This window comes from Stenella coeruleoalba (assembly GCF_951394435.1).
Source record: "Stenella coeruleoalba genome assembly, chromosome: 20".
NCBI lineage: Eukaryota > Metazoa > Chordata > Mammalia > Artiodactyla > Delphinidae > Stenella > Stenella coeruleoalba.
In genome coordinates this window covers 58,624,139-58,685,086 of record NC_137166.1, presented here as the reverse complement: position 1 = coordinate 58,685,086, position 60,948 = coordinate 58,624,139, and the positions used below count along the sequence as shown (strand labels likewise).

Genomic DNA, 60,948 nt, shown 5'->3' with positions numbered 1-60,948 from the left:
TGGGATTTAATGTTCCTCGGGGCATGGGCCATGGAATGCTTCCCACCTGGCACATCCCCTCCCTTCCCTGCCTGGAACATGTCTACAACACAGCTGCTCGCTCAGCAGCTGCCTGAGGCAGGAGGCTGGCATGCTGACCTTGTCCTCATACTGGCAGCAGAGAAGTCAGCCCCTCCACTCTGGACTCCACACCTGTTGCAGAAAGCATGGGGTCCACTGAGGCCTAGGCACCGCTCCCCCCCGACTCCCCGCCTTCCTTCAGCCCCCATGAGTAGGGCACAAGGCCCAGCCAGCCCACCACTGCAGCCTCACCATCTAGTGGGCCTGGTTCACGGATGTCCTGGACAACCAGCCCCACCTCAAGGCCCTTGCGGATCACGGCTGTTCCTCTGCCCAGACAGCTCTTCCCACAGATTCTGTCCCCTAAAGTGTCTTCTGGGCTTTGAAGTCTGGCTGTTCACCACCCATCTGGCAGACGTAGGACCCAGCTCTCACACACACACACACACACACACACACACCCCACTCCCCTTCTTTTCTCAGCTTCGGCCCAGAGTGTGGCATGCAGCGGGCACTAAGTGAACACTACTCGCCCTGGGGCAGGTGGGCCTGGTGTAGGGGCATCGAGTCTGGCTGCCTCCATCTTCTACCTGGGATCCAGGCTCAGGGCCGGCCCGAGTTGGCGTCCGCTCCCACATCCCACTTGCGGCCCCCAGGCCCCACTCGGGCTGGAGTCCCGCACCAGGGGCAAGCCCTTCTGCTGCTCCATCCATATGGGTGGAAGGCTGGGGTGCAGTGGGCTTTAAACCTGCCGGGACCCGCCGGGGTCTTCGGAGCCGACCGCCCTCCCACCCTCTTTCCCTCTCACCTTCTTCCGCCCCGCAGCACAGGCGAGTGGGTGCGGCCCACAGATTGACGGCACAGGTTCCGCCCCCGCCCCGTCTCTAGGGCGACACTGCCTGGTTGTCCCAGCCCCTGTGACTTTGGTCGGAAGTGCGACCTTGCAGCGGCGACTAGTCTCCATGGAGACACCGGAAACTTGCTCTGACCTAGTAGTTCGCCGCGCCGCTGCAGCGGCGGACTTTGGTTCCGCCGGCGTTGCGGCCCGGAAGTGCGGCCTTGAAAGTGGTGAGCTGGAGGCGGCCACCGCCCGGCCTGGTGCCTGAGGAGGAGCCGGAGGTGGGGTCAGGCGGGCATCCCCCTGCCGCAGGGCCGGCGGGGAGGCCGGGGCGTGCCAGAGGAGGGGCGCCCGCGCTAGGCTTGGAGCGCGCGCCGCAGACGTGAGGGGGCGCTGCAGGACGGGGGCACTTCGCGGGCAAGAGCGCGGAGGCGGGAAACCTAGTCGGCTAGGGCTGGGGCGGGCGCAGCCGGGGCAGATCAGAGAAGGGGCTGCTGGACTCAGGGTGAGGCGCGGGCAATGGCGCAGAGAACGGGAGAGGGTGCTCGGAGCAAAGTGCATGGCGTGGGCAAAAGCATGGTGGCGAGGACGCCTGGGTGCAGCGTCTCAAGGTGGGCCTTTGTTCCGAGGCTCCCAGAGGCTCTGCTGCACCTGCACTATAGTTGGAGCCTGCTGGGGAGCACGGCGGGGGTGGATCGGAAGAGGAAGGGTTCAGTCCCTACGGATTGAGGCGCAGGTTTCTGCCCCCGTTGCCCGGGCACGGATTTGAAATCCTTTAGGTGCTGGGTGAAAAAAGACGGTGAAGGGTGCTTGTGGCAGAGGTAACGGTACGTGCGGAGTTGGCCCGTTTGAGGAATTGCCTGGAGAGCTCTGAGCTAAGGAGGGTCCCGAACTGTTAGGTCTGAACAGGCTCCCTCTGGCTGTCGCGTCGGGAATAGACCGGGAGGTGGGGGGACGCGAGGAGGTTACTGGGGCAGTGGAGGTGTGCAGAGTGGTCTGAGGGGTCAGATATGGATCGTGAATGGCCCCAGCAAAGGAAAGGCTGTTTGGGCTTAAGGCGCCCGAGGGGGTGAGTCTGAGACCGAAGTAGACCCCGAGGAGTTAAGAGAGGCCTCACCTGAGCCAGGCTGGTGCAGAGTGGGTGGGTCTCAGGGTGTGTCTTTTGTCCTGACTGATGCTTCTCCCCTAGACTGGAGGTGTGTGTGGCCTGGGTGTGGGGTGAGCCAGGTATCTAAGATAGAGGGGAAACTGAGGCCAAGCAAGCATGTTGCCTGTTTGTTGGTGAAGTAGCTGAGCTTCTCAGATTCCCATTGTTCCCAGGGGGGTGGTACCCCTTTCCCTTTCCAGTGCCTGAGGCTGGGCAGTGCTGGGATTTCGAGGCCACAGTTTAACGAGAAGTGTCCATATTGCTCAGCCATGCTGATCTTGAGGCCTCTGCCGCTCCACCTGCACCCAACCAATCACACACCCCTGCACAGTCCACAAGCCCCCTCTCTATGCCTCACCCACACCCTGCGCCCCACAGGCCCAATCAAGATTCCAGGAAGCATGAGGCTGCAGGAGGCGTCTCCCGCTAGCTGTGCTGGAGCGGGCCAGAGACCATGTATTTTCCTCCCGCAGGGCACCTGCTAGGCTAATGCCCAATCTAGGCTCAACTCTGTGTGACTATGCACACCCCGAATCGCTTAGCCCCGGAGGCAGTTCATGCCAGCCTCACCCCTGCGAAGACTTCCATATACACTAGTTAAAGTAGCCAGGTTCTGAGGCAGCAGACCTCGGTCTGCACAGGGCCTTGGATGTTCCAAGGTTGGGGGCTGTATCAAGGGAGATCAAAAAGAAGCCACTCATGGTGGGAGTCGCAGCCAGCAGGGTGGGGAGTGGGTGAGACGTGGAAGCCTGTTCTAGATAGGGGTCCCCGCCCTCTCCTCCACAGGGTGTCCTGTCAGAGGAGGATGTGGGGAAGGCTATGGATACCAGAGTTCCGGGAAGGGTGGGTGGGGCAAAATAGGGGAAGCGAGCCCTGGAGCTCCCCACGCTGGCAGTAAGCAAGACCGGAGGGCAGCAAACCTTTGGTATCCCCAGCCCTCTCACAGCGGTGTGCTGGGGGCTTCAGAGGTAGAGGGGGCTGCAGAAGTCCTGGGGCGGGGGCAGGGAGTCCTGCTGTGTTGGGAACCAGGACTTCGAGGGGCCAGGGGCATTGGAGAAGGTTGGGGTTCCTGAAGCCTGGGGGTGTGGTTCACCCTTGGGCCCTGTCCCGCTGAAGGGATGGGAACGCTGGGGCAGAGGGGGGTCCCTGGCTGACTTCCTCTTGCCCACACCCGCTGGTCCGGTGCAGATGGCGGCAGCGGAGGCGGTGCACCACATTCACCTGCAGAACTTCTCCCGATCCCTGCTTGAGACCCTCAACGGGCAGCGGCTGGGTGGGCACTTCTGTGACGTGACTGTGCGCATCCGCGAGGCTTCACTGCGTGCACACCGCTGCGTGTTGGCCGCCGGCTCGCCCTTCTTCCAGGACAAATTGCTGCTCGGCCACTCTGAGATCCGCGTGCCGCCTGTGGTGCCCGCGCAGACGGTGCGCCAGCTCGTCGAGTTCCTCTACAGCGGCTCGCTCGTGGTGGCGCAGGGTGAAGCGCTGCAGGTGCTCACGGCCGCGTCGGTGCTGCGCATCCAGACGGTCATAGACGAATGCACGCAAATCATAGCCCGCGCCCGCGCCCCTGCCCCGGGCCCCCCCGCGCCCGCGCCCCTGCCCACGCCCGTGCCCCCGCCGCTCGCGCCCGCGCAGCTGCGCCACCGCCTGCGCCACTTGCTGGCCGCGCGCCCCCCGGGCCACCCCGGTGCCGCGCACACACGCAAGCAGCGCCAGCCCGCGCGCCTGCAGCTGCCCGCGCCCCCCGCGCCTGCCAAGGCGGAGGGATCGGATGCCGACCCTGCCCTGACCGCTGCGCCAGACGACGGCGCGGACGACGACGACGACGACGAGACCGATGAGGAGACCGACGGCGAGGATGGCGAAGGCGGCGGCCCGGGTGAGGGCCAGGCGCCCCCTTCTTTCCCCGACTGCGCCGCCGGCTTCCTACCCGCGGCCGCGGACGGCGCGCGCGAGGAGCCGCCTGCGCCCGCCGGCCTCTCCGATTACGGCGGCGCCGGGCGGGACTTCCTCCGGGGGACTTCGGCTGCCGAGGACGTGTTCCCCGACAGCTACGTCTCCGCTTGGCAAGACGGAGATCAAACCGCCCCCGAAGGCTGTCCCGCCGAGACCCCTGCCCCGCCCGACTGTGTCCTATCCGGACCCCGCCCACCTGGCGTGAAGACCCCCGGGCCGCCCGTCGCGCTTTTCCCCTTTCATCTGGGCGCTCCCGGGCCGCCAGCGCAACCCCCTCCCGCGCCCTCGGGGCCGGCCCCTGCGCCCCCACCCGCCTTCTACCCAGCGCTCCAGCCGGACGCAGCTCCCAGCGCGCCTCTAGGGGAGGCCCCGGCCCCACCGGCCGCTCCCAGCGCAGCCCCGTCGACCACCCCTGCGCGCGCCCCGGGTGCCGAGCCGCCCGCCTATGAGTGCAGTCACTGCCACAAGACGTTCAGCTCCCGGAAGAACTACACCAAGCACATGTTCATCCACTCGGGTGAGCCGGGCTGGGTCTCTGAGCCCCTTGATCGTTGGAGATGGGCTTTTTGTTAGTACTTGATGACCCTAGGGGTCAAACACAGCCTGTCTCCCCCTGTCTGATTCAGGGGGAGGGGGGCAGCCTACTCTGTCACCCCTGGAACATGATAGCAGCCAGAAGGGAGGGGGTAGGTATGCCGGGGTCTTTCCCAGTGTAAGGGTGCTGGGCCTTGCTAGACTGTCCCCAGAATGGTGGCCAGCGACCAGACAGTCCAGAACGCTCTGTGAGCGTGGCAGGGATGGGGGAGGGGTAGCCCGCGGCCCTGTGCCAGGCACGGTGCGGTTTGGGGGCGGGAAGGTCCCTGGAGGTGGGGGTAGACCTGAGTGGTCAGCCTCGGTGGGCAACGATGTCCCAGACCTGCGGGGGTCCCCGCTGGGAGGCTACCTGTTGGAGTTGTGGGTCACAGACAGGCAGTGACATCCCGGTATGACCCTAAGGGTCGGGGAGAGGGGCGTCGCTGCCGGGCGGGGGGATTCCGGATGGATGGCTGGTCCGGTTGGGGAGGGGAGTCCCTGCCGGCAAAGGCGCCCCGGGGCCCTTCCCCACCTGACCTGAGTCTGCTGCCCGCCCTGTCGCCCGCAGGGGAGAAGCCCCACCAGTGCGCCGTGTGCTGGCGATCCTTCTCGCTGCGCGACTACCTGCTCAAGCACATGGTCACGCACACGGGCGTGCGCGCCTTCCAGTGCGCCGTCTGCGCCAAGCGCTTCACGCAGAAGAGCTCGCTCAACGTGCACATGCGCACCCACCGGCCGGAGCGCGCGCCGTGCCCCGCCTGCGGCAAGGTCTTCTCGCACCGCGCGCTGCTGGAGCGCCACCTGGCCGCGCACCCTGCGCCCTGATCCGGGCATGGGGCCTGGCCACGCCCACCGAGGGATCGGTCAAGCCCCACCCGCTGTCACGCCTGCCGCGGCCACTTGACCACGTTCCCGCCACCAGCCCACGCTTTCTCCTGAGATCAGGCCCTTCTCCTGCTCCCACCCTTCTCTCCAGCCCAGCCCGCCTTATTCCTCTCCTCCTACGTACTCGGCCCTCCGGGTGGGGGCTGGCTGGGGATGGTCAGGGACCCGACCACCTCTGAGAACTGGATCATCTCCAACCTGAACTAGGGCTCAACCATGGTGCAGGGCCCAGGATTCATGGCTCCGACTCTGGTTCACGCCCCTCCCCTCCCATGAGTGGGGTGGGGTCTGCTCCCCTGCCCCTGTGTCAAGCCGGGAAATGTCCCCAGCTCCCCGACCCGAGCTAATCCTCCCTCATCTGGCGCCTGGGGCGTCTCAGGTGGGCCCATCATGGACTGAGGCCTGGTCTTGGGACCCCTGCTCTGTAATAAAGGACTGTGGGCCGTGGGGCCGAAAGCTGGAAGCATGTGCTCCCGGACCCGTGTGTTCCTCTTCCTTACAGACCGACTGTGGGTGTTGGGCCTCAGTGCCCCTGTCCCTGGCAGCATCCCTGCTGCTCCCTGGGCTCCTTTGGGCTGCGAGCGGATGATCCACTTTGCCATCTCGTGTCTCTGTTCTCTGGGTGGGAGTGGGGTGCACGTATGACTGGCGCTTGACTCTCCCAGAGCCCTCGGTCCTGTGGGGAGGGGTACAGGCGGGTCTCGGAGAGGGAGGCCACGTGTGGGAAATTCGCAGCCACAATCCCAGCTGCTGCCGCCCAAGATAAAGATTTCGAGGCCCCTCCCCCCATATCTTCCAGACAGCATCTCTAGCCTTCAGACTTCTCCTCCGGTTGAGCACCGCACTTTTGGGGGTCCAGGGGGTCTTTGGGGCCAGGCTGCCACTAGGGGGTCCGAGCCCCAGGATAGCTGTCCTGGCCGGCAAGGCCGGAAGTGCCAGGCAGGGCTGGGGTGGGGGCAGGGCAGAAAGCGGCAGCCGGGACCCTTGGGCTGCCCACTGGGCTGCGGAAGATGGCCAACCAGTGTCAGTTCGAGGCTACTGTCCGCGTGCCCCATCACACTGTCGGCACGTGGCCTGGGCACCCCGGTCCAAAGTATCTGGAGCCGGTGAGGGGGGTGTGGCCTGTAGGGCGCTCCAGTAGCCCAGCTTGCTGTGATCCTAGGCCAATGGCAACGTTTCTCTGCGCTACCCGCTGTGACTGCCTCCCAGAGGAGGGGGGCTAAGGCTTTCCTGGTCCAACCGTGCATACACTGCCAGACCCACATTCCAGGCAGAGTTCAGCCTCCTGAACCCTGAGCATGGTCCCCACTGATGACAAGGGTAAGGCAGAGAGAGTGGACCACATGGGTTGGGGGTCAGAGCTGGGTTTGAATTCGGGCACTGCAGGTGTTCAAGGGCCTACTGAGCACCTGCTGTGTACCTGGCAGGAGGCTGGGGGCTCATTCCAGCCAGGCCCCATCTCCCGAAAGATTCAGATTAAGTAGTTGCCACAGGAGAACTTCCTGGTGAGGTTTGCAGATGGGAAGGCAGTGCTTACAACCAGAGCTGCCCTGCTATCCTGCTGAATTTGCATTTGGCATGGCTGGAAGTTCAGTTTCCTGACAGAGGGATTTCTGCCAATTTCCCAAGTGCCTGGGGCACAGCGTGGGGGACAGAGCCACTCGGAAGACCAGGCAGAGTGAAACAAACAGTTGGGGTTAAGAAGGGCTGGAGGCAGAGTCCTGGAACCACCGCCATGGCCAGCAGCCTCTGGGTCACCGCCAGGGGGTGGGGCTGACGGGTTGTCAGCCCGGGCAAGAGGTGGGCATTCCTGGATGTGTCGCTGAGGCAGGAGCAGGTACGATGGGCATCTGGGGACGACTGGCCTTCTTGCTGTTGCTGCTGTTGCTGCTGCGAGGCCTGGGGCAGTCCTCGTGGCCTGCAGCAGTGGCCCTGGCTCTGCGCTGGCTCCTGGGAGACTCTGCCTGCTGTGGGCTGCTGGTCCTGGCTGTGCTGGCGTGGCCCTGGCTCGGGCCCTGGATGCCCCACTGGCTGAGCCTGGCGGCCGCGGCCCTCACGCTGGCTCTGCTGCCCACGCACCCGCCCCCAGGGCTGCGCTGGCTGCCTGCAGACCTGGCCTACATCTTCAAGGTTCTTCGCCTGGGCCTGAACATCCGGGCGCGCTTGAGCCGGCAGCCACCTGACACCTTTGTAGATTCCTTCGAGCGGCGGGTGCGAGCGCAGCCAGGGAGAGCGATCTTGGTGTGGACGGGGCCGGGGAGCCGCTCGGTCACCTTCGGGGAGCTGGACGCCAGGGCCTGCCGGGCGGCGTGGGTCATGAAGGCCGAGCTGGGCGACGCCACGGGACCGCGCGCTCAGGAGCCCACCGCCCTCCTCGTGCTGCCCTCGCAGACCATTCCTGCCCTGGGCCTGTGGCTCGGGCTGGCCAAGCTGGGCTGTCCGGTGGCCTGGATTAATCCACACGGCCGGGGGGCGCCCCTGGTGCACTCGGTGCTGAGCTCTGGGGCTCGGGTGCTGGTGGTGGACCCAGGTGAGGACCTCAGAGACCAGTGGAGGTCGGATGTGGTGGGGACAGGGGCAGGAGACAGACGTGGAGGATTGCTGTTCAGAGGGTCCTGGTGGGGGCTGGGCAAGAGCTCCGCGCCCCTCACCCACCCCCAGGCAATTAGGGCCAAAACTTAGTTGCTGGGAAGTAATTCTGAGGGCACCAGGGCTTTGCTTTGTGTTTTCTTCAACATGGCTATTTCAACTTTTTTTGCCCCCCCAATACAATTACGGGGTTCTTTACAGATAAGGCAGATGCTCTTCTCTGCTGGCTGCTTCCTCCAAGGCTGGCAGTGGGCTCCTCTCCCACATCTCGGGTCCCCCCCCACCTCAAAGGTGGGCCTCCTCTAAATTCCTCCTCTGACCCATTCCCACAGGCCTCCGCGAGAACCTGGAGGAGGTCCTTCCCAAGCTGCAGGCAGAGAACATCCGCTGCTTCTACCTCAGCCACTCCTCCCCCACGCCGGGGGTGAGGGCTCTGGGGGCTGCCCTTGATGCTGCACCCTCAGACCCCGTGCCCGCTGACCTTCGAGCTGAGATCAAGCTGAGAAGCCCAGCCCTGTTCATCTACACCTCGGGGACCACCGGTGAGGGCGCCCAGCAGTCCTAGGCCAACCTCTGAACCCTTCTGCTGACATGACTCCAAGCCTGACCTGTGCCTCAAACTTGACCTCTGAAACCCACCCTGCCCTTTGATTTTGACACCTGGCCGAACTCTGACCCCCAGTGTTATTTGAATGGTCAGTGCCAGAATCCTGCCTCTGCCCAGTAAAGAGCCACTGAAACCCTGAACTTTGGAATTCAGCCTCTGAACTCCAGTCCAACGTGTCCTCCCTAAACCCGCCCACAGGTCCCATACTTGACCACCTTTCGAGAGCCTCAAACCCCTGACTGTGCAGACCTGATCCTGGAGACCCACTCCTGCGTGCGGGTCCCTCTAGTGCTGTCCGTGCACCACCCCACTCTTCCCATTGCTTCTTCCCCCAGGGCTCCCGAAGCCAGCCATCCTCACGTACGAGCGGGCGCTGCAGATAAGCGGGATGCTGACCCTGTGTGGGGTCACAGCTGATGACGTGGTCTACACGGTCTTGCCTCTGTACCACACGATGGGGCTGGTCCTTGGGGTCCTTAGCTGCCTGGAGCTTGGTAAGCCCTTCGCTGAGGACCACCCCCCAATCCACAGGACTGCCAGACTTGATGTCAAGGCCCCATAGGTTACCCAGCACCCCAGGTTCTTGCCTTCGACAAGGGACAGTGAGCCCCAGGGCTACCTGGACAGAGGGCTGGACACCCAGACAGTCCTTAATGGCTGTGCTGTAGTCGGGAGGTGAAAGAGCTGATGTGAGTGTTGGTCACTCACATCTATCATCGTCACAGGCGGAGCCAGTGAGGGAACACTCACCAAACATTCCATCCGGTTGTCGTCTCCCTAGACACCGGACCATGAATTCTGTCAACAGACTGCGCTGGTCTGTTTTTTGTTGTTGTTGTTGTAGTTTTTTCCCTGAAATTTTCACATGGAAAATTTTGAAACATAAAAATTTCTAAAATTCTCTACATGTATCGTCAAGTACTCACCACCCAGCTTCAGCCACCATCAGCATTCTGCTCTTCTGTGTTTCGTTTATCGCCTCCCCCCCTTATTCCCACTTGGCTTTTTACTCATATTTTATTTAAAAAAATTTAAAATCATGGACAATTTCAAAGATACACTAAAGCAGAGCAGTCAGTTTGATGATGCTTCCCATATCCTCACCCAGCCTCCACAATTGTTAACATGTTGCCAATGTTATTTCATATGTACTCCCTTCCTTCTTTCTGTATTATTTTGGAGCAAATCCTAGACACTATCTTTTTGTTGGTAAATATTGCAGTATGTATCTCTAACGGGTAAGGCCTTAAAAAACTGTAACCAGAGTGATCATCACTCCTGAAAAAATTAACAGTAACTCTTTGATATTATCTGATGTGCACTTCATGTTAAAAATTTCCCCAATTGTCTTACTGCCTTTTTGCAGATAAACTGTTCTCATTGTACTTGCTTGCTTGGTCTCTGCTCCTCTCCCTCCCACACTTCCTGGTAGACTAGATGTTCCCTCTAGAGATGTTTTCAGATTCAGTCCAATTATTCTTGTCAAGAACCTTGGTGGGGTGCAAAGTGCCTCCTAATTTGTCACGTCGGAGGCTGCTCAAAACTGGGATCCTACCTTAGGCTAAGAAGAATTGGGAAGCTTTCACTGGAAAAATCCTTATCAACCTCCCCCCTGGCTTTAGCAGCTCTTGAAAACCTTTCCAGAATCCAGGCATTTCACTAGGGGTTGCTAACAAAGCTATCGGTTTCAAGGACCCAGCATCCATTTTCACAGAGAGGGCATTCTATTTCACCTCTGTCAAGATACAGCCTCGAAGAAGACACATGCTTGCTACCTCACCAAGCACACGAGCCATCGTCCCTTTGGGTGCAGGGATGATATTTAGCTTTCGGGGTTTTGTTGAGGATTAGGGTTGAGGTAAGGAGAGTGCCATCCACAGAGCCAGCTGCAGAGGAGGGGATCAGAAAAGGAGGGAGCAATTTCCTGGACTGCATGTAGTGGCCCCTAAGATGTATTAACCCACGTGTCCATCCTTCAGAACATCCATATATCCATCCACCAACCCACCCACCCATCACCCATCCACCCTTCCACCCACCTTTCCATCCACCTACCCATTCATCCATCTATCCATTTGCCGAGCTAGACATTCCTAAGACAGTTATCACAATCAAGAGTGATTCCTACTCACAGCCCTTATTCGGCAGTGCTCACTTTGTACCAGGCACCGAGCTTTCCACACATACTGGAGACGGGATTCAAACTCAGGCTAGGCTGTGCTCTTCTCATGGGAATAGTTTTGGCTGGGCCAGCAACACAGAGATGAGCCTGATGTCATCTTGGGTTTCAGGGGCCACAGCCAGGTGATCAAAGCAGCTTCTCACAGTGGTTTGGAAGCATGACCTGAAACCCTTTCCTCTCCTCCCTCCAAGGAGTGACCTGTGTCCTGGCTCCCAAGTTCTCTGCCTCCTGCTTCTGGGACGACTGTCGGCAGCACGGCGTGACTGTGATCCAGTATGTGGGCGAGGTCCTGCGGTACCTGTGCAACACTCCCCAGGTGAGGTGCTAAGATTAGGGCTCCAAGGTGAACACCCCAGGAATCACCCCAGGTAAAGATCTCAGGTAGATTCAGGCCAGGACTCAAGCAAGGTCCCTCAGGTATCAATAAAACACCCCAGACAAGAGGCACGGACAGCGAGTCCCACACAAGGTTTCCAATCATGGCTGCTCTGATGAACAGCAGTGCTATCTTGGGCAGGTGACTTCACGTCTCTCAGCCTCAGTGTCCTCTTTGGGAAATCAGGAATAATACCTCAAGGGGGTATTGTGAGAATTAAACACGTAAAGTGCCTACAACAGGGCGTGGCTCAGGATAAACTCACTAGATGCGAGCTGGCCTCATGCTGTGTATCGATGATGTATGGACCCTGGGTAACTGTCTCTGAGCAAGATCTCCAGGTATCCTTCCAAATACAGTCTCTAGGTCACCCCTCAGGGAAAGGTTCCTGGTAACTACCCCCAAGTAAGGCTCCCAGATAACTCCCCAAGATAAAGCTTCAAGTCACTCCCCAGGTTACCTTCAGGTAAAGGCCCCCAAGCAACCCCTCCTGGTAAGGCCTCCAGTTAACCCCGCCCCCCCAGGTAAAAGCTTCAGGTAACTACCCCTATATAAGACCCCAGATGCTTCCCCTAGGTAAGACCCCAGATGAGGCCTCCCATCGCCCCTAGATATCTCTCCAGGTAAGGTTCCCAGGTAACCTCTGCAGGTAACCCCTGCAAGTAACTCTCCAGGTACAGACTCCAGGTAACTGCTCAAGTAAGAACTCAGGTAGATCACCTAGGTAAAGACCCCCCATCACCTCCCAGGTAGCTGCTCAGGTCAGGACCCAAGATAGCCCTCCCGGGTAAGGGTTCCTGGGCACACCCGAGGGCACCTCCTCACTCTTCTTGGGATGTCCCTGCAGCGGCCAGAGGACCGAACACATAAAGTCCGCCTGGCGATTGGCAGTGGACTCCGGGCAGAAGTGTGGGAGACCTTCCAGCAGCGCTTTGGCCCCATTCGGATCTGGGAAGTCTATGGCTCCACGGAAGGCAACGTTGGCTTTGTCAACTATCCAGGGCGCTGTGGGGCCCAGGGCAAGACAAGCTGCTTCCTTCGAGTGAGTGTGTTGGGCGTGACAGTGGCCCTGATTGAGGCTGAGCCCACAGGACCTCTGCTGACACCTCCCCACCCTCCACTCAGATGCTGTCCCCCTTCGAGCTTGTACAGTACAACATGGAGACAGAGGAGCCTGTGAGGGACAACTGGGGCCTCTGCATCCCTGCGAGGCCAGGTATGGGGGCTGGGGGACCTTCCCTGGGTGTGGGGAGGGTGGAGGCCCTAGGTCTCCTCCGTGGCTGGAACAAGCCACCCAAAGCCTTGAGGTTGATGTCCAGTGGTGGTGTCTGCAGTCCTCACCTGGACCCCAAGTCCCAGGCCTGTCTGACAGCGGTCCGGGGCCCTCTCCCTCTCAGCTTGTCAGCTCTGCCCAGCTCTTCTGCCTCAACCTCTTGTCCATTTGAGTTGTTCTCTTGAGCTTTCTGTGGAAGTCACATCCTCCCAGGCATCAGTCTCTTGTCCTGAACCTTCTCCTAGGATCTTCTCTCCGGGGGCGTTGCAAGGTCCTGGCGGAATCTCTCTCTTCCCACCACCATTTGCCTCTCTCCCTCGTCCATCCTTGTTAGCCTTTCCCTATTTCTTTTCTTTTCTTTCTTTTTTTTTAAACACTTAGATAACATTTACTATGTGGCAGGTATTGTGCTATACATACAATTATTGAATATCTACCCCCAGCATATTGTCTGGCCCACGGCCAGCGGTCAGTTTGTTGAGTGAATGAACCCAGCCCCTATGTGCACACGTGCAAAGTTGCTGACTACCCCCTGGAACAGCCCATCACACTGACAGATAACTGGTGATTGGAAGGATCTTCTTTATATTGACCCCAGCTGCCTCCCTGCAATTTCCACCCTCTGATTCTATTTCTGCCCCTGTGGGGCCACACAGTACGAGCCTTAACTGTCCTTCCGCAAGCTCGACTTCGCAGCATCTGAAGACTCATCCGTCCCCCTAGCTTCTCCCTTCCCGACACTCCCTGCAGAGACTCCTCCGGGCTCCTTTCCGCGGCGGTGGTCCCCCTATTTCTAATGGACTCCCTGACGCCACCTTCCCTCTCCTTCTGCCTCTTATTTTCTGTCTCTGGATCTGTTTCTGGGTCTCTCTCTGTCTCTTCTCTGGCAGAGTCCCGGCCGCGGCCTGGTGGGCTCCTGATGTCCTCGTCCACGGCTAATGCTGGACTCCCACTCCTACCCCCCAGGGGAGGCAGGGCTCCTGCTGACCCAGGTGCTGCGTCACCAACCTTTCCTGGGCTACCGTGGGCCCCGGGAGCACACAGAAAGGAAGTTGGTGAAGAACGTGCGGCGCCCGAACGACCTTTACTACAACACCGGGGACGTGCTGGCCCTGGACGACGAAGGCTTCCTCTACTTCCGCGACCGCCTCGGGGACACCTTCCGGTCCCGCGGGGTTTCTCAGGGCGGGGCTTCTGGATTCTGGAGGGGGCGGAGCTTCGTGGGCAGGAGGCGGAGCCTCTCCTTTCCAGGGGCGAGACTTGTAGATGCCGGAGGGGGCAGGGCTTGTGGAAGGAGGCGGGGGCCTCTCCTTTCCAGGGGCGGGGCTTCTGAATTCCAGAGGGGATGGGGCCTAGTCGCCAGGAGGCGGGGCTTGGTCAGGGGCGGGGCCTCCTTTCCTTCCTGGGCCCTGGTCTCAGCACCCCCTCCAACCCCGCAGGTGGAAGGGTGAGAACGTGTCCACGCGGGAAGTGGAGGGCGTGCTGTCACTCGTGGACTTCCTGCAGGAGGTGAACGTCTACGGTGTGCCTGTGCCAGGTGCGGAGGGTTCACCTCATTCTAACGCCCCAACTGCTTTGTGGGTGGTGCCGGAGCTTTGTTACAGGTGGGGGGCTGCTGGGACCCAGGGGAGAGAGCCAGTCGCGGGCACTGTGAGGTGGGTCCGCCGAGGATGCATGTGCTCCACAGGATGTGAGGGCAAGGTGGGCATGGCTGCCGTGCAGCTGGCCCCCGGCCAGGCGTTTGATGGGCAGAGGCTGTACCAGCACGTGCGCACTTGGCTCCCCGCCTACGCTGCCCCTCATTTCATTCGTATTCAGGTGAGCTCACCGTGGCTGGAGTAGGTGGGTGGGAGGTCTCGGCGGGACAGTCACAGTCGGGGTTACAGTCCCTGCCCTTGCAGGACGCCTTGGAGATCACAAGCACGTTCAAACTGGTGAAGTCGCGGTTGGTGCGCGAGGGCTTCAACGTGGGCATTGTTGCTGACCCCCTGTACCTGCTGGACAACCAGACCCGAGCCTTCCGGCCCCTGACTCCAGACATATACCGGGCAGTATGTGAGGGAGCCTGGAGACTCTAACCATCGGGTCAGCCCATAGGACGTCCGAAGGCACTAGGCCCAACGCTGATCACCACCCCCTCTTGTATTGTCACCCACACCCCAGACCTGCACGGCGTCGTCAGGAATCCCAGCCTCTCCTTATCCCCAGCTGCACAGTGTGGGATGACCCTGGCCCCGCAGCAGAGCGAGAATAAACTTGGATGTGTACACAGATGTCTGTGTGGATGGGGAAACAAGCAAGGAGTGCAGGGGCCGGTGCCCTCACTTACCTCAGGGTCCCCCCCTCCCACTTGAGGAGTGGTCAAGGCCAGGGGTGTGGGAGGAGCCCGCAGCCCCACAGCCACCCCAGGTGGAGAGACAATTCTATCTGTGGGTCATTTGTGGCCTCTGATGCAGCTGAGGCTTGGCTAGGCCAGTGGATGTGGGCGTGGTCTGGAGGATGTGGGGAGAAGTGCCATGATGGGCAGTCTGACAAAGGCCAGAGGGCGTTGGACTGAGGCAAGAAGGGTGTGACTGGGGGAGGAGTGTGTCTGGCAGAGTGCATGTGCAAAGGCCCTGTGGCAAGTCCCTCTGGGGGAAGCAGAGGCAGAGGCTTCTGGAGAACAGAGTACACAGTGTCTTAGGGTCCATTGTGGGAGCAGTGGGCAGGGGGATGTTAGCAGGAGCACTTGTTGCTGGGTGACGTCCCCGAGGCAGTATCATGGTCCCACGGGCCCCTGGGCACTTTAAGGTGGGTTTGCTATGAGGATCTTCCAGTCAGTGGCGGCGGCCGGGCGCTGTGTGCGGCCTGAGCAAGCAGACCAGGCCCTGCGGGCCACCCCTGTGGTTATCTTCCGGGATGTGGCAATTCCTGTTGTCATTGACTGTTTCTCTGCCCTTGGGGCCAAGGGAGCCCCGTCTGTCCCCCACAGAACCACAGCCCCTTCTTGGCACCGGTGCACACAGCTGGACTCAATCTGGGCCCACTGTGGTCCAGCCCGCCTCCCTGCACACACGAGGTCATCAGGTTTGTTCACACGCCTGTTCCCTCCATGAGAGACCCTGGCTAGGAAGGGAGCTGGGGCTGTGTGAACATAGCAGCAGAGGCCCCGGCTGGCCACCCCTGCTTTGGCCCAGGCCTACTTCCTCCTGGAGCACACAGTAGGTCCAGTATCGTTTGATAGCTGGCACATAGCAGCAGAGACTGGGATGGTCCGGGTTGAGGCGCAGTGTCCTGCCCTTAAGGCCCTTGTACCCTCCGGGACCAGAAACCAGCTTGGAAGAGAGCTTGGAGTGTATGGATGAAGCAGTAGAGGCTGCCACTGGGCACCCCACTGCGACCAAGTGCTCCTGCCATGACTGGTCACTGTCCCTTAAGATCTGCTGGGCACTGCTCTACAGGTTCTCCAGGCTTCCCTGGAGAAGGAAAAGCTGCCCACCGCCTGTACCAGCATGAGCCGATACGCCCGCTTCTCTTGCATGTACCATGCTGCGAGTGGGGTGAAGTTGTGGCCATCACCCCCGATGAGGAACACTGCGTTCCTGCACCCAGGTCAAGGGGCCCTGACTGGTGAGGCCGTGTCACTGCATTTCCTCTTGACAGAAGAGGCTAGCGTCTGGGATGTGAGCCAAAGAGACCCACCCAGTCAACAGAAGAACATGTGCTGGGATGCCTGGAGAGTGGCGCGGGGGGACGTGTGCTGGACGCGAACCTGGGTCTGTGGATCCCGGAGGTTTCAGTGTGGATTGAGAGCGGGCCGCTTACAGCCTGGATGGCCTGGGGCAATGCCTAGAACCCCTTACCTCCCGAGCACTGTCTTTCTTCATTGTAAAATGGGACTGGTGATCGTGTCCACCTCAACAGATGTTTATGGGGATTAAACAAGATAGAAGTGCAGGGAAAGTTCCCCACAAGGGCTACCTGTCGGCCCTGACATGGGCATCCTGGCTCGGCTCTCACTGCGGGCCTGTTTCTTCATCAGCAGCGTCACTGGGAGGGATCATTGTCAGCAACAACAGGATCAAACTGTACCTAAGAACCCTCAAGATTGCCCTTGTAGCCGGGCTAATGCGGGTACGTCTCAGTCAACAGTCTGTGTCACCCTCATCCCATCTCACAGGGTGGGTGTAGCGTTATTCCCACTTTACCGTCAAGGAAGCCCCGGCTGAGGGGGTGCTTCAGCCGTGAGTTATTTAGCCAGCACCAACAGGGCAGGCGTCAAGTCCCTCCGTCATCGCGTGGATGTTATAAAAAGATCTCACTATGGATCTGAAGGCTTACAGGTTCACCAGCACTTTAAACAAATTCCTGCCCCTGCAAGCCCCAGTCAGCTTCGGACATTCACAGTTTTTGCTATTACCTTTGCAAGGATTAAAACATAATTGTTGGGGCTTCCCTGGTGGCTCAGTGGTTAAGAATCCTCCTGCCAATGCAGGGGACACGGGTTCGAGTCCTGGTCCGGGAAGATCCCACATGCCGTGGAGCAACTAAGCCCATGAGCCACAGCTACTGAGCCTGTGCTCTAGAGCCCGCAAACCACAACTACTGAAGCCCGCGAGCCACAACTACTGAAGCCCGTGCGCCTAGAGCCCGTGCTCTGCAACAAGAGAAGCCACCGTAATGAGAAGCCCACGCACCACAACGAAGAGTAGCCCCCGCTCACCGCAACTAGAGAAAGGCCACGTGCAGCAACCAAGACCCGATGCAGCTTAAAATTAAAAAAAAAAAATGTGGCTGGTGGCCCCAGCTTTCTCTCCCAAAGGCTGCTTCATGTTAACGCCAGCAAGGAGGTTTGCGCCTGTTGTTGTTTTCTGCTGCCTTGTCAGGTAGAGTCACAGCTTGGAGCCACTTTAAATCCCGTGTCTTCAAGTGACAGGGACATTGGCTGTTCCTCCTCGCGACTTCTCCATTTGTGTGTTTTGCTGACTTTCCTTTGGAGGTTTGCCTTGTTCTTAACAATTTAAAGGAGTCCTTTAAATTTGTCTTTTCAGGATATTAGCCTTTTATCTGTACTGGGTGGCACAGATTTGGAGCAGACTCTCTTAATCTTGTTTCTGTATCTCTTTGCTGTACAGAAATTAGACTTTTATGTAGTCGCGTAAGATTAAGCCAGTTCCGTAAAATAACTGGATAGATTTCTGTATCCCTGGGCTTCCGTTGTAGAAAATCCATTACTAACGGATTTTTAACTGTGTTGCCATGGGGTTGCTCATAATATACATAAATGTATATTTCCTTATATCTCTGATACAAGTCTATTTGGTGGGTACATTTCACTCTTTTTTCATGACTAGACTTACATGCTTTAGTGGCCTGTCTCATTTCTTTGCTCAGGTTCAGTGGCGTCATCTATTTTATTTATTGTTCTGTGCAGAGAGCTCTATTTGGGATTTATTTGCTCTACTCTTCTGGATTGGTCTTTTAAGTTTGTGTACTGTCCCTGCCTGTGTAAACTTCTGGGGTGATGAGCGGGCACGGCCGCGAGAGCCGGCACAAGCGGTCCTCTCCGCTGGGCCAGGCTGTCCTCGCTTCACCCCTGAAAACAAGATCCCTGTAAGCCTACCCTGTGAGCAGAGTCTGTGAGCCGCATCTAGCTTCACTCTGCCGTTGTTTTGTGACTTCAGGCCTTTACCCCAAACCATGTCTCCCTCACGCTGACTTGGGCCTCAGGGCCCTAATATACATTTTGCAACAGAAGAAAAGCAAGTTCGATAGCCCCCGCGAAAGACTCTTTCCCTTTTGGATGTCAGCAAATAGATCGTACAGCAAGACACAGTCTGATTTGGGAGTCCCTTCTTGGCCTGGCAAATTCAGTGGACAAGAGTCAATTTACTATGAAACAGCGATTCCTTCTCTGATCCAGAGGTCTTTTCGGGAGAATTGTCAATAGTTTGCTTTTTTGGTCTTATTTCTAAATGTGTTTGATTACGATTAAAAAGGTAGATCCTATAACACCTCTTTATCACACTTCACACCCTTTAGCGTGGTTATAAAAAAAGACAATAACGGGCTTCCCTGGTGGCGCAGTGGTTGAGAGTCCGCCTGCCGATGCAGGGGACGCGGGTTTGTGCCCCGGTCCGGGAAGATCCCACAGCCGCGGCCCGTGAGCCATGGCCGCTGAGCCTGCGCGTCCGGAGCCTGTGCTCCGCAACGGGAGAGGCCACAACAGTGAGAGGTCCGCGTACTGCAAAAAAAAAAAAAAAAAAAAAAGACAATAACAAGTGTTGGGAAAGGTGTGGAGAAACTGGAAGGCTTGTACGCTGCTAGTGAGAATGCAGAACAGTGCAGCTGCTTTAGAAAACAGTCATCTCAAGGTTAAATGTAGAGTTACTGTATGATCAGTAATTCCAGTGCTAACATACTCTTTTTTTTCCCCTATAAATTTATTTATTTTTGGCTGCGATGGGTCTTCGTTGCTGCGTGGGCTTTCTCTAGCTGCGGCGAGCGGGGGCTACTCTTCGTTGCGGTGCACGGGCTTCTCACTGCGGTGGCGTCTCTCGTTGCGGAGCATGGGCTCTAGGCGCACGGGCTTCAGTAGTTGTGGCTCGCGGGCTCTAGAGCGCAGGCTCAGTACTAGTGGCGCACGGCTTAGTTGCTCTGTGGCATGTGGGATATTCCCGGACCAGGGCTCGAACCTGTATCCCCGGCGTTGGCAGGCGGATTCTTAACCACTGCACCACCAGGGAAGTCTCCTAACATAATCTTATACCCAAGACAGATAAAAACACATGTCCACACAAACCCTCGCACATGAATGTTCATAGCAGCATTATTCACAGTACCAAAACGTGCAAACAACCCAAACTGTCCAAACAACTTAGGAATGGATAAACACAATGTGCTACATGCATGCAATGGGATATTATTCGGCAGCAAAAAGAAGAAGCCCTGATAGATCCGCAGAGACAGAAAGGAGACTGGTGATCGTCAGGGGCCGGGGAGGAGGAGTTGGGGATGACTGCTAACAGGTGTGCGTTTTTTGGATAATGTGAGAAAATGTTTAAATGTGTGGTGATGGAAGCACAGCTCTGTGGATAGACTAAAAACCACTGAATTGTATACCTTCAAGGGGTGAATTGCATGGTATGTGAATATCTCCATAAAGCTGTGAAAAATCTCTACACTGAAATGTAACATTTTATGATGCTTGCATTCATTTTTATTTTGTAGAATATGAAGCTATTACCTGTCTTGATGGTGAGCCTGTGGCCTCCCTTCAAAGCCCTGCTCTCCTCGCCCTGCTTCAGCCTTGCTCAGCAGCTTTGGGGTGTGGTGCTCCGCCCAACTCTGGAACGTCTTAATCTAGTACCATGGCTCCCACAGTGGGCAGTGGGCACCCGAGGAGGCCCACTGGTTTTCTTTTTCCTTTTTTAAAATTTTTTTTGAATTTTATTTTTTTTTTTAGACAGCAGGTTCTTATTAGTTATCTATTTTATACATATTAGTGTATACATGTCAATCCCAATCACCCAGTTCATCCCACAACCACCAGCCCCGCCACTTTCCCCCCTTGGTGTCCATACTTTTTTTTTCTACATCTGTGTCTCTATTTCTGCCCTGCAAACCAGTTCATCTGTACCGTTTTTCTAGGTTCCACACACATGCGTTAATATATGATATTTGTTTTTCTCTTTCTTACTTACTTCACTCTGTATGACAGTCTCTAGATCCATCCACGTCTCTGCAAATGACCCAATTTTGTTCCTTTTTATGGCTGAGTAATATTCCATTGTATATATGTACCACATCTTCTTTATCCATTCATCTGTTGATGGGCATTTAGGTTGCTTCCATGACCTGGCTATTGTAAATAATGCTGCAATGAACATTGGGGTGCATGTGTCTTTTTGAATTATGGTTTTCTCTGGGTATATGCCCAGTAGTGGGATTGCTGGCTCATATGGTAGTTCTATTTTTAGTTTTTTAAGGAATCTCCATACTGTTCGCCATAGTGGCTGTATCAATTTACATTCCCACCAACAGTGCAAGAGGGTTCCCTTTTCTCCACACCCTCTCCAGCATTTGTTGTTTGTAGATTTTCTGATGATGCCCATTCTAACTGGCGTGAGGTGATACCTCATTGTAGTTTTGATTTGCATTTCTCTTATAATTAGTGATGTTGAGCAGCTTTTCATGTGCTTCTTGGCCATCTGTATGGCTTCTTTGGAGAAATGTCTATTTAAGGCTTCTGCCCATTTTTTTGATTGGGTTGTTTGTTTTTTAATATTGAGCTGCATGAGCTGTTTATATATTTTGGAGATTAATCCTTTGTCCGTGGATTCATTTGTAAATATTTTCTCCCATTCTGAGGGTTGTCTTTTTGTCTTGTGTGTAGTTTCCCTTGCTGTGCAAAAGGTTTTAAGTTTCATTAGGTCCCATTTGTTTATTTTTGTTTTTATTTCCATTTCTCTAGGAGGTGGATCAAAAAAGATCTTGCTGTGATTTATGTCAAAGAGTGTTCTTCCTATGTTGTCCTCTGAGAGTTTTATAGTGTCCGGTCTTACATTTAGGTCTCAAATCCATTTTGAGTTTATTTTTGTGTATGGTGTTAGGGAGTGTTCTAATTTCATTCTTTTACATGTAGCTGTCCAGTTTTCCCAGCACCACTTATGGAGAGGCTGTCTTTTCTCCATTGTATATCCTTGCTTCCTTTGTCATAGATTATTGACCATAAGTGCGTGAGGGCCCACTGTTTTAATCTTCTTCTGTTCAACCAGCCCTAGGGCTATGGGGAGTGGCTGCACACACAACACGTGTAGATGAGCTCACAGCCTGCGCAGGAGAGCACCTCACACCACGCAGGGTCACGTGCTCTTGGGTGGCCCCTGGCCCCTGCTGCAGGATGTGTGACTGGCTTTCTGGAATAATTCTGCAGGCTTGGCAGGATCAGCCATTTGATGGGGAGGGCTGTGTGACTTGGGGCTGTTACTGCAGGAGTAGCGGAGGGAGGGAGGGGGACTTGCTACCTGCCCTTGGGGCTCTCCTGGTTTCAGGAGTTAGGGAGGCACCTAGAATCGGGCTTTGCTTTTAGTCTTTCCCCACATCCGCAGATGCTTCCACAGTCAGACGGACCCGCGTCAGATTTTGGCTCTGCCAATCACTGGGTCACCTCAAGTAGGCTGACCTCAGGAGCAGCGACAGAGGAAGGAGAAGGGGCTGGAGGGAGACCCAGGCGAGGAGGAGAGGCGCTTGGGGTGGTCGTGAGGATCACAGGAGACTGGGGGCGGGGGGCGAGCAGCTGGAACTGGGCAGGAAGACACCTCCTGCAGCCTCAGCCCAGAGACAGCCCAGGGGATGGCAGGGGTAAGGGGGTGCCACGGGAGGGGTGGCCTGGCCCGGTTTCTAACGCAAAGAGGTAGATTCTGGAAGCTGCCCTGCAGGCTGACCATGCTGCTGAGTTGGCTGGGGCAAGCGGTCTAAGAAAAGCGAGGGAAGGGACTTCCCTGGTGGCACAGTGGTTAAGACTGCGCTCCCAGTGCAGGGGGCCCGGGTTCGATCCCTGGTCAGAGAACTAGATCCCACATGCATGCTGCAACTAAGAGTTCACATGCCGCAACTAAGGAGCCCACCTGACGCAACTAAGACCTGGGGCAACCAAATAAATAAATAAATGAAAAAAAAAAAAAAGACCCGGCACAGCCAAAGAAAGAAATATTTAACAACAACAACAAAAAAGCGACAGAAGATGAGGACGGTGATGGATCTGACTACGTGAAAATTCAAAAGTCAGATCAGATGCATGAAGATGTGACCAGCGGTGTGGCCCACACCGTGCATTCACGGGAGAGGAAACCCACAGCTGTGGGGAGGAGGGTGCAGCCCGCCTGGCACCCATGGAGAAACAGTGCACTTGGGTTCTGCCTGCAGGATGGAGAAGACGGTAGAGAACGGGAGACCAGGGCGTTCTAGCTGCCAGGGAGCCCTTCTGGAGGGAAGGCAGACAGGCGGGCCCCACGTTTCCGGAAGACACTGATGTATCCATGAGAATTTAAAAATCCCATGGTCCAGGGCTTCCCTGGTGGCGCAGTGGTTGAGAATCCGCCTGCCAATGCAGGGGACACGGGTTCGATCCCTGGTCTGGGAAGATCCCATATGCCGTGGAGCAACTAAGCCCGTGCACCACAACTACTGAGCCTGCAAGCCACAACTACTGAAGCCCGTGTGCCTACAGCCCGTGCTCCGCAACGAGAGAAGCCACCGCAGTGGGAAGCCCGCGCACCGCAACGAAGAGCAGGCCCCGCTCACCGCAACTAGAGGAAGCCCGCACACAGCAACGAAGACCCAATGCAGCCAAAAAAAAAAAAAGTCGTTCTGGATGATCCGGGTGGGCCCAATGTCACCACAAGGACCCTCAGAGGTGGAAGGGGAGGCAGAGGACAGTGGCAGGGTGACGCCCTGTGGGAGAGAGCCGACTGGCCACCACTGGCTCAGAAGGTGGGGAAGGGCCATGAGCCCGGCTCGCAGGCCATCTCTAGGGTGGAAAAGTCGAGCACATGGGATGGGTTCTCCCAGAGTTCACAGAAGGCACTCAACCCTGCCGCACCTGGAGCTTAGCTTAGTGAGACTGTGCCTGACCCCTGACCTCCAGAACTATAAAATAATGTTTTAAGACAAAAAGAAAAAGGAAAAAACAAGAACAGAAATCCCATGCTCCCGGAAACTCCCGCTTTGGGAGTGTGTCTGTTCTGAGGAAACAGCTAGGTTGCATCTGGGGTGTCTGCTCAGGTGCGGCCACCACAGCACTGGGTGCTAAGGGGGGCGGGAAACAAGGAACTATCTGGGCTTGGTGGGAACAACACTGCCGGCCAGAAAACGGGATTTCCACCCCGGCATTTTTAATAACACAGGGAGCTGCGTGGTAAGAGCACGATTCACAACGTACAGTAGCTTCACAAGCTGTGTGGCACAAACCCCCGCGGATGAACACTGAGAATAAGACAGCAGCATTAGGAATCGTTTTCGCGATCTCCTTTGCCCTCTTGTATATTTCAGATTTCTCTAAGTGAACATAAACTACTTTTAAATATGGAAAATTGCATTAGAAGATAGCCCACCGCTCTCCCTCAGCACCTGGCGGTCCTGATGTTGGGCCCTCGGCCTGGCCTGAGTGCTCGGGCCCTGCTCTGTCCTCTTCCGCCGTGTCCCCGGCATGGATGAAGCTTCCTGCTTGCCAACCAGATTGTAACAGGGAAGCACCTTTGTATTCTGTTACAAGTTAGTAACCGGAGGGATGTTGCCTATAAGCTTCAATATACACAACGGCCCATTCCTGGGAGCCCTGCCTCCCAGGTATAATGGGCGTTAAGCTAAAATACCTTTGTTCAGCTCCCAGGAAACCTCCTGACCAGGCCCCCCTGTGAATGACTGCAGGGAGAAGAAACGAACACATCCCCTCCCGGAGCTGATCTGAGCCAGGAAATGTTTCACTTTACTCCCTCCCCTTTCAGTATGAAAGAAACCTGAATTTTAACTCACGCAACATGGTTCTTTGGGGCACGAGTGCACCACTTTCTTGGTCTGCTGGCTTTCTATTTTTTTTAAAAGCACTTTCTTTTTTTTTTTTTTTTTTGCGGTACGCGGGCCTCTCACCGTTGTGGCCTCTCCCGTTGCGGAGCACAGGCTCCGGACGCGCAGGCTCAGCGGCCATGGCTCACGGGCCCAGCCGCTCCGCGGCATGTGGGATCTTCCCGGAACGGGGCACGAACCCGTGTCCCCTGCATCGGCAGGCGGACTCTCAACCACTGCGTCACCAGGGAAGCCCAGCACTTTCTTTTTCAATGAATTTTTGGCTGCGTTGGGTCTTCGTTGCCGCACGCGGGCTTTCTCTCCAGTTGCGGTGGGCTTCTCATTGCGGTGGCTTCTCGTTGTGGAGCACAGGCTCTAGGTATGCGGGCTCAGTAGTTGTGGCTCTCGGGCTCCAGAGGCTCAGTAGTTGTGGTGCATGGGCTTAGTTGGGCTTAGTTGCTCTGCGGCATGTGGGATCTTCCCAGACCAGGGATTGAACCCGTGTCCCCTAGGTTGGCAGGCGGATTCTTACCACTACGCCGCCAGGGAAGTCCCGAGTCCGCTGGCTTTCTGAATAAAGTCACTATTCCTTGCCTCAACAACTCGGCTCTCAATTTATTGGCCTGTGGTGCGGCCAGCAGTACAAGCTGAGACTCGGTAACAAGATCACCAGTGCCCGGTTCCATCTCCAGCCTGGCTCTGCTTCCCCAGGCCTGAGTGTGGTCGACAGGTCAAAGGTCCTCAGAAGACTGGGCATGGAGGAGACGGGTCCTCCAGATGGAGGCCTCTCCCTCCCAGTTTCAGGCTGCAGCAAGGTCCTCCCCACGCAGCCCAGGTGTCCACCCCACCTCTGCTAGTAACCATGGTCACAGCCACACTCAACGCCCACCTGCCACCCCTGCATGAGCCTGAGGCTGCAGAGGGCTCCTTCTGTGGGTGCACCTGTCTCCCTGAAACCACGTCGCACAAAAATGTCCCTTGTTTTCAGAGCAGAAAGGTGACAGAGAAGGGTGTGGAATAACAGTCCCCAAAGACACCCATGTCCTAATCCCTGGAACCTGTGAATGCTGTCTCACATGCAGAAGGGATTTTGCAGATGAGATCAGGTGTGTAGGTGGGGCACGGATGAGATGAGACCCCGAGACGGGGAGATCATCACGGGTTACCAGGGGAGCCGTAGATGTCACCCTGAGGGTCCTTACAAGGGGGAGGCAGCATGAGACTTAACCATCCACTGCTGGCTTTTAAGATGGAGGAAGGCGCCACCACCGAGGAACGTGGCAGCCTCTACAAGCTAGAAAAAGCCTTAAAGCGGATTCCCCCCTTAGAGCCTTCAGGAGGAGCCAGCCGTGCTGGCGCCTTGATTGGGCCCCGTGAGACCCAATTCAGAGTGCTAAGAGCGCACGCTTTGTGTTGTTTCAGGCCACCGAGCTCGTTCGAGCAACAGTAGGAAAGCAGTACAGTACACCGGCCAAAGTCCTGAATGCCCACAGACGGACTGCCGTGGGCAGCAGGCGGCTGACCCTCCGCCCTCCTGCTCTGTGACTCACTCACCTGCCAGCATGCGTGGCCTAAGTCACATCTGTTCTCAGACGCCATGCCTGTCCATCCAGACTCGGAAAGAAGTTCCCTTAATGTCCGTTCAGGCTGGGACTCGACAGCTGGAAGGACAAGGCCAGGGAGTGATGTGTGTGGCCGAGGAACAGGTAAGCCGGACACCGACCCTGCTCGTGGGCAGGCAGCTCTGAAGCTCCAACTGCCGGGCAGGAAGGGCAGGGGCTGCTGATCCGACCAGCAGAGACCAGAGATCAGGATTCTTACGCAGAAGCTTCTCCAGGAGAAAACTGGAGTTTGTTAAAAATCTAAAACACACAGTGGCCAGACTTTAGCCTTCCACCTGCCTGCAAACAGAAGTAGGCTGTGCTCTCCTGGGCTTCCTGCACCGGCCTGCACCATGTCACAGGAAGGGGTTTGGAAGTCACCTGGCCGCCGTGGGTCCGGTGGGTCGGTGCACTGGAGCCCAGGCCTCTCTCTCTGAAAGGCGGGGTGGGCGAGACAGGAGAGGAGGGAGCCGCGGCTTTGGGGGGGAGACTGATCGGGGGTGGGGGACCCTCCTGGGACTCTGACTTCTGGCCTGGGCGGCCTCCAGCTCTCCAGGCTGCGGCGGAGTGGAGTAGCAGGGGCGGGCTGGGCCCGGGGCCCCGGCGAGGCGCCCCTCCTGCGCTCACGGGGCCTCGGGCCGGTGGCTCTTGCGGTGGATGACCAGCTGGGACTTCCAGTCGAAGCTGTGGCCGCAGTCGCCGCAGAAGTGGCGCCGCTGGCCGGCGTGGCCCTTGCGGTGGATGACCAGCTGCGACTTCCAGCTGAAGCTGCGGCCGCACTCCTCGCAGGCATAGCTGCGTGGGCCCGGGAGCGCGCGCCGGGGCGGCCCCACCGGCTGCTTCTCGGCGCCCGGGCCGCCCGCGTGCGCGCGGCGGTGGATGACGAACACCGACTTCCAGTCGAAGGTGCGGCCGCACTGCGCGCACGTGTAGGGCTTGCTCCGCGCGGGCGGCGGGGCCTCCGGGCAGCCGGGCCGGCCCTCTCGGGAGCTCTCGCTCTCTCCTCCTGGTGGGGGGCCAGAGGTGGCAGAGCCAGGTCGCCTGGTGACTCCGCCCGCAGCCCCCCAGGCGCGGGGCGGCCTGGGCTCCCCGCCCCCCCGCCCCCGTCGCCACCGGGGAGCGGGAGGCCACTCACCCGGGAGGAGGCTTCTCGCTCCCTCGGATCCGGTGCTCAGCGCCTCCGGCTCCGGCTCAGTGCGCGCCTCCGGCAGGGGACACGGCAACCCTGCTGGGGTCGGGGGCCCATCAGGCGCCAGCCCTGGCACGCGGGCGTGAGGTGTTCGCACAAATGAGGGACAGGGGTGGGGGCCCCGGCGGGTGGCCAGGGTGCGGATTGGGAAGCGCCGGGAGGCAAGGTGCGCGCAAGGACCCGGAGGAGAGGGGTCCTCACCCAGGGAGACCACCGTGCCGTACTTCTGCAGCATCGCGTCCCAGTACACCTCCTTCTGTGACCGGTCCAGGAGCCCCCACTCCTCCTGCAGTGACGCGGCCCATCACCCACAGAAGGCCCGTCTACCCCGCACCCCACCCGGCCCATCCCATGGGCCCAGCCTTGTTAATCACCTGGGGAGTGGCAGGTAAACCACCCTCACCTGCCTGGGGGTGGGGCTAAAGAGGAAGCTGAGATGGGAACCTGTGAGTGCTGGGGATGCAGGGCCGGGAAGGGAGCTGCCTTCTGGCTCACCTGGGGGATGCACCAGTCCCCCTCAGCTGCCCCACCCCATGTTCTGGACGCACAGATGGAAGCTGAGGACCCATCAAGGATGGGCCTTGAACAGTGTGTGCTGCACCGAAAGCAAAAGGCCAGGGGAATGCAGGGACCCCAAGCACGTCTCCCAGGCCTCTGGTTTCAAGAGTAATGGACATCCTCCTTGGGGAAGTGTCACGGGCCTCAGCATCCCTGGCTGTGGGGACCGGGCTGCAGGGAGGCCAGGCACAGCCTCCCACTCAGGACATGGCTGGGCTGGCTCCTGGGTGCCGGGGGTGGAAGCAACCACGGCCTTCAGGCTGCGGCTGGGTCCTGGGCGACTTCTCAGTGTGGAGTGGATTAGGAAGTGTCGCTGGGAGAGGACAAGACCCCTGCCGCCCACACTCAGGAACCAAGCCCGCTAGGTGGCAGGGGCTTCCATGCCCAGCTGGTCGCAGCTGAGGGCTGGTTGGCCTTGGAGAAAAGCCCGGGCAGAGGGGGAGCTGTGGGCATTTCCTGGGAAGATTGTCTCCACTCTGATCTCAGGTGTGCAGGGGAGGCCAGACTGCTGGGTGGCACTCAGGCTTTCCTGGTCATCCTGTCCCCTCCCCAGGTGCCAGCTCAGAACTGCTGGGAGCTGTCAACACCCTAACTAGCTTCTCTGTAAGTGGGAAGCCAACCCCTGCCAGTTCCAATCACTCTAAACCAGAATCCCAGTTACCTGAGGCCAAAATCCTTTCCAAGCACTGGTCTGTCCCCCTGCCCCCCAGGACCTGCAGGGGGTACCCTGATACCAACTCCACTTTGGGGGAGCAAAGAGCACAAGAAGTGCTGGCCAAGGAGCCTGGACAACTGGCAGGACACTCTCCTCCCACTGTGGGCCTGCACCTGTCACCAGGGGCTGCTCACCTGAATCCTGGGTGGCTGAAAGGGCACGGAGGTCGGTTCCTGTTGTTCAGCGGGCCCCTCATGGGACCGGGCTGGATGTGGGGGGCTGGACGGTGCTAGGAAGCAAGGCAGACAGGGGTCAGGGGCTCCCACGTGAGCCAGAGCAGGCGAGGAGCTGGCGCTGGCATCGCAGCCTGGGCCCTCCTCGGCAGCAGGGAGGAGTCCTCTGTGTGTACCAGGCACATAGCAAGCAGGCAGCCAGCCAGCCCTTCCCTCCAGCCTCCCGGGGACCCCGCTCTGCAGTCTGCAGTCCCTGCGGGTCCCGCTCCCAGGGGTGGACACCCGCACTCCCTCCAGGAGCCCCCAGCTCCAGCACAACCTCACCTGGGTTCCCTGCCCTAGCTGGGGACGTTCGCACTCTCTCAAGGAGGCCCCAGCCCTCGCGCACCCCCGCTCTCACCTGTCTCCTGCCCGTAGCCATCAGGCTCCTCCTTCACGCTGCAGCTGAGCTGGGCATTCTCCTCCAACTGGGCATCCTTGGACCCCTCCCAAGAGGCTGCCTTTCGGGGCTCCACTGTCCCTGAAGGGTGGGAGCTCCCCACAGACTCCTCTGTGTTCTGTGTGGCTGGGAGCACCGCTTGCTTCAGGACATGTGCTGTAATCTGAAGGGGAGAGGCAAGTCATCGGGGCGCTAGTCTCTCTGTCCCTCCAAGAAGCCAACACCACCACACTCACCCAGCCCAGAAGCTGCCCAGGGTCATGCTGCAGGCCCTCGACCAGGACAGTGGCCTCCTCAGGGCTGCCTGGTTGCTGTCCCCGCACCCAGGCCTGGATCTCAGAGGGCAGCGCGCCCAGGAACTGCTCCAGCACCAGCAGCTCCAGCATCTGCTCCTTGGAGTGCACCTCGGGCCGCAGCCACTGGCGGCAGAGGTCCCGGAGCTGGGCCAAGGCCTCGCGGGGACCGGCCACCTCCTGGTAGCAGAAGCCCCGGAAGCGCTGGCGTGCTGCCTCAGGATCCTCCAGGGTGGCCTCGGGGTCCACAGAGGGCAGACTCGGGGGGCCCAGTGGGGATGGCATTGTTGTGCCGGGAGTCTTCTTGGAGCCACCAAAGGGGACCTGCAGGAAAGGAGGGGTCAGGGTGCTAGCCACAAGGCCACAGCCAGGGTAAGGCACTGTGCAGAGAGGCCCAGCCCAGGGGGCTGAGGCTGTGACAGAGAGGACCGTGGTGTGGGGATGCTTGCGGCTGAATTGGGGAAAGCTTCATGGAGGGAGGGGTCACAGGAGCTGGAACTGAGAGCAGAAGGAACTGACACTTGGAGCCAAGTTGCCAGTGGAGCTTCCAGGAAACTGCAGGGAACTGTCTGTCGGGAGATGATGCTGGAGCGCAGGCAAGAGGAGTTAGCACAGGCTTCCAGGGTCAGGCTGAGGAGCCCCGGCAGGTGCCCCCGCGGCGGAGAAAGGGGGTAGCCAGGGAGGCGGTGGGGCCGTGATCCAGGGTGAGAACTGGGGCCAGGCTGCCTGTCCCCACCATCTCTGGGACACGCTGACCCAAGTGGGGCACCCTGAGGGGGTGGCTTGCGCCATGGCTCGAGGCAAGGGCTGATGTGGACCCCGAGACACCGTGCTCGCTGACCGCGGAGAGCTGTGCATGACTCACACGGTATGGACCGTGCGTGTGAAATGCAGAAGCAAAGCAAAACGGAATCACGAGTTGTGTGGAGCGGTGGACGGGCAACTGTGTCCCGGCCCTGCAGAGGGTCTGGAGTGAAACACGCCCACTTTGGGGGTGGGGGGGGTCCTGTCCGATAGGCTGGACTAGGTCTGACTCCTGGAGTCCGCCTTCCACAGAGGAAAGGGGGGCAGGTCTTCCCGAAGGAGAGGAACGGGGCTGCGGAAGGGAGGAGGGGCCCGGGAGAAGGCTCGGAGGTGGGGCACGTCGGGAGGTAGTGGAAAGGCCACGTCCACCCAGCCGGCCGGTGCTCACCTCGGCCACCCGAGGCCACTTCGGGTAAGTGGGCCCACGCGGTCCCGCGCGCCTCTCCCCGGACCCAGCGGTCAGCCCCTCGCGCGTTGCCCTGGCGACGCCGCCCTGGCCAATCACACGTCTGCTCCGAAGGCAGCACCACCCCCTCCCTTCGGACTACATTTCCCATGAGCCTCAGCAAAACAGGGACGGGCGCGGCCTCCGCCAGTAGATGATCATTTTCGGAGGCCTCTCACGACTGAGAGGCGCCCCATGCCTCCGAGAGGAATCTGCAGAGTCGCAGGGTTTGGGGGACTCCCTCCCCTCCCCGGCAGCCGCTCTTCCTTTGTATCGTACCCTAGGACTCACCAACGGCGGAGACGTATGGTACCTTCGAATCCTGCGCATGTGCACAACAGGCCCGGCGCCTATTGGCAGGAGGTGACGGATGGGGAGGAGCGTGACCTTTCGGTCAAGGGTTGGCGCTACGCCTAGGCTCCTCCCCCAGAGCCCTGCCTGAGGCTTCTTTCTGGTCGCCCGGCGGACGCCTTGGTAACCCCTGGAGCATAACCAACCTGCTCCAGCGGTTTCCAAGACAACGGCCCGAGGTCCTAGGAGGAAGAAGGGACCTACCGGGAAGGCTGGCCTAACCCACGGGCTTTCTCCGCCATCCCCGGGAATTTCTCCAGCGAGGATGGTGCTGGGGTCCTTCATTCGACCACTGCTGAGCGCCCTGCAGGGGCGAGGCGGGGACTGCAGGCACCCATCTCCTGATGAAAAAACTGTTCCATGATTTATACCCTCAGAGTCTCAGACATGCCTTCAGCTAGATCAGTACTGCAAAGTGAGGGCTGGAGGTTTTTGTCCAGAATTATGGGACGTGTTCAGCCTTTTATTTACTTTGGGGACCAGAACTAGTATATATCAGTAGACGATGTTATTGTTTTTAAAATCTGACTGTGGGTCAGGGTGTTTTGCTTCCACACATCAAATGGCTGAACAATGACTTATTATTTCGATCCTAAGGTGCATCTGCCTGCCTGTTTGAGTTTCTTCTAATACTTAGGAATCCCTGGCTACCAGGGATTTGATTTTTTTCTCTGGGACTGTTCGGATTCCCCAGAAAGGACTCTTCCACCATCTACCCTGTGGGAAGAGCTGGAGCTCTAACAGCTTCTCCAGGAGCTCCCACTCAGTCATCTTTGTTTTGGGTCTCCCCTTCCAGGGGGCTGCTGGTTTTCAAGCCTTCTGGAATTCTGCAGCGTAAGCCTGATGGAATCTCCTTCCACTTCCGCCAGCGCCAACTCAGCATTTGGCTTTCCCCAAATCAGTGACAGCTCTCCCACCCCCAACTACTTCTAGCTTCAGAATGCCGCTGCCTCCTCTTTTACCATCCTCATATTTGTAGGTTTGTGTTATAGTTAATTTATTGGCCGTGCCGCTTGCGGAATCCTAGCTCCCCAACCAGGGATCGAACCCGAGCCCCCTGCAGTGAAAGCGCAGAGTCCTAACCACTGGACCGCCAGGGAATTCTCAAGGGTTTGCTTTAAGGGCTCTCTGTGGTTTCAGTGGGCTTCTGGACCAAGTGAGATGCATGTGTTCAGTCCATCGTCTTGACCCAGAAAGCCCACGGATACCTTTTATAGTCATGACCCGTTCACGGTTGAGTGGAAGGGTCAGGCTGGCAGGATGTGGCCCAACATGATCAAAAAGGTTTGGGGGAGGACAACTTAGGGGCCAAGACATGGGGGAAGGTGGGTGCTCATGGTTGCTGTTCCCACAGGAACAGGGCTGGAGCCTCTGACCACCCCTGGTGCTGGGAGGGTGGACTCGAGGAGGGTGGAGGAAAGGAGGGATAGTAGGGGCCAAGCACACAGGCAGGAAAGGCTCAGTGAAACAGGGAGGAGACTGGTGGGGAGACAGGATAGAGCACCAGGCCCAGCTTCTGTCCAAGGTGCGAAAAAGGTTGCAAGTGACTCTCTGGGCATCCACTTGGTGTTCAACACTCCTTTGCTCCTGAATCCCATGGGCTCCCTACAGTAGCCTTCTGTAAGCTCTGTGGGGTTTGTCTGCATCTCACAGCCATCCACACTGACCCTGAAGTGAGCTGCTCAAGAATCCCTCATGGGGGCCAGCCTGGGGGAAGATGAAATAGGGCGAGGCCAGGGCACGGACCAGCTCAAGAGAGACGATGGGCCCCAAGAGGGGTGGACAATGCTCAGAGGACCTGCGCTTGAGGAGTTTTGGGGAGCCTGGCCCTGTGTGACTCTTCTCCCTACCCCTTGTCTCCTTTCCTTGCAGGAACTTGGGAGGTTTCAGGGGCGGAACCTGCTGGCAGGTGGACAGTTGGGGGTGTCACGTCTCTGTTCTTTGGCAATGGCAGATACCTGCGAGGTCTTTGAGGTGACTGAACGGGAGCACCCCCTGGGTTGGGGTCAACCTTTCGGGTCTCCACGTGCGCCCCCTGCCTCAGATTCCAAGGCCTGGATCCACAAAGGCTCATGTCCCAACAGGGCTGCTGCTTGGGGCAGCCCCACCCTGTCCACGTCTCTCGGCTGCCAAGGGGACACAGACCTTCGGTGGGCCGCAGACAGGCTGCACCTCTACCCTGAGGCCTCTCAAAGGGACCAGGGTTGAAGTCAAGTCCCTGCAGCTGTGTGATGACACGTTTGCATCGTGCTGGGATGAAACCGGTTTCAGGCTGCCACCACTCACGTTTTTAAAAAGAAACCTTTATTAGAGAGCCTCTCTGGACTCTGTATTGTTAAAACCTTCTGCACCATGACCTGGAGGCTGAGGCTGTGGACCTACACAGTGCCATGCAAGAATTTACAATGTCCCTCCATTCCAAGCTGTAAGTTCTAGTCTTTTTTTACCCCCAGTAAAAACACCATTAACTTCCCTGCGGGTGAGGCCCAAGGTGGAGATGGGGCTTGTCTGTTGAAGGCCACAAGAAGCCAACCAGGCCCCCACCTAACTTGTCTGCCTCAGTGTCCCCACCCTGTGGGTTATGTCACACGGGGGAGGGGATCTTGGGAGGGCGCCACACACAGCCTTAGGTAATGGCAGGCACGTGGCCACTGGACCCCAGGGAATCGAGCAGCCCCATCTTGTCTCCTCTGCACCTGTTGTTACGGTCACCTCCAGTCAAGGCAGTGGGGATGGAAAGGCTCCTGTATCGCTGACTTTGGCAACAACAAGACACGGCCGAAGCTGAGGCTTGGACCACACTCTGAATGCACCAGCACAGCTGGGGAACCATCACTCTCAATCTCCGTCCTTCACCCGGGGACTTCCCGCCCCCACCCTCCTCCACCTCCTGAGGGTCCGCCGTGAGCAGCAAGCCACGCAGCCTTCACCCAGCCCTCAGGGCTGGCAGGCTAAGTGTGGGGGTAAAGTGGGGAGCTCTCTGGATGCTGGGCCGGTGGCCCTGCTGTTGTGCAACTCACGTCCCCTCTCTGTGCCTCAGTCTCCTCATCTGAGAAGTGGGGATACTAGCCACAGCAGCCACCTCACAGAGCTGTCAGGAGAAACTGTGCAGCGCTCAGAACGGGGGCTGGCGGTTGGCACGTATTGGCCCTTATCGAGATGCTGCCTGTCAGGGTGCTGCAAATACCCTCTGCAGGGCTGAATCTTTTCTCTTCCCTAGAGGAGGGAGCTGAGGCTCAGAGCCCAGCCACTTGTCCGAAGCCAGTACCTGCCTCCCCCATGACTTCCTGTCTTCTGGGCCTGTTCCCAGGAAGCCCTGGATGAGCTGAGGGCTGGGGGAATACGCTGGGGATAGCGGTGGAGAGGTTCCACACAGACCCTGCAGGTTGGGTGTAAACCTCAGAAAGTTCTCAGGACCACCTCCACCCCGCCCCAGCGCTTCCCGTTCGCGCGCGCAGTCAAAGTATGGGCGAACTGGCAGCACCATGCTGGCCTCCCCCGGCCTTTGTTCAGCGTGACCGCTTGGGCCTGGAGGAGTGAGCTGTGGCTGACAAGAGGCAAATCTTGTCGCCACGTGCAGGGGGAATGGCAGTGCACGCGCAGAGCTTCTCCACAGCGTGGCTCTGCAGAGGGCGGGGCCCCGTACCCATGCAAGGGACTCACAACAGGCCGGGGAAGGTCGGGGCTGCGACCTCAAGGCTCAGCCGTCTTCGGAACCGTGGCTGGGCCTGAGGCAGCAGTGGGCCCGGCTTCCCTCCCCAGTGTGCCTTCACACGATGCCCCCGAAGGAGGCCTGGCCTGGGGGAGCCGGCTGGCCCGGGGCCGCCGCGCTGGCTTCTCGCCGGTGTGGAGCCTCTGGTGGTGGAAGAGGGCCGGGCGCTCGCGGAAGGCGCGGCCGCACTGTGCGCACACGAAGGGCTTCTCGCCCGTGTGGATGCGTCGGTGGCTGAGCAGCACGGCGCCCTTGGCGAAGGCCTTGCCGCAGTCCGAGCAACGGAAAGGCCGCTCTCCCGTGTGCAGCAGCCGGTGCTGCCGGAGGTTGGAGCTGTGGCTGAAGGCGCGGCCGCACTGCGCGCAGGCGAAGGGCTTCTCGCCGGTGTGCACGCGCCGGTGCTTGAAGAGCGACGAGCCCTGGCTGAAGGCGGCCCCGCAGAGCGCGCAGGCGAAGGGCTTCTCGCCCGTGTGCGTGCGCTCGTGCTGGATCAGGTGCGAGTTGCGGCAGAAGCTGCGGCCACAGCGCGTGCACGCGTAGGGCCGGCCCCCGGCGTGGATCTTGCGGTGCTGGCTGAGGTTGGAGCGGTGGCTGAAGGCCTTGCCGCACTCGGCACAGCGGAAGGCCTTCTCGGCCGTGTGGATGCGCTGGTGCCGCACCAGCGAGGAGCTGTGCCGGAAGGCCTGGCCGCAGGCCGGGCACGTGTAGGGCGTCTCTCCGCTGTGGATGCGCTGGTGCTGCGTCAGGTGCGACGTCTGGCTGAAGGCCTTGCCGCACTGCGCGCACTCGTACGGCCGCTCCCCGGTGTGGGTGCGCAGGTGCTTCAGCAGGTCCGAGCTCTTCACGAACACCTTGCTGCACGCCCTGCACTCGAAGGGCTTCTCCCCAGAGAGGAGGCCGGGGCCAGCGTGCAGGGCCTCGCCCAGTTCGGCCCAGGTCGGGGGCTCTGAGACAGCAAGCAGTCTCTGAGGCTCGCGCCAAGCCTCACCCATTCCTCGGTCCCCCTCTGGGGCGCCCGGGAAGGCTCTCCCCGGGGCCTCGCATGCGTACAGCTTCTGCCGCTCCGATGCCCTCGGCTGCTTGCCTGGTGCAGGGTGGTCTGCGAGGGCCTTCTCCCCGGGTGGGGCCCGCAGAGAAGAGGTCAGCCGCAGGCTGACGCTGGCCTCGCCGCTTTCCCAGTAGATCACAGACACCCCTGTGGGTTTCCTCTCCCGAGAGGGGGACACGCCGCACCGACCCTCCAGGCTTTTCCCACACTCAGAGGCACCAGCGCTGGGGAGAACCCTTGTCGGTGCCAGAGGGGGGCCGTCCTGGAAGGGCCCTGGCAATGCTGCTTCTCCAGAAACATCTCTGTCCTCTGCCAGATGAGGGGAAGCTGAAGGACCAGAAACGGTGGACGCCTGGGTCACCCAGACAGGCCGCGTGGGCAGGCAAGGGGGCCCGCGGGACCGGCCGTGGAGGCTGGGGAGAGGAGCTGGGGCCAGACTCCCTTCCTGCACGGAGCCCGTCCCCAGGGCACTCCCCAGGTGGCTTTGCCCCTTACACTGATGGCTACCTGAGGGAACAGATTTTACTCACCAACTCTGCTTGCTGACTGCCTCTCCCCTAGCAGGGTCAACCCCACAAAGGCAGGACCAGGAGCGGGCTGGGCAAGGCTGTGTCCCCAGTGCCGCGAACGGGACTGGCCACTGCAAGTGCTCAACGATGAACACGTGAACAAACGGCCCCACAGATGAGGTGGTGAGGGAAGACGGGCAGGGTCTGAGGCCACACAGACTGGCTGAGGGTGGGATTCTGAGCAGGTCTCACCACGGCCTGGGGGTGGCCCTTGGAGCTCCCCTTCAAGGGCAGCCAAAGCCGGAGCCTCCAGAAGAGGCTGATGGTGAAAGGAGTCGGTCGGGTGGGAAGCTGGAGAGGAGAGCATCCAGGAGGGAAGGTGGACAGAAGCTTGGCCATAGGTTGGCCCCAAGCTCACACCCCTGAGCCCCCACTCACCAGGGCTCGGCCTCCTCTGGGCATTCCTGGCCAGGGTCACATCTGTCCCATTGAGAACCCAGGGCTCCTTGCCACACTCAAGCTGGATGACCACGTGGGGTCGGGAGACAGAGAGTCCTGTGAGAGAAGACAAGCAAGTGAGGGGTCACCCCCGGCAGATGGCAGGAGTCAGGGCTTCGTGGGCCACGGACGGCATCATCTGTGCAACCAAGGATACCCGAGGTCACATCACAGGGCAGGGATCTCAGAGCAGCTCGATGGTGCCTGTGAGGAGAACCGTGTCGGCAGCACCCGAAGGGGACTGAGCACAGAGGCACCACAGCTAACAGGGACACTCAGCCAGAGGACATGTGGCTGCTCACAGGCCGCCGGGCGGTAAGAGGTTAGTGCTGGCAGCCTAGCCTGGCAACACATGAGCTCCCCATGGAGGACCCAGGGCTTACCCAGCGAGGCCAGGAGGGTGAAGTTCTCCAGCATCACACGGCGGTACAGAGCCCTCTGGGCTGCATCCAGGAGCCCCCATTCCTCCCGGGAGAAGTACACAGCCACGTCTTCAAAGGCCATTAGGCCCTAAGAGAGTTGGAAGATGGACATGATCTAAGCTATAGCTGTGTGAACCAAGACCCAGCTCCATGCCCCAAAGGCTGCCTCCGCTCGCGTCCCTCAGATGCTCACCCTCCTCCCGCAAGGCTCTGCAGATGGGACTTCCCTCACCTGTCTGGACCCCTCCCCTCCCCCTTCCCCATCTAGGCCGTAGATGCCTCTTTAACCCGATCTGGCTACTCTACACAAGGCAGCCAGAGGAAGCCCCTGGCCTTCTGCCACACCAAGGTCAGCCCCTGGCGTCCACTCATTCTCCAGCCTTTGCACAAGCTGAGCCTCCCCAAAGGTGCTCTCATTGCTCTTGCATAAGTAACTGTACAAGTCCCAGCTGCAGAGCCCCCAGGACATGCCCATCCCTGTAGGGATGCCCTCTCCTGCTGAACTTGCCTGACATTTCAAGGCTGCTCTTTGAACCTGAAGGACTGGCTGATCCCCTCCAGCTGCCACAGGGGTGGCGCCAAGGATCTGGTGGGCACACAAGAAGCCATTTCCCTCCTCCCTCCATAGCCAGGCCCCCTCTATTTCCTCCTCAGGTGGCTGCCACCTTCCCTTCCCTCAGCCACCTGCCAGACTTCCCCTGAGAGCCCCAGGGACTGCCAGCCATTCCTCATCTCCCTAGAGCCCTAACTGCCCATGCCTATCCCTGGCTGAGTCTGTGAGATGTCCTCTTCCTAAGTTTGATTCCTAGGCTCCACCTCACTCAGAACATCAGGACTCTGTCCTTGGACATCTACAATTCCAGGTCCATGTGACACCTCCACTCTGAGACAGCACAGACTCTTCCCAATTTCCCCCTGAAATCTACTTGCCCTTCAAATTCCTAATTTTGTCTACAGCAGTTCCGTTCTTTTTTTCTCTGTCCCATTGAGTGACAGTTGCCACTGGCACAGTCCCAGGGCAAGGATACAATCAAGGGTTTTCAATTTCAGCACCAGCTACCAAATCCTGGCCCCACTGCCTGGGGGAGGACCTGTGAAAGTGCTAGGCAGCTCCATTCTTTTGGGTGCTCCGGCGGAAAACCTTAGGCTGGCCCTTCACGCAGGACACTCCCGCACACCCCGCACTTGATGCATCAGCAGATCTATCCAGAATCCAACGGCTTTTCGCACCTGCACTGCCCGGACTGTGACAGTAGCCTCCTCCCTGCACACCGCCACGCCCCTCTGCTTCTGTTCTCCACTCAACAATAGGTGGAATACCCTAAAAAATCGTTAACTTAAAACATGTCCAGTCTCCCGGTGCCCTCGGGATAGTCTTAACTCCTCGGCCTGCCCTTTCAGACATACATATCTTCTTCACGCCGAGCAGCTCAGTTCCGGAAGCGCCTACACTCAGGCTTCCCTCCCAGCTTTTGCAAACGGGGGACCCTCCCCTTGGAACTTCCTTCTACACCTCACCCCCTTAGCTGCCAGAAGTGGGGATCCCACGCGTGCACTACCAACCGGCCGGGACAGCACGGCCTAGGACGAAGCGCGAGGGGAAGACAAGACGTCCAGGTAAAGTGCCTCCCTCGATCGGGGCTCGGGTCCATGAAGGAGGCATCCGGGTGGGTGGGGGCCTGGGGTTCCCGCTACTCACCTGCGCCGGGTCTGTCTGCGCCGCCGCCATCGGAACCTGCAGAAAGGTGCGGGCGCTCAGGCTCCGGGCCTCTCTCCCAATCCGTCAAGGGCGCCGCGTCGGGACGGCGTGGAGGCCGGAGCACGTGGCTTGGGGGGCGCACACGCCGCACCCCGGGAAACTGAGGCCGGGGACTGGCCGTGGGCCCCCGGGCTCGGCTGCCCGTGCCTCGGATCTCCGCCCGCACGTCCTCGCTGCCCGCACGTCCTCACTGCCCGCACCTCGGGTCTCCAGACCCTTCCGCAAAACCGGCCCCGACCCGGCACTCTCCGGCCGTCACCGGCGTGGCCCGACGCCGGCAGCCAAGTGACAGTCCCGGACGCCGGAAGTCCAATCTCGCGAGCCCTCATTGGCCCGTGGCGCGCTGCGGACGCACGCGCAGAGCCTTCTGGCTGCCGGCGCGGCAGGCGGAGCGCGCCTGGTCCCCACGGCAACGGCCAAGCGCCGCCGCCGGGGCCGCTGGGAAGTGGAGTCTGCAGCAGCGCCAGGCTTCCGGGCTGAGCGTGGGGTGGGGTGCTGGCGGGGTCGTCAGCGCTGCGGGTGAATGGTGAATTGCTGAGGGCCCGGGAGGGCCTCCCCCACTTCCCACCCTCGCCCAGCGCAGCACCGGGGACGGAGCACGACCGGGGTCCCATCCCATCCCCGCCTCCTGGGGCCTCGCACCAGGGCTGGGTGTGACCCCCGCGGGTCAGCGTCCTGTTATGGTTGGTAACAGCCCCCACGCCGAGTCGCAAGGCCCTAACCTAAGTTTTTCTAACGTCTGAAATCATTCTGAGACGTCCTCCACCATCTGTTTTCTTGGCTCAACTGGGCCGCGCAAAAAGTACTTTCCCCGACTCACTTGTCCCTAGGTCGTCTAGATCTTACCTTGCCCCGCACGTCATGGTGTTGATTCCCTGTTCCTTTATTTTGGGGGGAGGGGGCAACCTACATGGGTACGACACATAAAATCAAACGGAAGGGTAGTCTCAATGCAGACTGACTACTGCTGACAGAGAGTAAAAGGTTTTCTCTTTGTTGTTTCACTCTGAGGGTCTTGTTTTTCAGGGTTCTTAGTCCTCATACACAAAATGGGACAGTAATGGTACCCACCGCATAGGGCTATTGTAAGTTAATATGGAACCAATCTGTGTCGAGTTCATTCTCTCTGTCTCCCTCCCTGCTTACCTCCCTAGGTAAGTTATAAGTGATTGTTATAACATCTATATCAGCTCTGTCTGCAGTATCACTACTCTTTGTAAGTCCTTGTAATGCAAGAGATAACATCAATTTTGGAGTATTTGTGTGTAAATTTTGCTCACTTTGAAATAAATGAAGAAAATCTAATGTATTTGTGGTTAGGGAATGTTTCTTGCCATTCCAGTAAACAAAGAATGTTTGAGTCCCTCCCTGGTGGTCTAGTGGTTAAGACTCCATCCTCCCGATTCAGGGGGCCTGGGTTCATCCCTGGTCAGGGAACTAGGTCCCACATGCTGCAGCTAAGAGCCCACATGCCGTAACTAAAGATCCCGCATGCCACAACGAAGATCCTGCATGCAGCAATGACTAAGGGCCGGCACAGACAAATAAATAAATAATTTAAAGTATTTAAAAAAAAAAAAAGAATGTTCAAATCCCACGTGAGGTTCACCTTGAACCCACGTGCCGAGACTAGAAGCCAGCCTAAACCCAGATTGGGACTTGAACCCACGGTCTCTTTTTTCGGCTGTGCCGCCCGGCCTGGGGATGCTAGTTCCCCAACATGGGATCAAAGCCACACCCCCTGTAGTGAAAGCGTGGAATCTTAACCAGTGGACCGCCAGGGAAGTCCCAACCCCCAGTATTTTTTTTAAATTTATTTCTTGTATTTATTTATTTTTGGCTGTGTTGGGTCTCTGTTGATGGGCGTGGGCTTTCTCTAGTTGCGGTGAGTGGGGCTACTTTTCGTTGTGGTGCGTGGGCGTCTCATTGCGGTGGCTTCTTTTGTTGGGGAGCATGGGCTCTAGGCGCGTGGGCTCAGTAGTTGTGGCGCACGGGCTTAGTTGCTTTTCGGCATGTGGGATCTCTCCGGACCAGGGCTCGAACTCGTGTCCCCTGCATTGGCAGGCAGATTCTTAACCACTGCGCCACCAGGGAAGCCCCAACCCACCGTATTTTAACTGAGATGACACACCTGGTCTCAGGACTTAATGAAGCTCAGGTTCTTTATGTCTCATCGCAGAAAGAATTCAGCGAGATACAAAGTGATAGGTAAGAAATGGATTTATTTAGACATGTACATATTCCATAGATAGAATGCGGTCTGTCTCAAAAGGCGAGAACAGCCTTGGGAGAAACACACTCCACAGAGTGTGGGCCATCTCAGAAGGTGAGAGGCCCCGAAATATGGGATGGTTAGTTTTTATGGGCCGGGTAATTTCATAGACTAATGAGTGGGAGGATTATTCCAAGTATTTCGGGGGAAGGGGTGGAGATTTCCAGGAATTGGGCCGCCACCCACTTTTTGACATTTTATGGTTGGCCTCAGAATTGTCATGGCGCTGGTGGGTGTATCATTTAGCTAATGCATTACAGCGAGCATAAGATGAGTCTCAAGGCCCACTGGAAGTTGAATCTTCTGCCATCTTGGACCTAGTTGGTTCTAAGCAGTTTTTGTCATGTCCTATGTGTGTCATTTTTTTAAAGGTTGTGCCCTGCCCCCTTCCCTCCTGTTTCAGAGGGACCAGCATGTGCAAAGGCTTGGAGGCAAGCCTGCAGGCGGGCATTCAGGAAACCTGAATTGTGTGTGTTTCCTGGAGGAGCTAGAGCTTCAGATTTCTTTGTGGAAACTTCTGCTTTTATAATTTTGGCACCTGTTTTATTTTATTGTTTTGGCCGCGCTGTACGGCATGCAGGATCTTACTTCCCTGACCAGGGATCAAACCCGTGTGCCCTGCAGTGGAAGCGCAGAGTCTTAACCGCTGGCCCCCCAGGCAAGTCCCAGCACCTGTTTTAAAATAGCTAATAGCCATGTGAGTTCAATGTGGTAGGCAGAATCATGGTCCTCCAAAGATGCCCACATCCTAATCCTCAGAACCTGTTAATATGTTACCTGACATGGCCCGCTTTATGGACTAAGTTAAGGATCTTGAGATGGGAAGAATATCCAGGATTGTCTGGGTGAGTCCAGTATAATCACATGAGCCCTTGAAAGCAGAGAAACATAACACAAATTATTAAAATTTTCTGGATGTCATAAGTCTGACACTTGTGTCAGCTACTCTAAAATCAAGGAATCGGGACTTCCCTGGTGGTCCAGTGGCTAAGACCCTGCACTCACAATGCAGGGGGCCCGGGTTCGACCCCTGGTCAGGGAACTAAATCCCACATGCCACAACTAAGAGTTCACACGCCACAACTAAAGATCCCGCATGTAGCAACGAAAATACTGTGTGCCGCAACTAAGACCCGGTGCAGTCAAATAAATATTTAAATATTAAAAAAAAATCAAGGCATCAGCAGGACTGTGTTGCTTCTGGGGACTCTGGGGAAGAATGTGTTCCCTTGCCTTTCCAGATTCCACAGTCTGCCAGCATTCCTTGGTTTGTGGGTCTTTCTGTCTTCAAAGCCAGCAACGGCAACTTCTTTCTCACATTGCATCACCCTGACTCAATCTCTCTCCATCTCTACCGCCTCCCTCTTCCACTTTTAAGGACCCTTGTGATTACATTGTTTCATCTCACCCTCCCAACCTCAGATAATCCAGAATGATCTCCACATTTCAAGGTCAGCTGATTATCAACCATAATTCCATCTATCATTTTAATTCCCCCTCGCCCTGTAACATAACATATTTACATACTCCAGAGATTAGGTCCTGGACATCTTGAGGGGAGGGGAAGGCATTAGTCTGCCTACCATGAGCATACTTAAAAAAAAACATTAAACATTGCCTACCTGGCTACTCGTTAAGTCGAGAATGAGTAAAAATAATAAGAACTGGCAAAAAAAAAAAAAAAAAAAAAAGAATGAGTGCATTTCATATTCACATATTGAGGGATGGGGAAGTCATTCTGGCTTATACATGATTTGACTTTTTTATGCTAAAACAGCCTGTTTGTGGCCTATCAAAAACACATGGTACATCTGCTGTAATCATTAAAGAAAAGGGTGCATTGACCAGAGGTAAAGAATGTCCATGTTAAAAATAAAGTTTAGGGCTTCCCTGGTGGCGCAGTGGTTAAGAGTCCCCCTGCCGATGCAGGGGACATGGGTTCGTGCCCCGGTCCGGGAAGATCCCACATGCCGCGGAGCGGCTGGGCCCGTGAGCCATAGCCGCTGAGCCTGCGCTTCCGGAGCCTGTGCTCTGCAACAGGAGAGGCCACAACAGTGAGAGGCCCGCGTACCGCAAAAAAAATAATAATAATAAAATAAATAAAATAAAGTTTAAATGCCTCCCTTCCTGGGATGCCAATGCTGGTATTCCTTCAATGATAAGACTAGCTTCTTCTCAAGGCCATATTGACTGTGTGCATGCTGACCTGTTTTTGTTTTTTTTTTAAAACCTTGAAGGAATGCATCCTTGACCTGTCTGATGTTCTTTGTTCTGACAAGATATAAAAATGTGCCATGATTCAGTGGAGCAGTTCAGAGTGATCTGAGAGGCTGTCTTCTGGGCTATAGTCCTCAGTTTGGCTCAAATAAAACTCTTCTATCCCTAGTAGAGATTGTTTATTGATTACTTCCAGCGACAGTGCCAACAAGCTCAACAAGCATTCTGTAGACAGGCATCTCTTACTTGCTCTCCCTGGCATCTCTTACTTGCTCTCCCTGGCAGTGTATGTAAGAGCCTTGGGATGCTGCTGCTGGTGACGATAAGGACAATAACAATACTAGCTCTCTCATATATGTAGCACCACGTGTCTGGCCCTGTGCTAAGCACTTTTTTTTTTTTTTTTTTGCCGTACGTGGGCCTCTCACTGTTGTGGCCTCTCCGTTGCGGAGCACAGGCTCCGGAAGCGCAGGCTCAGCGGCCATGGCTCACGGGCCCAGCCGCTCCGCGGCATGTGGGATCTTCCCGGACCGGGGCACGAACCCCTGTCCCCTGCACTGGCAGGCGGACTCTCAACCACTGCGCCACCAGGGAAGCCCAGCTAAGCACTTTTCATGTCACCTCTCATGAGGAAAGTTGTGGTATTTTCCAAATTTTGTCACAGGACTTTGAATTAGACCTGATTCTTTGAATTTAGAGCATCAGAATCTCCAGAAGGGCTTGTCAGGCTCATCCCTGTGGGGGGCGGGGACAAGAATTTGCCTTTCTAGCCAGTTCCCCAGTGATGCTGATTCAGGGACCACAGTTTGGGGACCACTGAATTAGACATTTAAGGTTACTAAACAAAGTCGCCATGAGGAAGATAGTATTTTCACTTGACACCCTCAAAGGCAACAAGTGATTCCCCAGGGGCCTCCTCACGGCTGGTTGTCCGAGGCCCAGGACACGGGTCACTTGCTGGACAACAATCTCTGCGGGAGGAAACCTGGGAGCGGCCCCTTTAAAAGGAAGCAAAGACACGCTCCTGCCCCTCTTTTTTCTCAGCTCTCCATTTCCCAGCGCCCCTCTAGAGGTAGCTTGGCGTTGCCATGGAGAATGGAGAATGTGTGGGCGCCGCGCCGGGGCGGTGGGGGTGGGGGTGGGGGGTGGAAATGCATGACTGAAACTACATTGACCACAAGGCATCGGGGGCGGCAGGTTCTGGACCAATCACAGCCCAGAACAAGGGCTGTTTCCTGCTGCTCTGTCGGCGGGGGCGGAACTTCCTGCGTCTCCATTGTTGGCATTCCTTCTGCTCTTGACAGGTCGTTTTCCACTGCCCTTGGGGACCCGAGTGTTGGGTCGTGGCCGTTTTCCAGGCGCCTCCTCGGGACCCGGCCGAGGTGGACAGTGAGGAGGATGGGACCGGCCTCCAGGCTCCGTACGAGCCGCAGTGTCCTGTAACGTGGTGTCCTGCGTCCGCACGGTCCCTGGAGGCGGCGTTTACACCGTGGGGACAGAGGTCCCGCGTGCAACGGGCGGTGGGAGGCCCCCGGCCTGGGGCTGGGGGTGTAGGGAGCGGCAGAGCCCGCCTGGGTCTGATGGCGGTGGCGCTGAGGGGCCCGCTGCGGGTGAGTGGAGGGTCCCCACAGCCCCCACTCACTCGGACCCCTACCCATGTGGCCCGGGACCCCCGACAGAGGGGAGGGGTTGCTCCCGGACTCTGCCCCTCCATCTTCGCTACTGGGACCCTGGGGTCACTGAAAGCCCAAGGTGCCGAGTCCTGGCCAGGTTTTTTGTGGAAACGTTCTCATTCTGGAATCCAGCGGGACAAGGCGTGCAAAGCAGTTTCAGGCACAGGGACCAGGATGTGCACATGCTTGGCGGTGAAGCTCAGTTGGGAGTGTTCAGGGAACTGAAGGTCTCCCTGTTGCCTGGTGGACAAGAGCTTGGCCTGTCACCTGAGGGTGGCGGGAGCCACGGAAGGTTTGGAGCAGAAGAGGGAGGTGATCTGACTCAGGTGTTCACAGGCTTCCTCGGGCTGCAGAGTGGAAAACAGAGAGGAGAGTGAGAGTGAGGGAAGAGAAAAGGAGGCACACAAGGATGCTACCTTAATATAGCAGTGGCTTGGCCAGAGCGGTGACTGGAGTTGGGAGAAGTGGTTGGAGCTTGGATCTGTCTTTTAAGTTAAGCCAGCCTGATTTTAGGGGGAGAGAGAGAGAGAGAGAGAGAGGGAGAGAGGGAGAGAGGGAGAGAGGGAGAGAGGGAGAGAGGGAGAGAGGGAGAACAAGGAGGTGGGGATGTCCCCGTGGGTTTTTGGCCCCAGCGATTAGAAGGTGGAAGTGCTTCGGCTGAGATGGGGAAGTTGGTGGGTGGAGTGGTTTCAGGGAAGATCAGGAGGTGGATTTTGCATGTGGAGACTGAGATGTCCCAGAGACTTCTGAATGCAGGTCTGAGTTATGCTGAGGGATTCCACTTGGAGACATCCAGTTGGCAGTAGCCAGCCTGTGAAGTGAGGTGGAACTCAGGTGCAGATTTAGGAGGAAGCGTCTTTAGGGCATGGTGATGGATGCCCCATGGGGGCAGCTGAGGACTGGGTGGCTCTTCGGGTACCTGGACTGGGGTGGTGGGTGTCACAAATTCAGGTGAAGGGAGGAGCAGCCACAAAGGAAGGGGTGTGTGGGAGAGGAGGGTCCAGAAGGGGCCCCCGGTCGCTGGGTTGGAGGCTGAGGCATATTGTAGGTGGAGGTAGATGACAGCAGGACCGGGGCTGGTGGCTATTCACCTCTCTATGGCTCACCAGCCTTTCTTGGCGCCCTCTGTGGGGCCTGTGAGTTTCAGTTAGGATAGCAGGTTAGCTCAGTGGCAGGCAGGCAACTGGGAGTGTCGCAGGCCTGGGGTGGGAGGTGGTGGGCCTGGACTTTGAGTATACATTAGGAGAGAAGAATACAGTGGCAGGGGAGGTGACAGCATGCAGAAAGTCAGAGGCCAGGACATGCCAGAGATCCACGTCTGGCCTTGGTGGCTGAGAGTCAAAGGTAGGAATAGGCCCAGTTGCAGAAACAATGAAGGAAACTCTGGGTGCCACCCCTGGCAGTTGGAATTCTTTGAAGTCTGGGTCAGGAAGGGGTACTGGTTGACCTCACCAAGTAGCCAGGCTCTGGACACCATGTGCACAGTGACATGTGGGGTGGCTGGGAGATGCCCACTGTGTGGCCAGGGAATGGTGTGGGGTCTGGAGATGTGCAATACAAAGCCTGACGTGTGCATGCAGAGGAGATGAGTCAGTGGACTGGAATCTGGTACTGGGGGCCCTGTGGGAGAAAGGGGGCCTCCGGTTTGGTGTTTCTGGGTGGCAGGATCTGGGGACCCAGGGGAATTACCTAGCAGGAGGAAGTGGGGCCCTACATGCCAGGCTAAGGGTTTAGATGGCATCTATCTGTCCACCTGCCTGCTCTTTGAAGGACAGTGACCGATGGGACATGAGACAGCGGCCCCCATGACGTTGCATCTGGGGGAAGTGGGTGACCTGGAGTGTTTGGGGAGGATGGTTTAGGGGTCAGAGACTGCCCACCACAGAGGTGGTATGATGCAGGGTGAAAGATCTAGGTCTGTATGGGCTCATCTGTGCACTGTTTTTTGTTCGTTTTTCTACCATCCTTTGGTCTAGCTGACTTAATTGTCTTCATCATGGCAGGGCTGGGGGACCTTTAAGGACATTGCCGTGTACTTCTCTCAGGAGGAGTGGGGGCTCCTTGACGAGGCTCAGAGGCACCTGTACTGTGATGTGATGCTGGAGAACTTGGCACTTGTGGCCTCACTGGGTAAGGCCCTCCCAGCCTCCTAGGCTCTGCCTTTCCTTTTCTCCCAGAAGCAGCTCTGTCTTCCCGCAGCTGAGCATGGGCACTGCTTCCTCCCCTGGACCACCTGCCTCATGTTTGCCTGCTCCTTTCTCTGAGGAGCCCCAACACCTGATTCCAAAGCCATCTGGGGAAGGGCTCAGGCTTCGGAGTCTCAATCCGGCTACCTAAATTGGTCCGGATCGGTGGCACCTCTGTGCCTGGCTGTGCTGTGGACTGCAGACACCGACGTGGTCACTGCTTGTGGAGACGACTGGGCTGTTCCTGGGAGCCGCTCCTCAGGAGCTGATTTTGTAACACTGGGTTTTCTTCCCAGTTGCAAAGATGACACGAACTCCCTTTGGTCTGTCACCGGATAGGTTGCCCTGAGCTAGGCCACCCCCTCATCCACTCTTTCTGCCAGGACTTGCATATTCCACGTCCTGTGTGGTTGCCCAACCACAGGAACAGGGCAAAGGACCCTGGGTGCCCATGTCTGCAGCCACAGCAAGAGAGGCTGGGAAGGGGCCTGGCTCTGGTGAACGGGAGCTGGGGGCAGAGGCGACATTGTGATGGGCTCACATTATACTGGGTACTTACCCTGTGTCCACTGGAGCTTGTTGCTGGAGCCAGTAGCCCCACCCGACCCCCATCTTCCTTCTTCATTGAGGACAGACCACCTATTTGCCATTTGTCTTTTGTACCTAGGCCCTGATGATGGACAGCCTCACTGCTCTGATCTCCATTTCTCCCCCATTCCCCGCCTTTCCTCCTTTTGCAGGGCTGTCCCAGGTTAGCCTACAGTCCATGTGTCATGACATGTGTGTGTATCTTCATGTAGACTCAGAGCACCAGGTTCCTTGCATTTTCCTGAGCTCGTGCACATGGCTCTGTGTCCTCTTTTCCTGGCAGAGCTCTCTCCTCTCCTGATGAAAGCTGAGGAATGAGTTGGAATCTCTGCTTCTCCTCCCAGCCTGAACCTCACCCATGTTCTCACAGGTGATGGGCCCTCGCTTTCTGTGGCCTTCCTGGGCCCAGTCCTGCACCACTGGCTCTACCTCACCCCAACTTGATCTACAGACTCATTCCTGAATGTGTCAAACACACATCTGTGAAGGGGCTGCCCTCTCCCAACAAAGCCTACATACATTTAACTGGCATTTCTCTGCTTTCAGATTATGGGTGTGGAGCAGAGGCTGAGGAGGCATCTTATGAGCAGAGTGTTTATGTAGCAGTGCTTCAGTCCAGGACCCCCAAGGCAGATCCATCCATCCAGAAGGCCAACACCTGTGATGTGCATGACCCAGTGTTAAAAGACATATTACACCTGGCTGAGCACCAGGGAATACAACCCAGGCAGAAACTGTACACGTGTGAGACATGTGGGAGAGGTTTCTGGCTCAGTGCAAACTCTCACAAGCACCAGAAGGAGCACAGTGAAGAGAAACCCTTCACATGCAGGGAGTGTGCTAAGGCTGTCCTGGACAGCCATGGCCTCCAGCCCCAGGCCACCTACGGAGAGGGGACATCACACAGAAGCACCGAGTGTAAGGAGGCCTTCCCACCCAGCTCCATTTGGCAGCAACAGCAGGGAGGCCACACCTCACAGAAGCCCTTCAAGTGCAGCGACTGCGGACAAGCCTTCCTGAAGGCCTTTGCACTCCTCAACCACCTGATCACTCACGCCAAAGAGAGACCCTTCAGGTGCCCAGCAGGTGGAAATGCCCCCATGGAGAGCTCAACCCTGTTTAATCACCGAAAAACTCACACTGGAGAAACATCCCATGTGTGTAAGGAATGTGGGAAGGTGTTCAGCCACCTGTTTAGCCTGAGGACGCATCAGAAAGTTCACATTGGAAAAGCGCATCTCAGTTGCAGTGAATGTGGTAAAGTCTTCACCCGCAAACACTCACTCACTCAGCACCAGAGAGTTCACACTGGAGAAAGGCCTTATGAGTGTGACCAGTGTGGGAAAGCCTTCACTCGTAGCTTCCACGTTGTTCGGCATCAGAAAGTTCACAACACAGAGAGGCCTTATGAGTGCAGACAGTGTCGGCGAGTCTTTAGCTGTATCTCCAACTTTGTCGAGCACCAGAAAATACATACTGGAGAAAGGCCTTATGAGTGCAGCGAATGCGGAAAAGCCTTCGTTAACACCTCCCATCTTGTCCGGCATCAGAAAGTTCACAACACAGAAAGGCCTTTTGAGTGCAGTGAATGTGGAAAAGCCTTCCAGCAAACCTCCAAACTTATTCTGCATCAAAGGAGTCATACTGGAGAAAGACCTTATAAGTGCAACCAATGTGGGAAAGCCTTCAGTTGCCCCTCCAACCTCGTTCCACACCAGCGAATTCACACTGGAGAAAAGCCTTACAAGTGCTCCGAATGTGGAAAAGCCTTCAGTCAAAGCTCTGCCCTCATTCAGCATCAGAAAGTTCACACCAGAGAAAGGCCTTATGAGTGCACTGAATGCGGGAAAGCCTTCAGCTACAGCTCTAACCTTGTTAAGCACCAGAAAGTTCACACCGGAAAACGGCCTTATAAGTGCAGCCAGTGTGGGAAGGCCTTCAGCGAAAGCTCCATTCTCAGTCAGCACCAGAGAGTTCACACTGGAGAAAAGCCTTATGCGTGTAACAAATGCGGAAAAGCTTTCCGCTACAGCTCAAACCTCTCTAAGCACCAGAAGGGTCACACTGGAAAAGAGCCGTCTGAGTGCAGTGGACGTAGGATCACCTTCAGCCAGAGCTCCAGCCTCCCTCAGCCCAGAAAGGTGACACCAAAGAAAGGCCTTAGGAATGTGGCAAGAGTGGATAAGCACTAGTGGGGACCTTCTCCTTGTTCCATAAAAGGACTCACTCTTGAGAAACTCCTATGAAAGGAACCTTTGTGAGGAAGCCATCAGCCAAAATTTGAAACTTGCGCATCCCACACCCCTACTGGGAGATTGGCTGTAGTGCCAGTGGTAAGTGGGAAGCTTGCAGGAGCTATGCAGCACTTTCTAACCTGTCCAGGTGCTTTGCCAGATTATGTCACTGCCAGGTGCCCTCTCACCTCTACCACTTGGCAGATCCCCACACCATGTGCCTGTCATCTCAACCTACTCAGGGAATGCAGGCTTGTGTTCTCATTCCCTGGAGGGAGCCATAAACTTTGGGAGCCCATTGGGGTGGCCTCATTTTCCACCTCTCCCCTGTCCCCAGTGGCTCAGGTGTTGCCCTGACGTAGTTCTCTCCAGGAGGATCTGGAGTCTGACGATGTCCAGAGGAAGTTTCCTTTTTCATGGGCATTGTTGAGTCTACAGATGATGCCTGCAGTGAACTGGTCCAGCCTCCATATCACCCAGCCTTGGAACTGCCTGCCTGCAGAGTGTGATAATAAAGACCTTATTGCTGAAGCCATCTTTAATCCTGAGACTCCGTCCATTGTGTATGGGGAGAGATGGAGAACAGAATTGGGCTCTAATGGTGCCAAGAGAGGGAAGGGCTTTTGTGGGGGCCCAGACTTTGATAGTAGGATGGCAAGGAATAGCGTGCAGTCTAGTTTAATCTAATTTGCCTTGTAGCCCAAGGCCTCCTGGGACAGACTGAAGGTCTCTGGGCCAAATCTTATATCCTGGGTGCCAGGACTATTTGTTGGGCCCAGAGCTTTGGGGATTAAGTACTGGTGTGGGAATCTCCAGCAATTCCTGCACAGCATTCCTGGGAATGTCCCACATCCCTCAAAAGTGTTGAGGGGAGGATGTCTCCTGGGACCTGCCCATGGGTCCAGTAAGGCCCCTGATGTCCAGAATCTGTAGGTAGGTATCTCTGGATTTAAGATCTACAGGGGCCAGGTAGAAGCATAAGTGGGTGTGGACACACTGGGTTTGAGCTCAGGAAGACTGTGACAAACGGAGATGTGGCCGATGCTGTGCCTGGGCCATGCACATCATACCCACTCACAAGAGCTGAGTGTGTTCAACATCAAGTGGGCAGCTTGAAATAGCCATGGTGGGATTTATACCACAGAAATTAGCAAACAATAGCTCTCGGGGAAAAAATAACACACCTGAGAAAACCTGATTTGTAGTGTTTGCTAAACTTGCTGACAGTGACCTTGGCCACAAGAGAGACTCAGCTGTACAGGGGAGTCCTGCATGTTCTTGCCTTGTTCTCCAGAACAAGTGCAATGCCACTTGAGGGGTGTAACCAGGGGTGAGGTGCTCACTGCCAGACAATAATCTTGAGGTGGTTTGGATTCCTATAGCCTCCCAGAGCTGCTCACTTCAAGGCCAACACTGCAAAGGCAGGAACCCTGGGACTGAGAAGGGAGGTCCTGCAGTCCAGGATTTTAGTGGCCCAGTCAGTATTCCAGGCGAGTGTGGTGGCCATTGGCCTTATCATCTCCTGTTTTCTGCTGCCACTGAGGCACAGCTGTCCCCAGGTATAGGGGTCAGAGACGGTGGAATCAACATATGGTTGCCCCATTTTCTGGTTTTCCAAGAGGAGTGAGAGATCCATGTTTTTATGTGGAGCCTTTAGATTTTATAAAGGTTGAAAACTATTTCCCCCAAACTTCAAAGTTTATAGGTACAAATGCAAACTATATATATGGGTTTCATGTGTGTTCCTGGACCAACACTTGTGACTCTTAGAAAATAAGCAAACCAGGCTTCAGGGAGCCCAAGAGTCCCTGGGGGTCTCCAGACACGAAGGCTTTTGGCCCAGTGTTTACTGCACAGCACGTAGCAGGGACAGGGCACTGCTACTACTCCACTCAGGATGACTCTCTGTACCCCCCACCCCCAATCCTCCGCCAGTTCCCTGAAACTGACCATATGAGGGATGGCATTCCTGGCAGGCTTGTGGTCAGCCGAGCACGTGGCAGATGTGCCTGAGCTCTCCCCAGCATCCCAAGGTGTCAGGGAATCCCTGAACTCAGACCATCCCTTCTGGGTGTAATGATTGTCTTCCACCAACTTGGGAGGCTTGGGATCACAGTTACATTCAGTTGAACCTTGGGGCCTCAGGCTTCCTGGCAAAGGGTGGACACATCATCAATGGCTCAAGTCCTTGAACCCGTGTTGTCAGCTGTAGTTAGGCCTCATAACACTGCCCCCAGTGCATGGATGAAGCCCTTCACCTACCTTCTACTCTCCCCACCAGGGCTCTGTCACACCAGCCAACTTACTGGAACCTTAATATTTCCCTGGTGATGCCACAACATACTGAACAAAGGTGTGTTGGTTCTAAGCATTTGATTTCCCCAGAGTACCAATTCATCCCTAGCATCACAAGATATCCAGGGACCCTTGGCCTGCTCAGGCCCACTCTCCTGGGTGTATCAGTTGCCTCCCACCAACATGGGAGAGTGGCTTGGGATCAGAATTAAAGTCCAGCTGAGACATGTGGAACTCAGGCCTCCAAGCAAGGTAGGGCAGACACCTGTCACCAGAGCTGAATCATTTGTACCCCAAATGGTCTGTGATGTGTAGATCCTGTAAAATGAAGACTTTTGGTGAAGAGTCCTTGATTTGGTGAAGTGTCCTTGACCTGAACCTGCCTTGTGGTCTCCCCAACAGGGCTCTGTGCAGGGCAGCCGGCCTGCGGGTGTGTGTGTGTGTGTGTGAGGGGGGGTGTTTGTGTGTGCACGCACATGCGTCTGTGGGTACATGATCATGTGCATGTGCCAGAAGATCCAAAATAAAGCCCTTATGGCTCTGAGCATCTATGAACTGGGGCTACTGACATCTGTCTTGATTCTACAGGAAGGCTGATCTGTGAATGAGCCACAGAGGAAGGCAGCGTTACTTGAGCCCCAGATCCACTTAGTGCCTGAAGCCAGATGCCAAGTGGACTTTTGGGTTCCATGTACCAAAACTGACCAAAGCAATTCACAGAGGAAAAGGTAATTTTTTCAACCAACCAAATCAACAACTGGACAGCCATATATTACAACAACAAACTTCCACCCATACCTGAAGTCATGTGTAAAAGTTAACTCAAACTTGATCATAGACATACCTATAAAACTTATAACCATAAAAGTTCTAGAAGGAAGCATAGTGACCTTGGATTTGCTGAATTTCTTAAATATATCATAAAAAGCATAACAAGAAAAATACGAATCAATTGGACTTCATCAAAATTTTAAACTTTTGTATTTCAACAGTCACTCTCAAGAAAATGAAAATGTAAGCCATACTGGGAAAACTATCTGTTAAGAAAACACTAACAAAGGACTTGAATCTCGACTATATAAAGAACTCTTACAACTTTTGTTTTTTTTTTGGCCACACCACAGGACTTGTGGGATCTCAGTTCCCCAACCAGGACTGAACCCAGGACACGGCAGTGAAAGCGACAAACCCTAACCACTAGACCACCAGGGACCTCCCACAGCCTAATTTTTAAAAATGGGCAAAAGTGACTTGAACACTCACTTCACTAAAGAAGATATCTGGATGGCAAATAAGCACATGGCTTCCCTGTAAAATGTGTTATTTATTTAAAGCTCATGGCACCCCCATAGGCGTTCTAGAGATACTGAGCCGGTAAAGGACACAAAATCTGGAGCTACACATCACAGCTGATAATTAGCTGTGTGCCACTGGACATATTACAAAGTTTCAGTTCCCCCTCTATGTAATAGATTATTTATTTATTTATTTATTTATTGGCTGTGTTGTGTCTTTGTTGCTGTGCACGGGCTTTCTCGGGAAGTCCCGATTCCCCTATATTGAATTGATGGCTTTGGCAGAGGTGCAGGTCTGCAGATCCTCAGAAAGTCTGCATACTCTCACCCCACATGGATTCAGTCATCAAAGCAGACTCATGGGCTTCCCTGGTGGCGCAGTGGTTGGGAGTCCGCCTGCCGATGCGGGGGACATGGGTTCGTGCCCCGGTCCAGGAAGATCCCACATGCCGCAGAGCGGCTGGGCCCGTGAGCCATGGCTGCTGAGCCTGCGCGTCCGGAGCCTGTGCTCCGCAACTGGAGAGGCCACAACAGTGAGAGGCCCGCGTACCACAAAAAAAAAAAAAAAAACAAAAAACAAAAACAGACTCATGACTGCTTCACAGAAAGGGCAGAGTCACTCCAGGCTGCCAGTCTCCCCCACTCTCTATTTCCTCATACCCAGTGTTCCTTTACCACTTAATATACCCACCTGGCTCTTACAGGAATACAAGAAGGTGACCCTGCCTTTCAGGGTCTGGTGTCCGGAGGACATGACTTCTAGCCCAGGAGAAGAGCTTCCTGTCATTGTGGCTGGAGGTGTGATGTGAAATATCCTCTAGAACAAGAAGGCAGCAGCCTCGCCTCCTGGATCACTGGTATGTTTTCAGAGTGCCCTCGCCCTTCCCTGGGTGAGCTCTTAGCAGCCAAATCAAAAGATTTGGAACATAGAATCTTTCAGCCTTTCCCAGGAGAGCAGATATGCAAAGTAGGATACACACTGGAAAGGAAGAAGTAAAAGTGTCTTTATTTGCAGATGACGTGATCCTGTATGTAAAAAAATCCCAAGGAATCCATTTTAAAAAGAAAACCTCTATAGTAAGTAAGTTTAGCAAGGGGCAGGATAAAACCCAAAATATATTAGCAACAATCTGAAAATGAAATTCATGAAACAACTCCATTCACAGTACCTTAAAAAAGATTAAAATGGTAATAAATTTAACAAAAGAAGTGCAATACTTGTACTCTGAAAACTATAAAACAGTGCTAAGAGAAACTGCTGAGAGACATTCCATGTTCATGGATTAGAAGACTCAATGTGTGGGACTTCGCTGGTGGCACAGTGGTTAAGAATCTGCCTGCCAATGCAGGGCACACGGGTTTGAGCCCTGGTCCAGGAAGATCTCACATGCCGCAGAGCAACTAAGCCCGTGAGCCACAACTACTCAGCCCACACACCACAAGTACTGAAGCCCATGATCCACAACAAGAGAAGCCACTGCAATGAGAAGCCCGTGCACCACAACGAAGAATAGCCCCCACTCACCGCAACTACAGGGAAAAAAAGCCCACATGGGGCAACTAAGACCCAACGCAGCCAAAAAACAAAACAAAAAAAAGACTCAATGTGTTAAAATGACAATACTCCCAAATTGATGCATAGATCCCATGCAATCCTTATCAAAACCACAGCTGACATTTTTGGTAGAAACTAACATGCGCATCCTAAACTCATAGATACGCAAAAGACAACAGACAAAAGAATTTTGACAAGGATCAAAGTTGGATTTACCTTACCTAATTTCAAAAGTTTCTATAAAGCTGGGAATTCCCTGGTAGTTCAGTGGTTAGGACTCCCCACTTCCACTGCAGGGGTCACAGATTCGATCCCTGGTCAGGGAACTAAGATCTCACAAGCCAAAGCAAGGCCAATTAAAAAAAAAAAGTTTCTATAAAGCTAAGGTAATCAAGACAATGTGGTACTGGCATAAGGCCAAACATACAGATCAATAGAATAGATTTGAGAGTACCAAAATGCCCTTAATTGATTTCCAACAAAGGTACAATGTGGAAAGATGCCTTTTCAGCAAGTGGTTCTGGGAAAATTAGATATTCACATGCAAAAAGATGAATTTAGATCCTTATCTCACACCATATGTAAACATTACCACGAAAAAGACCATGAATATATGAGCTAAAACTATAAAATTTACAGAAGAAAACAGAGAAAATTTTTAACTTTTGGTTAGGCAAAGAATTTTTTAGGTATGACATTATGACAATACATAAAAGGAAAAACTAATAAATTATACTTCAAATGTAAAATTTTGCTCTTCAAGACACACCATTAAGAAAACTAAGGGACTTCCCTGGTGGCACAATGGTTAAAGACTCTGAGCTCCCAATGCAGGGGGCTCGGGTTCGATCCCTGGTCTGGGAACTAGATCCCACATGCATGCCACAACTATGAGTTCGCATGCCGCAACTAAGGAGCCCCCGTGCTGTAACTGAGGAGCTCGTGAGCCGCGACTAAGGAGCCCACCTTCTGCAACTAAGACGTGGTGCAACCAAGTAAATAAATAAATAAAAAGAAAATTAAAAGATGAGCCACAGACTGAGAGAAAGTGCTTGTGTATATATATACGGATTCTGAATATAAAATCTATTAAGAACTTTACGATTCAATGATAAGAAGACAACCCAATTATCATCACAAAAGATAAAGAGATGGTTAATAAGTACATGAAAAGATGCCCAACATCATTACTCACAAAAAAAAATGTAGATTAAAACACCAGTAAGATGACTGCTTAATGGGTAGAGAGTTTCAGTTTAGGATAATGAAAAATTTCTGAAGATGTGTAGGAGTGACAGTTGCACAACTGTGTGAATTTATTTAATGCCACTGTACTGTACAGTTAATGGCACAGTCACTTTGGAAAATGGCTTTGGAGTTTCTAAAGAGTTAAACATAAAAGTATCATATGACTCAGCAATTCCACTCCTAGGCATTTACCCAACAGAAACGAAAACATATGTCTACACAAAGATTTGTAAGCAAATATTCCTAGAAGCATTATTTCTAATTGCCAAGAACTGAAAAAAATTTAAAAGTCCATCAATTGGTGATGGACACATTTTGGTATATCTGCACAAGAGAATATCATTCAGCAATAAAATGGAATAAAATACTGATACATGATATAAGCAGCTTTTTGGGGCAATGGGAATGGGGTAAGATAATGGCTGCAGAACTCTTTACATTAATTAAAAATCATTAAATTGTATACTTATACTGGGTGTATTGTTGGAGGGAGGTATTCCCTGGAACAGAGACCATCATCTTGCTTCTCCAGACCAAACACTGTCTTCCCCAGGAGAACTCCAGGTCAGAAGCTTCAGAACAGAGGCTTCCATCCTTTCATTTCACAGGGACATGGGGAAGAAATGCAAATTGAGTCACAGCTGGACACATGCTCCATGCCTTGCTGCTGTGCCTTTTTTCAGCCCAATGGCTAATTTGGGAGCACCTCTCAATTCAATGTTCTCAATTCACTCCATCCACTAAATAGGACTCCAATATCAAAGGTAAATTAGTGATGTAGTCACTGTCAAACAGTACCAGGGCTGAATGACAGGAATGCACAAAACCATCATGTTATGAGTACTTGAAGCAGCTCTATGAAGGCATCACTGATATCAAATGCAGACTTCACAATGTCCATGAATAATGGGAACCTTACCTAGAAGGCCCCCAGAAGCCATCCCATCAGGCCCCTTGCTCAGAGCAGGAGTGAAGTCCATGCCCTACTCAGCCATGGGAGAGCAGCATGACATCATGCCAATGGGTGCAGGGCCATCACTCTCCAGGGCACTGCAAACAGGGAACAGAGGCTGCTTTATGCTGAGCAATTGTGAGGTGACCATCAAACACAGAAGGGCTTCTTCCCTAAGAGCCAGTGGTGCAACAACTCTCCCAAAGTCCCCCAACAAGTCACAAAGTACAACACTGCCCCTTCAGGCTTCCCCATGTGCAGGGCAGTCCTGGAGTGTCTCCTCTGGTGGCGGTCCTTCTATACAAGGTCCAGCTTCTGCCTGAAGGCTACTCATGTAGGCTCCTTCTTGAGTGTTAATTCTCTTATATTGATAAGGTTAAAAAAAAGAGGCTGATTTTTAAAATAAAATGTTAAAAAAGGGGGGTGGAGAGCTGAAGACTTTACTGTATTCCCTGCCCTCAGAAGGCTTCTCTCCAGAGTGAGGTTTCTGGCATTGGGAAGAAGGAAGTGTGGCTGACACCTCTCCCAGGTCAGTTGTACACACAGGATCCTTCTCCAGTGTGAAGCGTTCTACGCGGAACAGGCAGGAGCTGCAGCTTTTTGCCCTCCTACTTACCTCACTCACAACGTGGTAACTTGCTGCTGCAAAACAGGATTAACTCTGAGAGGAGGCTTTCCAACACTAGCTGTACTCATGCCTTTCTCTGATGGGGACTGCATGAAACAGGTTTCATATTTTCCTGGAAGTTTTCACGTAGTTACTGCATTTGCACAACTGTTGCCTGGTGTGAATTTTCTAGTGCTAACAAGAGTGGAGCTCTGAATGGAGATGCCCGTTCTCCACATTTGTGAGTCCTTTATCAGTGTGAATGATTTGGTAAGGGGGAAGTGCAAAATTTTGCTCAAAATTTTGGGCCACGCTCCCTGCCCTCATAAGGGCTTTCTATGGGGCAAATATTTTGGTGCTCAATGGAAAATAGAGGTCTGGCTGGAGGCTTTCTCATGTAACATTCAAAGGTGTGAACGTACTCCTGCTTTCTCAGGATGGAGACAAAGGTGAAGGCCTTCAAAATGCACTTGGGATTTTTTTCCCTATTCTTAAGTTTTTTTTGGTGGTAGAAAAGGGAACACCTCTCCTTGAACACCTCTCCATTTGCTGTGCATTGATCAGGTGTCTCTTTCAGTGTCAGTTCTCTGTGGATTCTGCAGAATGTGGAGCTGGCAGGGCCTCAGTGTCTGGTGACAGACAGGTGCTGTGCAGTGAGGGGAGTCCAGGCCTGGGACCCCTGACACTGTGCCCACCTTCCTCAGAGGGACAAGTCAGGCTCATGGAAGAACAGGTTTTCAAGAACTATTTAAGGATATGTGAAGAGGAGGCCAATGATGGAGGACCTGGCCATAAGAGGGGAGAAAGAGAGAGGCTGAGAGGCAAAGGACCAAGAGCGTTTAGCCAGGGGACAGGAAGTCAGGGTAAATTAGGATGGGGTGTCAGAAAGATAGAAAAGAGGCATGGGTACTCACATTGATGCCAGGGCAACAGAAGACACAGGTCAGGTACCAGGTAAGAGATCAGCCCACTGCCACAGGCCCTTCCACACCTGTCTTGCACTCACCAGGACTGGTCTTCCATGGGTCTCTCTGGTCATGAACTGATCCGAGCCACCCGATCCACCAGCTAGGTCCCCTTTCGATGTTCAAGTTGGGTGACCGCACTGGGGTGGGTGGAGACAGTAATTCTTAAGGGAGATCAAGGCGTTTGTGCGAGGTCAGCCAGCCCCAGGTCAGGGGTGATTCACTCCATGACAGACCAAGGTGGATGAGGATTACTTATGCATCTGGGAGAACTGAACCTCAAAAAATGAACACCCCGGGAAGGTCCCACTAGAAAAGCTCAGTGGCCCCTGAATCAATGACCATGTTAGTGCCCATAAAGCCAGTAAAGGCGCTGACAAGGGGCAGCTGGCAGGAAACTTCCACTGGAGGAGGTGTGATAGAGGGACCGAAAAGTCACAGACCCTGACTGGTTCATCAGACCAGAAAATAACCAAGAAATATATATATATAACAAGAAAATAACCGGCTACTCCTGTTGTGATATTTTTGACCTTGGACTACAGTTGTCAAGGTCCCAAGGCAAAAGGTGTTGGGGGTTGTTTATACTGTAGTCTGGGAGGAGAGGTAGCAGAACATTGGACAGCACTAGGGCCAGCAGCACCCCTCACGGGGAAACTGGCAGCCTGACCTGGTGAAGACAGCACCATATCACAGCAGAAGCCCCACCGGGCCTCACTAAGGAGACCCACTTCTTCCGAAAGAAAGGCACATGACCTTGTCCTCAAAGGTCACTGGGTCCTGCAACAGCAGGCAAGGGGCACATGAATGTGTTCTAAGCATCAGGCACTGGACCTGACATGCCAGTCTCTGTCCTGCCACACACTTCCCCTTATGTCTCCCAAACCCTGTCCCCTGACACACCTGCCCACCCTTTCGTATCTGAGAGCGTGGGCCGTCCTCCTGGGTATGCACTCCCCCCATGTCCATTGGTGTTTGGACAATGCTTCTCTTTTTCTGCACCCACCTCATCTACTCAGCTATTGGTCCTTAGTCTGGACACCCCACACTCACCTCAAGGCCTATCTGTAACAACCTAAGAGTTTCCTTCCAAAATCCCATTCTCAGCATCTTCCCTGGTCCAGGCCACCAGTGCACTGCAGTCTGGACATCAGGAGGCCAAATCAAAATCCCCTATCTGTTCACGGGCACATGTGTCACCTCCACCTAGAGGCCTCCAGACAACTCAGTCTCTACCCGTACAAAATCCAACTGCTAATCTTCCCCCAAATGTACTCCTCCTGCCAACCTCCGATCTCCATCTCATTCTTTATCTGAACACTTACGGTGGTCCTTTACCCTCCACTACGTTCACTCTCCACGTGTAACTGGAGGTCCCATCGACTCCACTTTGAAAGACGCATCCAAAATCTGAGTATCTCTCCCACCTCTCCTGCTTCTATTCTGAGCAGGCCACCCAACATATACCTGCAGCAGCAACCTCATGAAGCTGCCTGCTTTCAGCCCCACCACAACCCCTCTCCCACAAGGCTGCTCAGTGTGTTTATGCGGGATCCACGGGGATAGTTTCAAAATCCTAACTCAGATCATAGCCATCCATCTTCTAATGAAAAATTTCTGTGGCTCCCAGCATCCTCAGCCCGTCAACAGAGTTAGGACTCCTATCCTCACGCTCTCGGTTACCCGCAACGGAGACTGGAAAACTTTCCTGAATGCTCAGGTCAGTCTCACCTCCAGGTCTTCGCACATGCACATTCCTCAGCCTGCACCCTCCACATTTTATCATACTGGATTCTGAAAGGGAGACCCCCCGACCTGTGAACGTTCCACTGTCCTGAACACCCAGGCCTGAGGCTGAGTCAGGGACTTGGGGCACCGGGGTTCGGAGTCCAGCCAGGTGGAGGCCAGGAGACTCTGCCTCATCCGTGCCTAGTCGATCGGCTCGCTTATCACGCCCGCAGTCCAGCTACATAATGGGTCAAGACCTCGGAATGGCTGGTTTTCGAGCCTGGGTCTTCTTCTCCGTAAAGTGGACACAACGCACAGGGCGACGACTCCGGGGCGGCCACGGACACAGACGGGCCTTGACGGAGGTATCCGCAGGGCACCCCGGCGCCAGGCGGTCCCCCGACAGCCGAGGACACACGAGCTCGGGGAGGTGGGACGTTCGCTGCGGTCATGGGGCGTACAAGGCACAGCGGGTGGACCACCAAGGCTCTCGTACCTACCCTACTCCCGTTTCCGCGGGCCCGGGGAGCCTCCTGGATGCCGTCCACAGCCCAGCAACTACGTCCCTCCACGAAGCGCCGACA

The 60,948-nt window shown here is 55.7% G+C and overlaps 5 protein-coding genes across 11 annotated transcripts; 3 read left to right on the top strand and 2 right to left on the bottom strand.

Annotated features, from left to right (window-relative positions):
• Positions 1-697: 697 nt before the first annotated feature.
• Positions 698-5,421, top strand: ZBTB45 (zinc finger and BTB domain containing 45). The gene is made up of 3 exons (XM_079908850.1): positions 698-1,179; positions 3,234-4,521; positions 5,146-5,421. Exons 2-3 carry the CDS (start codon positions 3,234-3,236, stop codon positions 5,400-5,402), a joined length of 1,545 nt encoding a protein of 514 aa, XP_079764976.1. The 5' UTR covers positions 698-1,179; the 3' UTR covers positions 5,403-5,421.
• Positions 5,422-7,288: 1,867 nt separating this feature from the next.
• Positions 7,289-14,753, top strand: SLC27A5 (solute carrier family 27 member 5). Of its 2 annotated transcripts, XM_079908831.1 has the most exons (10): positions 7,289-7,992; positions 8,384-8,593; positions 8,994-9,152; positions 11,032-11,156; positions 12,064-12,258; positions 12,342-12,432; positions 13,456-13,654; positions 13,929-14,026; positions 14,177-14,307; positions 14,391-14,753. In XM_079908831.1, exons 1-10 carry the CDS (start codon positions 7,305-7,307, stop codon positions 14,565-14,567), a joined length of 2,073 nt encoding a protein of 690 aa, XP_079764957.1. In that variant the 5' UTR covers positions 7,289-7,304; the 3' UTR covers positions 14,568-14,753. The 2 variants fall into 2 exon arrangements, with proteins under 2 accessions (XP_079764957.1, XP_079764956.1); XM_079908830.1 differs by having other exon boundaries at positions 13,929-14,307.
• Positions 14,754-22,812: 8,059 nt separating this feature from the next.
• Positions 22,813-30,570, bottom strand: ZNF446 (zinc finger protein 446). 6 transcript variants are annotated; one of them, XM_079908870.1, is made up of 7 exons: positions 30,542-30,570; positions 28,945-29,325; positions 28,670-28,871; positions 28,231-28,325; positions 27,025-27,109; positions 26,770-26,862; positions 22,813-26,640 (listed from the first exon to the last, which is right to left on the bottom strand). In XM_079908870.1, exons 2-7 carry the CDS (start codon positions 29,284-29,286, stop codon positions 26,258-26,260), a joined length of 1,200 nt encoding a protein of 399 aa, XP_079764996.1. In that variant the 5' UTR covers positions 29,287-29,325; positions 30,542-30,570; the 3' UTR covers positions 22,813-26,257. The 6 variants fall into 6 exon arrangements, 5 of the variants coding, with proteins under 5 accessions (XP_079764996.1, XP_079764997.1, XP_079764993.1 ...); XM_079908871.1 differs by having other exon boundaries at positions 26,770-26,859; XR_013825426.1 differs by having other exon boundaries at positions 25,670-25,694; positions 26,016-26,862.
• Positions 30,571-32,496: 1,926 nt separating this feature from the next.
• Positions 32,497-39,017, bottom strand: ZNF324 (zinc finger protein 324). The gene is made up of 4 exons (XM_079908848.1): positions 38,490-39,017; positions 36,752-36,878; positions 36,309-36,425; positions 32,497-35,688 (listed from the first exon to the last, which is right to left on the bottom strand). Exons 1-4 carry the CDS (start codon positions 38,517-38,519, stop codon positions 34,295-34,297), a joined length of 1,668 nt encoding a protein of 555 aa, XP_079764974.1. The 5' UTR covers positions 38,520-39,017; the 3' UTR covers positions 32,497-34,294.
• A 5,357-nt stretch (positions 39,018-44,374) lies between these two features.
• On the top strand, positions 44,375-52,863 carry LOC307179551 (uncharacterized protein). The gene is made up of 3 exons (XM_079908847.1): positions 44,375-44,648; positions 46,715-46,841; positions 48,032-52,863. Exons 1-3 carry the CDS (start codon positions 44,619-44,621, stop codon positions 49,675-49,677), a joined length of 1,803 nt encoding a protein of 600 aa, XP_079764973.1. The 5' UTR covers positions 44,375-44,618; the 3' UTR covers positions 49,678-52,863.
• Positions 52,864-60,948: the final 8,085 nt, after the last annotated feature.

Bases quoted from the DNA above. Each gene is read 5' to 3' on its own strand.
- ZNF324 (XM_079908848.1), bottom strand. From the start codon at position 38,519: ATGGCGGCGGCGCAGACAGACCCGGCGCAG. The intron at 36,879-38,489 runs GTGAGTAGCGGG...CAACTCTCTTAG, and splicing joins CGCAGACAGACCCGGCGCAG to GGCCTAATGGCCTTTGAAGA. The intron at 36,426-36,751 runs GTAAGCCCTGGG...CTTCTCTCACAG, and splicing joins CACCCTCCTGGCCTCGCTGG to GACTCTCTGTCTCCCGACCC.
- ZNF446 (XM_079908867.1), bottom strand. From the start codon at position 29,286: ATGCCATCCCCACTGGGCCCCCCGAGTCTGCCCTCTGTGGACCCCGAG. The intron at 27,110-28,230 runs GTGAGCAGCCCC...GCGTCACTGCAG, and splicing joins TTCAGCCACCCAGGATTCAG to GAGGAGTGGGGGCTCCTGGA. The intron at 26,863-27,024 runs GTGAGGACCCCT...CCCCGACCCCAG, and splicing joins CGGCACGGTGGTCTCCCTGG to CAGGGTTGCCGTGTCCCCTG.
- ZBTB45 (XM_079908850.1), top strand. From the start codon at position 3,234: ATGGCGGCAGCGGAGGCGGTGCACCACATTCACCTGCAGAACTTCTCC. The intron at 4,522-5,145 runs GTGAGCCGGGCT...TGTCGCCCGCAG, and splicing joins GCACATGTTCATCCACTCGG to GGGAGAAGCCCCACCAGTGC.
- LOC307179551 (XM_079908847.1), top strand. From the start codon at position 44,619: ATGGCGGTGGCGCTGAGGGGCCCGCTGCGG. The intron at 44,649-46,714 runs GTGAGTGGAGGG...TCATCATGGCAG, and splicing joins CGCTGAGGGGCCCGCTGCGG to GGCTGGGGGACCTTTAAGGA. The intron at 46,842-48,031 runs GTAAGGCCCTCC...CTCTGCTTTCAG, and splicing joins GGCACTTGTGGCCTCACTGG to ATTATGGGTGTGGAGCAGAG.
- SLC27A5 (XM_079908830.1), top strand. From the start codon at position 7,305: ATGGGCATCTGGGGACGACTGGCCTTCTTGCTGTTGCTGCTGTTGCTG. The intron at 7,993-8,383 runs GTGAGGACCTCA...CCATTCCCACAG, and splicing joins GGTGCTGGTGGTGGACCCAG to GCCTCCGCGAGAACCTGGAG. The intron at 14,308-14,390 runs GTGAGCTCACCG...CTGCCCTTGCAG, and splicing joins CTCATTTCATTCGTATTCAG to GACGCCTTGGAGATCACAAG.